Raw genomic sequence first — 59,912 nt, forward strand, 5'->3', positions numbered from 1 at the left:
CTGCACTGACTCCGCTCCGTGTTTTATATCAGACTCTCTCTCTCTCTGCACTGACTCCACTCCATGTTTTATATCAGACTCGGTCTCTCTCCGCACTGACTCTGCTCCATGTTTTATATCAGACTCTGTCTCTCTCCGCACTGACTCCGCTCCATGTTTTATATCAGACTCTGTCTCTCTCCGCACTGACTCCGCTCCATGTTTTATATCAGACTCTGTCTCTCTCCGCACTGACTCCGCTCCATGTTTTATATCAGACTCTCTCTCCGCACTGACTCCGCTCCATGTTTTATATCAGACTCTCTCTCTCTCCACACTGACTCCGCTCCGTGTTTTATATCAGACTCTCTCTCTCTCTGCACTGACTCCACTCCGTGTTTTATATCAGACTCTCTCTCTCTCTCTGCACTGACTCCACTCCGTGTTTTATATCAGACTCTCTCTCTCTCTCTGCACTGACTCCGCTCCATGTTTTATATCAGACTCGGTCTCTCTCCGCACTGACTCCGCTCCATGTTTTATATCAGACTCGGTCTCTCTCCGCACTGACTCCGCTCCATGTTTTATATCAGACTCTCTCTCTCTCCGCACTGACTCTGCTCCATGTTTTATATCAGACTCTGTCTCTCTCCGCACTGACTCCGCTCCATGTTTTATATCAGACTCTGTCTCTCTCCGCACTGACTCCGCTCCATGTTTTATATCAGACTCTGTCTCTCTCCGCACTGACTCCGCTCCATGTTTTATATCAGACTCTCTCTCTGCACTGACTCCGCTCTGTGTTTTATATCAGATTCTCTCTCCGCACGGACTCTGCTCCGTGTTTTATATCAGACTCTCTCTCTGCACTGACTCCGCTCCGTGTTTTATATCAGACTCTCTCTCTGCACTGACTCCGCTCCGTGTTTTATATCAGACTCTCTCTCTGCACTGACTCCGCTCCGTGTTTTATATCAGATTCTCCCTCTCTGCACTGACTCCGCTCCGTGTTTTATATCAGACTCTCTCTCTCTCTCTGCATTGACTCCACTCCGTGTTTTATATCAGAATCTCTCTCTCTCTCCGCACTGACTCCGCTCCATGTTTTATATCAGACTCTCTCTCTCTCTGCACTGACTCCACTCCGTGTTTTATATCAGACTATCTCCGCACGGACTCTGCTCCGTGTCTTATATCAGACTATCTCCGCACTGACTCCGCTCCATGTTTTATATCAGACACTCTCTCTCTGCACTGACTCCGCTCCGTGTTTTATATCAGAATCTCTCTCTCTCTCCGCACTGACTCCGCTCCATGTTTTATATCAGACTCTCTCTCTCTCCGCACTGACTCCGCTCCGTGTTTTATATCAGACTCTCTCTCTCTCTGCACTGACTCCGCTCCGTGTTTTATATCAGACTCTCTCTCTCTCTCTGCACTGACTCCACTCCGTGTTTTATATCAGACTCTCTCTCTTTCTTTCTCTGTACTGACTCCGCTCCGTGTTTTATATCAGACTCTCTATCTCCCTGCACTGACTCCGCTCCGTGTTTTATATCAGACACTCTCTCTCTGCACTGACTCCGCTCCGTGTTTTATATCAGAATCTCTCTCTCTCTCCGCACTGACTCCGCTCCATGTTTTATATCAGACTCGGTCTCTCTCCGCACTGACTCCGCTCCATGTTTTATATCAGACTCTCTCTCTCCGCACTGACTCCGCTCCATGTTTTATATCAGACTCTCTCTCTGCACTGACTCCGCTCTGTGTTTTATGTCAGATTCTCCCTCTCTGCACTGACTCCGCTCCGTGTTTTATATCAGACTCGGTCTCTCTCCGCACTGACTACGCTCCGTGTTTTATATCAGACTCGGTCTCTCTCCGCACTGACTACGCTCCGTGTTTTATATCAGACTCTCTCTCTCCGCACTGACTCCGCTCCGTGTTTTATATCAGACTCTCTCTCTCTCCGCACTGACTCCGCTCCATGTTTTATATCAGACTCTCTCTCTCTCCGCACTGACTCCGCTCCATGTTTTATATCAGATTCCCTCTCTCCGCACTGACTCGGGTCCATGTTTTATATCAGACTATCTCTCTCTCTCCGCACTGACTCCGCTCCATGTTTTATATCAGACTCTGTCTCTCTCCGCACTGACTTCGCTCCGTGTTTTATATCAGACTCTCTCTCTCTCTGCACTGACTCCACTCCGTGTTTTATATCAGACTCTCTCTCTCCGCACTGACTTCGCTCCGTGTTTTATCTCAGAATCTCTCTCTCTCTCCGCACTGACTCCGCTCCGTGTTTTATATCAGACTCTGTCTCTCTCCGCACTGACTCCGCTCTGTGTTTTATCTCAGAATCTCTCTCTCTCTCCGCACTGACTCCGCTCCGTGTTTTATATCAGACTCTGTCTCTCTCCGCACTGACTCCGCTCTGTGTTTTATCTCAGAATCTCTCTCTCTCTCCGCACTGACTCCGCTCCATGTTTTATATCAGACTCTCTCTCTCCACACTGACTCCGCTCTGTGTTTTATCTCAGACTCTCTCTCTCTCCGCACTGACTCCGCTCCATGTTTTATCTCAGACTCTCTCTCTCCACACTGACTCCGCTCCATGTTTTATCTCAGACTCTCTCTCTCCGCACTGACTCCGCTCCGTGTTTTATCTCAGACTCTCTCTCTCCACACTGACTCCGCTCCATGTTTTATCTCAGACTCTCTCTCTCCGCACTGACTCCGCTCTGTGTTTTATCTCAGACTCTCTCTCTCTCCGCACTGACTCCGCTCCATGTTTTATCTCAGACTCTCTCTCTCCACACTGACTCCGCTCCATGTTTTATATCAGACTCTCTCTCTCCGCACTGACTCCGCTCCATGTTTTATCTCAGACTCTCTCTCTCCACACTGACTCCGCTCCATGTTTTATATCAGACGCTCTCTCTCTCTCCGCACTGACTCCGCTCTGTATTTTATATCAGACTCTCTCTCTCACTGCACTGACTACGCTCCATGTTTTATATCAGACTCTCTCTCTCCGCACTGACTCCGCTCCATGTTTTATCTCAGACTCTCTCTCTCCGCACTGACTCCGCTCCATGTTTTATATCAGACTCTCTCTCTCTCCGCACTGACTCCGCTCCGTGTTTTATATCAGACTCTCTCTCTCCGCACTGACTCCGCTCCATGTTTTATCTCAGACTCTCTCTCTCCACACTGACTCCGCTCCATGTTTTATATCAGACTCTCTCTCTCCGCACTGACTCCGCTCTGTATTTTATATCAGACTCTCTCTCCGCACTGACTCCGCTCCGTGTTTTATATCAGACTCTCTCTCCACACTGACTCCGCTCCATGTTTTATATCAGACTCTCTCTCTCCGCACTGACTCCACTCCGTGTTTTATATCAGACTCTCTCTCTCTCTGCACTGAATCCGCTCTGTATTTTATATCAGACTCTCTCTCCGCACTGACTCCGCTCCGTGTTTTATATCAGACTCTCTCTCTCCGCACTGACTCCGCTCCGTGTTTTATATCAGACCCTCTCTCTCCGCACTGACTCCGCTCCGTGTTTTATATCAGACTCTCTCTCTCCGCACTGACTCCTCTCCGTGTTTTATATCAGACCCTCTCTCTCCGCACTGACTCCGCTCCGTGTTTTATATCAGACCCTCTCTCTCCGCACTGACTCCGCTCCGTGTTTTATATCAGACTCTCTCTCTCCGCACTGACTCCGCTCCGTGTTTTATATCAGACGCTCTCTCTCTCCGCACTGACTCCGCTCCGTGTTTTATATCAGACTCTCTCTCTCCGCACTGACTCCGCTCCGTGTTTTATATCAGACTCTCTCTCTCCGTACTGACTCTGCTCTGTGTTTTATATCAGACTCTCTCTCTCTCACTGCACTGACTCCGCTCCGTGTTTTATATCAGAATCTCTCTCTCTGCACTGACTCCGCTCCGTGTTTTATATCAGACTCTCTCTCTCTCCGCACTGACTCCGCTCCGTGTTTTATATCAGACTCTCTCTCTCCGCACTGACTCCGCTCCGTGTATTATATCAGACTCTCTCTCTCTCCGCACTGACTCCGCTCCGTGTTTTATATCAGACTCTCTCTCTCCGCACTGACTCCGCTCCGTGTTTTATATCAGACTCTCTCTCTCTCCGCACTGACTCCGCTCCGTGTTTTATATCAGACTCTCTCTCTCTCTGCACTGACTCCGCTCCGTGTTTTATCTCAGACTCTCTCTCTCCGCACTGACTCCGCTCCGTGTTTTATCTCAGACGCTCTCTCTCTCTGCACTGACTCCGCTCCGTGTTTTATATCAGACTCTCTCTCTCCGCACTGACTCCGCTCCGTGTTTTATCTCAGACGCTCTCTCTCTCTGCACTGACTCCGCTCCGTGTTTTATATCAGACACTCTCTCTCCGCACTGACTCCGCTCCGTGTTTTATATCAGACGCTCTCTCTCTCTCCGCACTGACTCCGCTCCGTGTTTTATATCAGACGCTCTCTCTCTCTCCGCACTGACTCCGCTCTGTGTTTTATCTCAGACGCTCTCTCTCTCTCCGCACTGACTCCGCTCCGTGTTTTATATCAGACGCTCTCTCTCTCTCCGCACTGACTCCGCTCTGTGTTTTATATCAGACTCTCTCTCTCCGCACTGACTCCGCTCCATGTTTTATATCAGACTCTCTCTCTCACTCTGCACTGACTCCGCTCCGTGTTTTATATCAGACTCTCTCTCTCTCCTCACTCAATCTGCTCTGTGTTTTATATCAGACTATCTCTCTCCGCACTGACTCCGCTCCGTGTTTTATATCAAACTCTCTCTCTGCACTGACTCCGCTCCATGTTTTATATCAGACTCTCTCTCTCCGCACTGACTCCGCTCCATGTTTTATATCAGACTCTCTCTCTCCGCACTGACTCCGCTCCATGTTTTATATCAGACTCTCTCTCCGCACTGACTCCGCTCCATGTTTTACATCAGACTCTCTCTCCGCACTGACTCCGCTCCGTGTTTTATATCAGACTCTCTCTCCGCACTGACTCCGCTCCGTGTTTTCTATCAGACTCTCTCTCTGCACTGACTCCGCTCCGTGTTTTATATCAGACTCTCTCTCTCTCTGCACTGACTCCGCTCCGTGTTTTATATCAGACTCTCTCTCTCCGCACTGACTCCACTCCGTGTTTTATATCAGACTCTCTCTCTCCGCACTGACTCCACTCCGTGTTTTATATCAGACTCTCTCTCTCCGCACTGACTCCGCTCCGTGTTTTATATCAGATTCTCTCTCCGCACTGACTCCGCTCCGTGTTTTATATCAGACTCTCTCTCTGCACTGACTCCGCTCCGTGTTTTATATCAGACTCTCTCTCTCTCTGCACTGACTCCGCTCCGTGTTTTATATCAGACTCTCTCTCTCCGCACTGACTCCACTCCGTGTTTTATATCAGACTCTCTCTCTCCGCACTGACTCCGCTCCGTGTTTTATATCAGACTCTCTCTCTCTCCGCACTGAATCCGCTCCGTGTTTTATATCAGACTCTCTCTCTCTCCGCACTGACTCCGCTCCATGTTTTATATCAGACTCTCTCTCTCCGCACTGACTCCGCTCCGTGTTTTATATCAGACTCTCTCTCTCCGCACTGACTCCGCTCCGTGTTTTATATCAGACTCTCTCTCTCCGCACTGAATCCGCTCTGTATTTTATATCAGACTCTCTCTCCGCACGGACTCTGCTCCGTGTTTTATATCAGACGCTCTCTCTCCGCACTGACTCCGCTCTGTGTTTTATATCAGACTCTCTCTCCGCACGGACTCTGCTCCGTGTTTTATATCAGACGCTCTCTCTCCGCACTGACTCCGCTCCGTGTTTTACATCAGACTCTCTATCTCCCTGCACTGACTCCGCTCCGTGTTTTATATCAGACTCTCTATCTCCCTGCACTGACTCCGCTCCGTGTTTTATATCAAACTCTCTCTCTGCATTGACTCCGCTCCGTGTTTTATATCAGACTCTCTCTCTCTGCACTGACTCCGCTCCATGTTTTATATCAGACGCTCTCTCTCCGCACTGACTCCGCTCCATGTTTTATATCAGACTCTCTCTCTCCACACTGACTCCGCTCCGTGTTTTATATCAGACTATCTCCGCACTGACTCCTCTCAGTGTTTTATATCAGACTCTCTATCTCCCTGCGCTGACTCCGCTCCGTGTTTTATATCAGACGCTCTCTCTCTCTGCACTGACTCCGCTCTGTGTTTTATATCAGACTTTCTCTCTCCGCACTGACTCCGCTCCGTGTTTTATATCAGACGCTCTCTCTCCGCACTGACTCGGCTCCGTGTTTTATATCAGACTCTCTCTCCGCACTGACTCCGCTCCATGTTTTATATCAGACTCTCTCTCCGCACTGACTCCGCTCCATGTTTTATATCAGACTCTCTCTCCGCACTGACTCCGCTCCGTGTTTTATATCAGACATTCTGTCTCCGCATTGACTCCACTCCGTGTTTTATATCAGACATTCTCTCTCCGCACTGACTCCGCTCCGTGTTTTATATCAGACTCTCTCTCCACACTGACTCCGCTCCGTGTTTTATATCAGACTATCTCCGCACTGACTCCTCTCAGTGTTTTATATCAGACTCTCTATCTCCCTGCACTGACTCCGCTCTGTGTTTTATATCAGACTCGGTCTCTCTCCGCACTGACTACGCTCCGTGTTTTATATCAGACGCTCTCTCTCTCTGCACTGACTCCGCTCCGTGTTTTATATCAGACTCTCTCTCTCTCTGCACTGACTCCGCTCCGTGTTTTATATCAGACTCTCTCTCTCTCTGCACTGACTCCGCTCTGTGTTTTATCTCAGACTCTCTCTCCCCGCACTGACTCCGCTCCGTGTTTTATATCAGACGCTCTCTCTCTCTCTGCACTGACTCCGCTCCGTGTTTTATATCAGACTCTCTCTCTCTCTGCACTGACTCCGCTCCGTGTTTTATATCAGACTCTCTCTCTCCGCACTGACTCCGCTCCGTGTTTTATATCAGACTCGGTCTCTCTCCGCACTGACTCTGCTCCGTGTTTTATATCAGACTCGGTCTCTCTCCGCACTGACTACGCTCCGTGTTTTATATCAGACGCTCTCTCTCTCTGCACTGACTCCGCTCCGTGTTTTATATCAGACTCTCTCTCTCTCTGCACTGACTCCGCTCCGTGTTTTATATCAGACTCTCTCTCTCTCTGCACTGACTCCGCTCTGTGTTTTATCTCAGACTCTCTCTCTCCCCGCACTGACTCCGCTCCGTGTTTTATATCAGACTATCTCTCTCTGCACTGACTCCGCTCCGTGTTTTATATCAGACTCTCTCTCTCTCTGCACTGACTCCGCTCCGTGTTTTATATCAGACTCTCTCTCTCCGCACTGACTCCGCTCCGTGTTTTATATCAGACACTCTCTCTCCACACTGACTCCGCTCCGTGTTTTATATCAGACGCTCTCTCTCTCTGCACTGACTCCTCTCCGTGTTTTATATCAGACTCTCTCTCTCCGCACTGACTCCGCTCCGTGTTTTATATCAGACTCTCTCTCTCCGCACTGACTCCGCTCCGTGTTTTATATCAGACTCTCTCTCTCCGCACTGAATCCGCTCTGTATTTTATATCAGACTCTCTCTCCGCACGGACTCTGCTCCGTGTTTTATAGCAGACTCTCTCTCTCCGCACTGACTCCGCTCCATGTTTTATATCAGACGCTCTCTCTCCGCACTGACTACGCTCCATGTTTTATATCAGACTCTCTCTCGTCGCACTGACTCCGCTCCGTGTTTTATATCAGACGCTCTCTCTCCGCACTGACTCCGCTCCATGTTTTACATCAGACTCTCTATCTCCCTGCACTGACTCCGCTCCGTGTTTTATATCAAACTCTCTCTCTGCACTGAATCCGCTCCGTGTTTTATATCAGACTCTCTCTCTCCGCACTGACTCCGCTCCATGTTTTATATCAGACTCTCTATCTCCCTGCACTGACTCCGCTCCGTGTTTTATATCAAACTCTCTCTCTGCACTGAATCCGCTCCGTGTTTTATATCAGACTCTCTCTCTCCGCACTGACTCCGCTCCATGTTTTGTATCAAACTCTCTCTCTGCACTGACTCCGCTCCGTGTTTTATATCAGACTCTCTCTCTCCGCACTGAATCCGCTCCGTGTTTTATATCAGACGCTCTCTCTCCGCACTGACTCCGCTCCGTGTTTTATCTCAGACTCTCTCTCTCCGCACTGACTCCGCTCCGTGTTTTATCTCAGACTCTCTCTCTCCGCACTGACTCCGCTCCGTGTTTTATATCAGACTCTCTCTCTCACTGCACTGACTACGCTCCGTGTTTTATATCAGACTCTCTCTCTCCGCACTGACTACGCTCCGTGTTTTATATCAGACTCTCTCTCCGCACTGACTCCGCTCCATGTTTTACATCAGACTCTCTCTCCGCACTGACTCCGCTCCGTGTTTTATATCAGACGCTCACTCTCCGCACTGAATCCGCTCCGTGTTTTATATCAGACGCTCTCTCTCCGCACTGACTCCGCTCCGTGTTTTATATCAGACTCTCTCTCTCACTGCACTGACTCCGCTCCGTGTTTTATATCAGACGCTCTCTCTCCGCACTGACTACGCTCCGTGTTTTATATCAGACTCTCTCTCCGCACTGACTCCGCTCCATGTTTTACATCAGACTCTCTCTCCGCACTGACTCCGCTCCGTGTTTTATATCAGACGCTCTCTCTCCGCACTGAATCCGCTCCGTGTTTTATATCAGACGCTCTCTCTCCGCACTGACTACGCTCCGTGTTTTATATCAGACTCTCTCTCTCCGCACTGACTACGCTCCGTGTTTTATATCAGACTTTCTCTCTCCGCACTGACTCCGCTCCGTGTTTTATATCAGACATTCTCTCTCCGCACTGACTCCGCTCCGTGTTTTATATCAGACTCTCTCTCCGCACTGACTCGGCACCGTGTTTTATATCAGACATTCTCTCTCCGCACTGACTCCGCTCCGTGTTTTATATCAGACTCTCTCTCCGCACTGACTCGGCTCCGTGTTTTATATCAGACATTCTGTCTCCGCATTGACTCCACTCCGTGTTTTATATCAGACATTCTCTCTCCGCACTGACTCCGCTCCGTGTTTTATATCAGACTCTCTCTCCGCACTGACTCCGCTCCGTGTTTTATATCAGACTCTCTCTCTCTCACTGCACTGACTCCGCTCCGTGTTTTATATCAGACATTCTCTCTCCGCACTGACTACGCTCCGTGTTTTATATCAGACTTTCTCTCTCCGCACTGACTACGCTCCGTGTTTTATATCAGACTCTCTCTCTCCGCACTGACTACGCTCCGTGTTTTATATCAGACTTTCTCTCTCCGCACTGACTCCGCTCCGTGTTTTATATCAGACTCTGTCTCTCTCCGCACTGACTCCGCTCCGTGTTTTATATCAGACTCTCTCTCTCCACACTGACTCCGCTCCGTGTTTTATATCAGACGCTCTCTCTCTCTGCACTGACTCCGCTCCGTGTTTTATATCAGACTCTCTCTCTCTCCGCACTGACTCCGCACCGTGTTTTATATCAGACTCTCTCTCTCCACACTGACTCCGCTCCGTGTTTTATATCAGACTATCTCCGCACTGACTCCTCTCAGTGTTTTATATCAGACTCTCTATCTCCCTGCGCTGACTCCGCTCCGTGTTTTATATCAGACATTCTCTCTCCGCACTGACTCCGCTCCGTGTTTTATATCAGACTCTCTCTCCGCACTGACTCGGCTCCGTGTTTTATATCAGACATTCTGTCTCCGCATTGACTCCACTCCGTGTTTTATATCAGACATTCTCTCTCCGCACTGACTCCGCTCCGTGTTTTATATCAGACTCTCTCTCCGCACTGACTCCGCTCCGTGTTTTATATCAGACGCTCTCTCTCCACACTGACTCCGCTCCGTGTTTTATATCAGACTATCTCCGCACTGACTCCTCTCAGTGTTTTATATCAGACTCTCTATCTCCCTGCACTGACTCCGCTCCGTGTTTTATATCAGACATTCTCTCTCCGCACTGACTCCGCTCCGTGTTTTATATCAGACTCTCTCTCCGCACTGACTCCGCTCCGTGTTTTATATCAGACGCTCTCTCTCCACACTGACTCCGCTCCGTGTTTTATATCAGACTCTCTCTCTCCGCGCTGACTCCGCTCCGTGTTTTATATCAGACATTCTCTCTCCGCACTGACTCCGCTCCGTGTTTTATATCAGACTCTCTCTCCGCACTGACTCCGCTCCGTGTTTTATATCAGACTCTCTCTCCGCACTGACTCCTCTCAGTGTTTTATATCAGACTCTCTATCTCCCTGCACTGACTCCGCTCCGTGTTTTATATCAGACTCTCTCTCTCCGCACTGACTCCGCTCCGTGTTTTATATCAGACTCTCTCTCTCCGCACTGACTCCGCTCCGTGTTTTATATCAGACGCTCTCTCTCCGCGCTGACTCCGCTCCGTGTTTTATATCAGACTCTCTCTCTCCGCGCTGACTCCGCTCCGTGTTTTATATCAGACATTCTCTCTCCGCACTGACTCCGCTCCGTGTTTTATATCAGACTCTCTCTCCGCACTGACTCCGCTCCGTGTTTTATATCAGACTCTCTCTCCGCACTGACTCCTCTCAGTGTTTTATATCAGACTCTCTATCTCCCTGCACTGACTCCGCTCCGTGTTTTATATCAGACTCTCTATCTCCCTGCACTGACTCCGCTCCGTGTTTTATATCAGACTCTCTCTCTCCGCGCTGACTCCGCTCCGTGTTTTATATCAGACATTCTCTCTCCGCACTGACTCCGCTCCGTGTTTTATATCAGACTCTCTCTCCGCACTGACTCCGCTCCGTGTTTTATATCAGACTCTCTCTCCGCACTGACTCCTCTCAGTGTTTTATATCAGACTCTCTATCTCCCTGCACTGACTCCGCTCCGTGTTTTATATCAGACTCTCTCTCTCTCTGCACTGACTACGCTCCGTGTTTTATATCAGACTCTCTCTCTCTCTGCACTGACTCCGCTCCGTGTTTTATATCAGACTCTCTCTCTCTCTGCACTGACTCCGCTCCGTGTTTTATATCAGACGCTCTCTCTCTCCGCACTGACTCCGCTCCGTGTTTTATATCAGACGCTCTCTCTCTCCACACTGACTCCGCTCCGTGTTTTATATCAGACGCTCTCTCTCTCTCCGCACTGACTCCGCTCCGTGTTTTATATCAGACTATCTCCGCACTGACTCCGCTCTGTATTTTATATCAGACTCTCTCTCTCTCCGCACTGACTCCGCTCCGTGTTTTATATCAGACGCTCTCTCTCTCTCCGCACTGACTCCGCTCCGTGTTTTATATCAGACGCTCTCTCTCTCTCTGCACTGACTCCGCTCCGTGTTTTATATCAGACACTCTCTCTCCGCACTGACTCCGCTCCGTGTTTTATATCAGACGCTCTCTCTCTCCGCACTGACTCCGCTCCGTGTTTTATATCAGACACTCTCTCTCCGCACTGACTCCGCTCCGTGTTTTATATCAGACTCTCTCTCTCTCTCTGCACTGACTCCGCTCCGTGTTTTATATCAGACACTCTCTCTCCGCACTGACTCCGCTCCGTGTTTTATATCAGACTCTCTCTCTCTCTGCACTGACTCCGCTCCGTGTTTTATATCAGACTCTCTCTCTCTCTCTCTGCACTGACTCCACTCCGTGTTTTATATCAGACTCTCTCTCTCTCTCTGCACTGACTCCGCTCCGTGTTTTATATCAGACACTCTCTCTCCGCACTGACTCCGCTCCGTGTTTTATATCAGACTCTCTCTCTCTCTCTGCACTGACTCCGCTCCGTGTTTTATATCAGACTCTCTCTCTTTTCCTCTCCCTGTGTAATTCCGAACCGTTCCCTGCTTTTATAGTTAACGCTTGCTTGCAGCCCAGCGGTGGTGACCGGTCTGCTGGGTCCCGTTCAGAGTGGCGTTCGGTGCGGGTGGGGTCTAGCAGGTCCCTGACGCGTGCGGTTCGAGGGGTCCCCGAGACTCGAGTCCGAATCCCGGCGCCAGTGAATGAACATCGACTCGAGCCTGTGATGAAGGGGGTGGCGGGCAGGGTCTCGTCCTGAGCTGAGCGACTGTCACGGTCAAAATAATAAAAAAAGTATACCCTCCCAGCTCACGGACGTCCTTGATAGCATCAAGTCTGCTGCGCTTACCCGTTCCGGCCTACACCTGACTCCAGGCTGATTAGCTGGCCCGCTAACTGACCCTCCGAGTAGGGCGCAACAGAGCGCTGGCGATTCGGAGGGGGCTTGACAGGGTACAGACAGGCTCTGCTGGTGGGACATTCCCAAGGTCAGGCTCATCCCGAAGGGCTGTCGAGCGCTTGGTTTACACCTCACGTTGGGGATAGGGAGGGTTTGTAGGGGCTGGAGGAGATTACAGAGTTAGGGAGGGGTGTAGGGGCTGGAGGAGGTTACAGAGATAGGGAGGGGTGTAGGGGCTGGAGGAGGTTACAGAGATAGGGAGAGTTTGTGGGGGCTGGAAGAGGTAACAGAGATAGGGAGGGTTTGTGGGGGCTGGAGGAGGTTACAGTGATAGGGAGGGGTGTAGGGGCTGGAGGAGGTTACAGAGATAGGGAGGGGTGTAGGGGCTGGAGGAGGTTACTGAGATAAGGAGGGGTGTAGGGGCTGGAGGAGGTTACAGAGATAGGGAGGGGTGTAGGGGCTGGAGGAGGTTACAGAGATAGGGAGGGGTGTCAGGGCTGGAGGAGGTTACAGAGATAGGGAGGGGTGTCAGGGCTGGAGGAGGTTACAGAGATAGGGAGGAGATGAAGGCCATGGACTTTGCAATGTTAAAATCCCTGTGCTGTTTGATAACTGACTTATCTGGAAGCTGTGTTATCAGTATGATATCTTTATCGATGCCAGAAAAGGGCTGGGATGTTTACGGTCAATCTGTTAGTGAATGATGTAAGTGTCCTTTAGTAGGTACAGCGATTCTCTCTTGTTGGGGTGCACATTGCCTGGCACTTGTGTGGCATGAATGTTCCCCGAACCTGGATATTGTCCTGATCTTGCTGTATTTGGACACTATGACATTCAATGCCATTACCATCACTGAATCCCCCACTATCAACATCCTGGGGGTTACCATTGACCAGAAACTGAACTGGACCAGCCATATAAATACTGTGGCTACAACAGCAGGTCAGAGGCTGGGAATCCTGCGGAGAGTAACTCACCTCCTGACTCCCCAAAGCCTGTCCACCATCTACAAGGCACCAGTCAGGAGTGTGATGGGACACTCCCCACTTGCCTGGATGAGTGCAGCTCCCACAACACTCAAGAGGCTCGACACCATCCAGGACAAAGCAGCCCCGCTTGGTCGGCCCCCCATCCACAAACATTCACTCCCTCCACCACCGACGCACAGTAGCAGCAGTGTGTGTACCATCTACAAGATGCACTGCAGCAACTCACCAAGGTTCCTTCGACAGCGCCGCCCAAACCCACGACCTCTACCATCTAGAAGGACAAGGGCAGCAGACACATGGGGAACACCACCACCTGGAAGTTCCCCTCCGAGCCCCTCACCATCCCGACTTGGGAATATATTGGCCGTTCCTTCACTGTCGCTGGGTCCAAATCCTGGGAACTCCCTCCCTAACAGCACCGTGGGTGTACCTACACCACATGGGGACAAAATCCTGGGAACTCCCTCCCTAACAGCGCTGTGGGTGTACCTATACCACACGGACAAAATCCCGGAACTCCCTCCCTAACAGCACCGTGGGTGTACCTACACCACACGGGGACAAAATCCTGGAACTCCCTCCCTAACAGCGCCGTGGGTGTACCTACACCACACGGACAAAATCCTGGAACTCCCTCCATAACAGCGCCGTGGGTGTACCTACACCACACGGGACAAAATCCTGGAACTCCCTCCATAACAGCGCCGTGGGTGTACCTACACCACACGGGACAAAATCCTGGAACTCCCTCCCTAACAGCGCCGTGGGTGTACCTACACCACACGGGGACTGCAGCGGCTCAAGAAGGCGGCTCACCCGCCACCTTCTCAAGGGGGCAATTAGGGATGGGCAACAAAGAAATAAACCCCTGGTTGTGGCCACACCGTGGGATCTTGCTGTGCGCCGACTGGCTGCCAGTTTCCCTCACACGCGTCCCAAGGAAGGATCCCATTGGCTGGGACGCTCTGTGAGGCTGGGAAAGGACAATATCAAAAAGGCACAGTTTTTTTTTCTAAAAATTCTTAAATCTTTCATTTAATCTAAATAGTCATCGATAGTCTCTTATTTGTATAAATTGACACACTGCAGATTCAAATCAACTTCATAATCCGATAGTAACATCAGCAAAAGAGAGCTAGAGAAATACCCTCGGGGGAGCAATCCCCCAGTGAGACAGATGGGCGGGCGAGTGGGATGCGTTGGAGAGCTCGGCCTGAGAGAGCTAGCACAGGGGCGATGGGCACAATGGCCCTACTTCAGTGCTGTCTCTTTCCAGAATTGAACGCCAGCGTGTGGCGACAGCATGGGGGGGTCTGACTTCCCAGGAGCCACCCCCACCTCCATCCCCCACCACTCGGGGAGGGCAGTGTGGAGTCAACTTCGGCGGCGGGGGAGGTGGGGGGGGGGGGGGGGGGAGGAGGTCGAGAGATTTTCGGGGTCTAAGGGAATCGAGGGGATACGGGGAGAAGAGGTGGACGATCGGCCAGGACGGTATTGAACGGGGGGTTGAGGGGCTGAAGGGCCTTCGCTGTTGCTATCCACGACGCTCATTATCCATCTCTGTTTCCAAACGACGAACTGTCCACTGCTGGCCAAACTCAAGAGAGGGTGCAGACGTTCCGGCTCTGGAAGTTCCGGGAATCCTTGCCTCGCTTCTGGCCTCTCTCCCTCTCATCCTTTGAATGGAGTCCGCTTATCCCCCAAAATGACAGGCAACCGGAGACCCACCGACCGGCGCACACACCCACAACCCCGCCCCCCCACCCTCCTCCAAACTCCACGGCAATCAATCCACCAGGAGGATGAGGCAGAGGGCGAGGGAGACCAGGCTGCCCAGGATGTGCCCGAGCGTAGGCCCGATGCCCGCAGCGGCACCACTGCACCCACCCGGCAAGGACAGCGTCCTGACCTTGGGAGCGACCAGCTCCAGCTGCCCGACGTGCCGAGAGATCCAGCCGTGGAAAGCGGCCAGGTCGGTGTAGATGCCGGGGCGGTTCTTCCGTCCGCACCCATCGCCGAAGCTCACGATGCCCACCTGCACCCAGGCATCCTCGTCGAAGTGAACGAGCGGACCACCCGAATCCCCCTGCCCAGCAAAAAGAGGAGAGAGACTGGAGTCAGAGCCGGGGGGGGGGTTAGATACAGAGTAAATCTCCCTCTACACTGTCCCCATCAAACACTCCCAGGACAGGTACAGCACGGGGTTAGATACAGAGTAAATCTCCCTCTGTACTGTCCCCATCAAACACTCCCAGGACAGGTACAGCACGGGGTTAGATACAGAGTAAATCTCCCTCTACACTGTCCCCATCAAACACTCCCAGGACAGGTGCTGCACGGGGTTAGATACAGAGTAAATCTCCCTCTACACTGTCCCCATCAAACACTCCCAGGACAGGTGCTGCACGGGGTTAGATACAGAGTAAATCTCCCTCTACACTGTCCCCATCAAACACTCCCAGGACAGGTACAGCACGGGGTTAGATACAGAGTAAAACTCACTCTACACTGTCCCCATCAAACACTCCCAGGACAGGTACAGCACAGGGTTAGATACAGAGTAAATCTCCCTCTACACTGTGCCCATCAAACACTCCCAGGACAGGTACAGCACAGGGTTAGATACAGAGTAAATCTCCCTCTACACTGTGCCCATCAAACACTCCCAGGACAGGTACAGCACGGGGTAAGATACAGAGTAAAGCTCCCTCTACACTGTCCAGTGATGATATTTGTTCCTCAGTGCCCTGTTCTCTCCACTGCTCTGATGTCTGATGACCTCCAACCCCTTGCAAGCCTTGGAGGGACCGGGGACCGGTCTGATTTGATCTCACAGTCTCTCGGCCCTCGGACCTGTTCCTGCTCACCTGACAGGCATCTTTCTTGCCTTCCGCTACCCCTGCACACAGCATCTTGTCCGTGATTTTCGTCACGTCCGAGCTCTCTGTCACCCCCTTCTGGAGCATTCTGGAGCAGGTCTGCCGGCCAATGATGTTCACCTCCACCTCCTGGAGTGTGCCCGGTGACACGAGGCTAACTGGGGGAAAGAAAATGGGGGAGAGGCGGAAATAGTTGCAGCCATCATTGGACACAGGGAGGGAGAGAGATGGAGACAACGGCCGGGTGATAAAGCGAGAGAGGGAGAGAGGGAACAAGAGAGAGAGAGAGAGAGACAAAGCAAAGAGAGGGAGACAGAGAGAGTGAGACAGACAAAGGCAGGGACAGAGAGAGGGACAGTGAGAAATAAAGACAGAGACACAGAGAGAGAAAAAGACAGAGAGAGAGAGTGAAAGGCAGAGACAGAGAGAGAGAGAGAGAAAGGCAAAGAGAGAGAGAGAAAGGCAGAGAGAGAGAGTGAAAAAGACAGAGAGAGAGAAAGGCAGAGAGAGAGAAAAAAGACACAGAGAGAGAAAGGCAGAGAGAGAGAGAGAAAGACAGAGAGAGAGAGAGAAAGGCAGAGAGAGAGAAAAAGACAGAGAGAGAGAATGGCAGAGAAAGAGAAAAAGACAGAGAGAGAGAGAGAAAGGCAGAGAGAGAGAGAGAGAAAGGCAGAGAGAGAGAGAAAGACAGAGAGAGAGAGAGAAAGGCAGAGAGAGAGAAAAAAGACAGAGAGAGAGAAAGGCAGAGAAAGAGAAAAAGACAGAGAGAGAGAAAGGCAGAGAGAGAGAGTAAGGCAGAGAGGGACAGAGAAAAAAAGACAGAGAGAGAAAAAGACAGAGAGAGAAAAAGACAGAGAGAGAAAAAGACAGAGAGAAAGGTAGAGAGAGAGAAAGACAGAGAGATAGAGAGAGAGAGAGAAAAAAGATAGAGAGAGAAAGAAAGGCAGAGAGAGAGAGAGAAAAAGACAGAGACAAAGGCAGAGAGGGAGAGAGAGAGAGGGAGAAAGGCAGAGAGAGAGAGAGAAAGGCAGAGAGAGAGAGAAAGGCAGAGAGGGACAGAGAAAAAAAGACAGAGAGAGAAAAAGACAGAGAGAGAGAAAAAGACAGAGAGAGAAAGGTAGAGAGAGAGAGAAAGACAGAGAGATAGAGAAAGGCAGAGAGAGAGAGAGAAAAAAAGATAGAGAGAGAAAGAAAGGCAGAGAGAGAGAGAAAAAGACAGAGACAAAGGCAGAGAGGGAGAGAGAGAGAGAGAAAGAGAGAGAGAGAGAAAACAAGACAGAGAGAGACAAAGGCAGAGAGGGAGAGAGAGAGGGAGAAAGGCAGAGAGAGAGAGAGAGAAAGGCAGAGAGAGAGAGAGAAAGGCAGAGAGGGACAGAGAAAAAAAGACAGAGAGAGAAAAAGACAGAGAGAGAGAAAAAGACAGAGAGAGAAAGGTAGAGAGAGAGAGAGAAAGACAGAGAGATAGAGAAAGGCAGAGAGAGAGAGAAAAAAAGATAGAGAGAGAAAGAAAGGCAGAGAGAGAGAGAGAAAACGACAGAGACAAAGGCAGAGAGGGAGAGAGAGAGAAAGAGAGAGAGAGAGAAAAAAAGACAGAGAGAGACAAAGGCAGAGAGGGAGAGAGAGAGAGGGAGAAAGGCAGAGAGAGAGAGAGAGAAAGAGAGAAAAAACAGAGAGAGAGGGAAAGGCAGAGAGAGAGAGAGAGAAAAAGACAGGGAGACAAAGGCAGAGAGGGAGAGAGAGAGAGAGAAAGTGAGGTGGAGAGAGAAAGAGAGAGACAAAGTGAGAGAGAGAGAGAGAGAAAGTGAGGGGGAGAGAGCGAGAGAGAGAGAGAGAGATGTGGTGATCACAGAGGTTGCTGTCGATTGATGGGGCTACTTACCACCTTCCTGTGTGTCTCCCCACCCAGTGATCCAACAGTTGGTTCCACAGGGGACCTGGTATGTGGAGCTGGGTAGACAGACGGGCAGGATATAGTCTGTGTAATGGATTGAACCTAACAGCTGGAGCAAAGCGATATCGTACCCAGTCTTCTCATCAACATATTTCTCATGCTGGATAACTCTGAGGACCCTAAAGGAAATTTCATTCCGATTAACTCCATTCTGCTGATATCTCCCTAAGTAGAGGAAATATTTGGAGATCATTTCCCTGCAAAAGGAACAAATATATCAGTACAGCATGGGGTTCGATACAGAATAAAACTCCCTCCACACTGTCCCCATCAAACACTCCCAGGACAGGTACAGCAAGGGGGTTAGATACAGAATAAATCTCTGTCTACACTGTCCCCATCAAACACTCCCAGGACAGGTACAGCACGGGGTTAGATTCAGAGTAAATCTCAATCAACACTGTCCTGATCAAACACTCCCAGGCCAGCTACAGCACGGGGTTAGATACAGAGTAAGTCTCCCACTACACTGTCCCGATCAAACACTCCCAGAAAGGTAAAGCACAGGTTTAGATGCAGAGTAAATCTCACTCTACACTCTCCCTATCAAACACTCCCAGGACAGGTACAGCACGGGGTTAGATACAGAGTAAAGCTCCCTCTACAGTGTCCCCATCAAACATTCCCAGGACAGGTACAGCACGGGCTTAGATACAGAGCAAAGATCCCTCTACACCGTCCCCATCAAACACTCCCAGGACAGGTACAGCACGGGGTTAGATACAGAGCAAAGATCCCTCAACACTGTCCCCATCAAACACTCCGAGGACAGGAACAGCATGGGGTTAGATACAGAGTAAAGATCCCTCTACACTGTCCCCATCAATAGCTCCCAGGACAGGTACAGCACGAGGTTAGATACAGAGCAAAGATCCCCCTACACTGTCCCCATCAATCCCTCCCAGGACAGGTACAGCACGGGGTTAGATAAAGAGCAAAGATCCTCCTACACTGTCACCATCAAACACTCCCAGGACAGGTACAGCACGGGGTTAGATACAGAGTAAAGCTCCCTCTAAACTGTCCCCATCAAACACTCCCAGGACAGGTACAGCACGGGGTTAGATACAGAGTAAAGCTCCCTCTAAACTGTCCCCATCAACCACTCCCAGGACAGGTACAGCACGGGGTTAGATACAGAGTAAAGCTCTCTCTACACTGTCCCGATCAAACATTCCCAGGACAGGTACACCACAGGGTTAGATAGAGAGTAAAGATCCCTCTACACTGTCCCCATCAATAACTCCCAGGACAGGAACAGCACGGAGTTAGATACAGAGCAAAGATCCCCTTACACTGTCCCCATCAAACACTCCCAGGACAGGAACAGCACGGGGTTAGATACAGAGTAAAGATCCCTCTACACTGTCCCCATCAATCACTCCCAGGACAGGTACAGCACGGGGTTAGATACAGAGCAAAGGTCCCTCTACACTGTCCCCATCAAATACTCCCTGGACAGGTAAAGCACGGGGTTAGATACAGAGTAAATCTCCCTCAACACCGTCCCCATCAAACACTCCCAGGACAGTTACAGCACGGGTTTAGACACAGAGTAAATCTCCCTCTAAACAGTCCCCAATAAACACTCCCAGGACAGGTACAGCACGGGGTTAGATACAGAGCAAAGATCCCTCTACACTGTCCCCATCAAACACTCCCAGGACAGGTACAGCACGGGGTTAGATACAGAGCAAAGATCCCTTTTCACTGTCCGCATTAAACACTCCCAGGACAGGTACAGCACGGGGTTAGATACAGAGTAAAGCTCTCTCTACACTGCCCCATCAAACACTCCCAGGACAGGTACAGCACGGGGTTGGATACAGAGTAAAGCTCCCTCTACACCAACCCCATCAAACACGCCCAGGACAGGTACAGCACAGGGTTAGATACAGAGTAAAGCTCCCTCTACACCATCCCCATCAAACACTCCCAGGACAGGTACAGCACGGGGTTATATACAGAGTGAATCTCCCTCTACACTGTCCCCATCAAACACTCCCAGGACAGGAACAGCACGAGGTTAGATACAGAGTAAATCTCCCTCTACACTGTCCCCATCAAACACTCGCAGGACAGGTACAGCGCGGGGTTAGATACAGAGTAAATCTCCCTCTACACTGTCCCCATCAAACACTCCCAGGACAGGTACAGCACGAGGTTAGATGCAGAGTAAAGCTCGCTGTACACTGACCCCATCAAAAACTCCCAGGACAGGTACAGCACGGGGTTAGATACAGAGTAAATCTCCCTCTACACCGTCCCCATCAAACACTCCCAGGACAGCTACAGCACGGGGTTAGATACAGAGTAAATCTCCCTCTACACTGTCCTCATCAAACACTCTCAGAAAGGTAAAGCCCAGGTTTAGATGCAGAGTAAATCTCACACTACACTATCCCTATCAAACACTCCCAGGACAGGTACAGCACGGGGTTAGATACAGATTAAAGCTCCCTCTACACTGTCTCCATCAAACACTCCAAGGAGAGGTACAGCATGGGGTTAGATACCGAGTAAATCTCCCTCTACACTGTCCCCATCAAACATTCCCAGGACAGGTACAGAACGGGCTTAGATACAGAGCAAAGATCCCTCAACCCTGTCCCCATCAAACACTCCCAGGACAGGTACAGCACGGGGTTAGATACAGAGTAAATCTCCCTCTACACTATCCCCATCAAACACTCCCAGGACAGGTACAGCACGGGGTTAGATACAGAGTAAATCTCCCTCTACACTGTCTCCATCAAACACTCCCAGGAGAGGTACAGCACGGGGTTAGATACAGAGTAAATCTCCCTCTACACTATCCCCATCAAACACTCCCAGGACAGGTACAGCACGGGGTTAGATACAGAGTAAATCTCCCTCTACACTATCCCCATCAAACACTCCCAGGAGAGGTACAGAAAGTGGTTAGATACAGAGTAAATCTCCCTCTACACCGTCCCCATCAAAAACTCCCAGGACAGGTACAGCACGGGGTTAGATAAAGAAAAATGCTCCCTCTACACCGTACCCATCAAACACTTCCAGGAAAGGTAAAGCATGAGATTAGATACAGAGTAAAGCTCACTCTACAACAGCCCCATCAAACACTCCCAGGACAGGTACAGCATGGGGTTAGATAGAGAGGAAAGCTCCCTCTAAACTTCCCCATCAAACACTCCCAGGACAGGAACAGCACGAGGTTAGATACAGAGTAAATCTCCCTCTACACTGTCCCCATCAAACACTCCCAGGACAGGTACAGCACGGGGTTAGATACAGAGTAAAGCTCGCTGTACACTGTCCCCATCAAAAACTCCCAGGACAGGTACAGCACGGGGTTAGATAGAGAGGAAAGCTCCCTCTACACTGTCCGCATCAAACACTCCCAGGACAGGTACAGCATGGGGTTAGATACAGAGTAAATCTCCCTCTACACCGTCCCCATCAAACACTCCCAGGGCAGGTACAGCACAGGGTTAGAAACAGAGTAAATCTCCCTCTACACTGTCCACATCAAACACTCTCAGAAAGGTAAAGCCCAGGTTTAGATGCAGAGTAAATCTCACACTACACTGTCCCCATCAAACACTCCCAGGACAGGTACAGCACGGGGTTACATACAGAGTAAAGCTTCCACTAAACTGTCCTGATCAAACATGCCCAGGACAGGTACAGCACGGTGTTAGATACAGAGTAAATCTCCCTCTACACTGTCCCCATCAAACACTCCCAGGACAGGTAAAGCATGAGATTAGATACAGAGTAAAGCTCACTCTACAACAACCCCATCAAACACTCCCAGGACAGGTACAGCATGGGGTTAGATAGAGAGGAAAGCTCCCTCTAAACTTCCCCATCAAACACTCCCAGGACAGGAACAGCACGAGGTTAGATACAGAGTAAATCTCCCTCTACACTCCGTCCCCATCAAACACTCGCAGGACAGGTACAGCACGGGGTTAGATACAGAGTAAATCTCCCTCTACACTGTCCCCATCAAACACTCCCAGGACAGATACAGCACGGGGTTAGATACAGAGTAAATCTCCCTCTACACTGTCCCCATCAAACATTCACAGGATAGATACAGCACGGGGTTAGATACAGAGTAAATCTCCCTCTGCACTGTCCCCATCAAACACTCTCAGAAAGGTAAAGCCCAGGTTTAGATGCAGAGTAAATCTCACACTACACTATCCCTATCAAACACTCCCAGGACAGGTACAGCACGGGGTTAGATACCGAGTAAATCTCCCTCTACACTGTCCCCATCAAACATTCCCAGGACAGGTACAGAACGGGCTTAGATACAGAGCAAAGATCCCTCTACACTGTCCCCATCAAACACTCCCAGGACAGGTACAGCACGGGGTTAGATACAGAGTAAAGCTCCCTCCACACTGTCCCCATCAAACACTCCCTGGACAGGTACAGCACGGGGTTAGATACAGAGTAAAGCTCCCTCTACACTGTCCCCATCAAACACTCACAGGACAGGTACAGCACGGGGTTAGATACAGAGTAAATCTCCCTCTACACTGTCCCCATCAAACATGCCCAGGACAGGTACACCACGGGGATAGATACAGATTAAAGATCCCTCTACACTGTCCCCATCAATAACTCCCAGGACAGGAACAGCACGGAGTTAGATACAGAGCAAAGATCCCCTTACACTGTCCCCATCAATCACTCCCAGGACAGGTACAGCACGAGGTTAGATACAGAGCAAAGGTCCCTCTACACTGTCCCCATCAAATACTCCCTGGACAGGTACAGCACGGGGTTAGATACAGAGTAAAGCTCCCTCTAAACTGTCCCCAATAAACACTCCCAGGACAGGTAAAGCATGGGGTTAGATACAGAGCAAAGATTCCTCTTCACTGTCCCCATCAAACCCTCCCAGGACAGGAACAGCACGGGGTTAGATACAGAGCAAAGATCCCTCTACACTGTCCCCATCAATAACTCCCAGGACAGGTACAGCACGGGGTTAGATACAGAGCAAAGATCCCTTTTAACTGTACGCATTAAACACTCCCAGGACAGGTACAGCACGGGGTTAGATACAGAGCAAAGATCCCTTTTAACTGTACGCATTAAACACTCCCAGGACAGGTACAGCACGGGGTTAGATACAGAGTAAATCTCCCTCTACACTGTCCCCATCAAACACTCCCAGGACAGGTACAGCACGGGGTTAGATACAGAGTAAATCTCCCTCTACACCGTCCCCATCAAACACTCCCAGGACAGGTGCTGCACGGGGTTAGATACAGAGTAAATCTCCCTCTACACTGTCCCCATCAAACACTCCCAGGACAGGTACAGCATGGGGTTAGATACAGAGTAAATCTCCCTCTACACTGTCCCCATCAAACACTCCCAGGACAGGTACAGCACGGGGTTAGATACAGAGCAAAGATTCCTCTACACTGTCACCATCAAACACTCCCAGGACAAGTACAGCACAGCGTTAGATACTCTGTAAAGCTCGCTCTACACTGTCCCTATCAAACATGCCCAGGACAGGTACAGCACGGGGTTAGATACAGAGTAAAGCTCCCTCTACAATGTCCCATCAAACACTCCCAGGACAGGTACAGCACAGGGTTAGATAGAGAGGAAAGCTCCCTCTAAACTTCCCCATCAAACACTCCCAGGACAGGTGCAGCACGGGGTTAGATACAGAGTAAATCTCCCTCTAAACTGTCCCCAATAAACACTCCCAGGACAGGTAAAGCATGGGGTTAGACACAGAGCAAAGATTCCTCTACACTGTCCCCATCAAACCCTCCCAGGACAGGAACAGCACGGGGTTAGATACAGAGCAAAGATCCCTTTTCACTGTCCGCATTAAACACTCCCAGGACAGGTACAGCACGGGGTTAGATACAGAGTAAAGCTCTCTCTACACTGCCCCATCAAACACTCCCAGGACAGGTACAGCACGGGGTTAGATACAGAGTAAAGCTCTCTCTACACTGTCCCCATCAAACACTCCCAGGACAGGTACAGCACGGGGTTAGATACAGAGTAAATCTCCCTCTGCACTGTCCCCATCAAACACTCCCAGGACAGGTACAGCACGGGGTTAGATACAGAGTAAAGCTCTTTCTACACTGCCCCATCAAACACTCCCAGGACAGGTACAGCACGGGGTTAGATACAGAGTAAATCTCCCTCTGCACCGTCCCCATCAAACACTCCCAGGACAGGTACAGCACGGTGTTAGATACAGAGTAAATCTCCCTCTACACTGTCCCCGTCAAACACTCCCAGGACAGGTACAGCACGGGGTTAGATACAGAGCAAAGATCCCTCTACACTGTCACCATCAAACACTCCCAGGACAAGTACAGCATGGCGTTAGATACTCTGTAAAGCTCGCTCTACACTGTCCCTATCAAACACTCACAGGACAGGTACAGCACGAGGTTAGATGCAGAGTAAAGCTCCCTCTACACTGTCCCCATCAAACACTCCCAGGACAGGTACAGCACGGTGTTAGATTCAGAGTACAGCTCCCTCTACACTGTCCCCATCAAACACTCACAGGACAGGTACAGCACGAGGTTAGATACAGAGTAAATCTCCCTCTAAACTGTCCCCAATAAACACTCCCAGGACAGGTAAAGCATGGGGTTAGATACAGAGCAAAGATTCCTCTTCACTGTCCCCATCAAACCCTCCCAGGACAGGAACAGCACGGGGTTAGATACAGAGCAAAGATCCCTCTACACTGTCCCCATCAATAACTCCCAGGACAGGTACAGCACGGGGTTAGATACAGAGCAAAGATCCCTTTTAACTGTACGCATTAAACACTCCCAGGACAGGTACAGCACGGGGTTAGATACAGAGTAAATCTCCCTCTACACTGTCCCCATCAAACACTCCCAGGACAGGAACAGCACGGTGTTAGATTCAGAGGAAATCTGACTCTACACTGTCCCCATCAAACACACCCAGGACAGGTACAGCACGGGGTTAGATACAGAGTAAAGCACTCTCTACACTGCCCCCATCAAACACTCCCAGGACAGGTACAGCACGGGGTTAGATACAGAGTAATGCTCACTCTACACCAACCCCATCAAACAATCCCTGGACAGGTACAGCATGGGGTTAGATACAGAGTAAATCTCCCTCTACACTGTCCCCATCAAACACTCCCAGGACAGGTACAGCACAGGGTTAGATACAGAGTAAATCTCCCTATAAACTTCCCCATCAAACACTCCCAGGACAGGTACAGCACGGGGTTAGATACAGAGTAAAGCTCCCTCTACACTGTCCCGTCAAACACTCCCAGGACAGGTACAGCATGGGGTTAGATACAGAGCAAAGATCCCTCTACACTGTCCCCATCAAACACTCCCAGGACAGGTACAGCACGGGGTTAGATACAGAGTAAATCTCTCTCTAACCTGTCCCCATCAAACACTCCCAGGACAGGTACAGCACGGGGTTAGATACAGAGTAAATCTCCCTCTACACTGTCTCCATCAAACACTCCCAGGACAGGTACAGCACGGGGTCAGATACAGAGTTTAGCTCCCTCCACACTGTCCCCATCAAACACTCCCAGGACAGGTACAGCATGGGGTTAGATACAGAGTAAATCTCCCTCTACACTGTCCCCATCAAACACTCCCAGGACAGGTACAGCACAGGATTAGATACAGAGTAAAGCTCACTCTACACCAACCCCATCAAACCCTCCCAGGACAAGTACAGCACGGGGTTAGATACAGAGTAAATCTCCCTCCACACTGTCCCCATCAAACACTCCCAGGACAGGTACAGCATGGGTTTAGATACAGAGTAAAGCTCTCTCTACACTGTTCCCATCAAACACTCCCAGGACAGGTACAGCACGGGGTTAGATACAGAGTATAGCTCCCTCTCCACTGTCCTCATCAAACACTCCCAGGACAGGTGCTGCACGGGGTTAGATACAGAGTAAATCTCCCTCTACACTGTCCCCATCAAACACTCCCAGGACAGGTACAGCATGGGGTTAGATACAGAGTAAATCTCCCTCTACACTGTCCCCATCAAACACTCCCAGGACAGGTACAGCACGGGGTTAGATACAGAGTAAAGATTCCTCTACACTGTCACCATCAAACACTCCCAGGACAAGTACAGCACAGCGTTAGATACTCTGTAAAGCTCGCTCTACACTGTCCCTATCAAACATGCCCAGGACAGGTACAGCACGGGGTTAGATACAGAGTAAAGCTCTTTCTACACTGCCCCATCAAACACTCCCAGGACAGGTACAGCACGGGGTTAGATACAGAGTAAATCTCCCTCTGCACCGTCCCCATCAAACACTCCCAGGACAGGTACAGCACGGTGTTAGATACAGAGTAAATCTCCCTCTACACTGTCCCCGTCAAACACTCCCAGGACAGGTACAGCACGGGGTTAGATACAGAGCAAAGATCCCTCTACACTGTCACCATCAAACACTCCCAGGACAAGTACAGCATGGCGTTAGATACTCTGTAAAGCTCGCTCTACACTGTCCCCATCAAACACTCCCAGGACAGGTACAGCACAGGATTAGATACAGAGTAAAGCTCACTCTACACCAACCCCATCAAACCCTCCCAGGACAAGTACAGCACGGGGTTAGATACAGAGTAAATCTCCCTCCACACTGTCCCCATCAAACACTCCCAGGACAGGTACAGCATGGGTTTAGATACAGAGTAAAGCTCTCTCTACACTGTTCCCATCAAACACTCCCAGGACAGGTACAGCACGGGGTTAGATACAGAGTATAGCTCCCTCTCCACTGTCCTCATCAAACACTCCCAGGACAGGTGCTGCACGGGGTTAGATACAGAGTAAATCTCCCTCTACACTGTCCCCATCAAACACTCCCAGGACAGGTACAGCATGGGGTTAGATACAGAGTAAATCTCCCTCTACACTGTCCCCATCAAACACTCCCAGGACAGGTACAGCACGGGGTTAGATACAGAGTAAAGATTCCTCTACACTGTCACCATCAAACACTCCCAGGACAAGTACAGCACAGCGTTAGATACTCTGTAAAGCTCGCTCTACACTGTCCCTATCAAACATGCCCAGGACAGGTACAGCACGGGGTTAGATACAGAGTAAAGCTCTTTCTACACTGCCCCATCAAACACTCCCAGGACAGGTACAGCACGGGGTTAGATACAGAGTAAATCTCCCTCTGCACCGTCCCCATCAAACACTCCCAGGACAGGTACAGCACGGTGTTAGATACAGAGTAAATCTCCCTCTACACTGTCCCCGTCAAACACTCCCAGGACAGGTACAGCACGGGGTTAGATACAGAGCAAAGATCCCTCTACACTGTCACCATCAAACACTCCCAGGACAAGTACAGCATGGCGTTAGATACTCTGTAAAGCTCGCTCTACACTGTCCCTATCAAACACTCACAGGACAGGTACAGCACGAGGTTAGATGCAGAGTAAAGCTCCCTCTACACTGTCCCCATCAAACACTCCCAGGACAGGTACAGCACGGTGTTAGATTCAGAGTACAGCTCCCTCTACACTGTCCCCATCAAACACTCACAGGACAGGTACAGCACGAGGTTAGATACAGAGTAAATCTCCCTCTAAACTGTCCCCAATAAACACTCCCAGGACAGGTAAAGCATGGGGTTAGATACAGAGCAAAGATTCCTCTTCACTGTCCCCATCAAACCCTCCCAGGACAGGAACAGCACGGGGTTAGATACAGAGCAAAGATCCCTCTACACTGTCCCCATCAATAACTCCCAGGACAGGTACAGCACGGGGTTAGATACAGAGCAAAGATCCCTTTTAACTGTACGCATTAAACACTCCCAGGACAGGTACAGCACGGGGTTAGATACAGAGTAAATCTCCCTCTACACTGTCCCCATCAAACACACCCAGGACAGGTACAGCACGGGGTTAGATACAGAGTAAAGCACTCTCTACACTGCCCCCATCAAACACTCCCAGGACAGGTACAGCACGGGGTTAGATACAGAGTAATGCTCACTCTACACCAACCCCATCAAACAATCCCTGGACAGGTACAGCATGGGGTTAGATACAGAGTAAATCTCCCTCTACACTGTCCCCATCAAACACTCCCAGGACAGGTACAGCACAGGGTTAGATACAGAGTAAATCTCCCTATAAACTTCCCCATCAAACACTCCCAGGACAGGTACAGCACGGGGTTAGATACAGAGTAAAGCTCCCTCTACACTGTCCCGTCAAACACTCCCAGGACAGGTACAGCATGGGGTTAGATACAGAGCAAAGATCCCTCTACACTGTCCCCATCAAACACTCCCAGGACAGGTACAGCACGGGGTTAGATACAGAGTAAATCTCTCTCTAACCTGTCCCCATCAAACACTCCCAGGACAGGTACAGCACGGGGTTAGATACAGAGTAAATCTCCCTCTACACTGTCTCCATCAAACACTCCCAGGACAGGTACAGCACGGGGTCAGATACAGAGTTTAGCTCCCTCCACACTGTCCCCATCAAACACTCCCAGGACAGGTACAGCATGGGGTTAGATACAGAGTAAATCTCCCTCTACACTGTCCCCATCAAACACTCCCAGGACAGGTACAGCACAGGATTAGATACAGAGTAAAGCTCACTCTACACCAACCCCATCAAACCCTCCCAGGACAAGTACAGCACGGGGTTAGATACAGAGTAAATCTCCCTCCACACTGTCCCCATCAAACACTCCCAGGACAGGTACAGCATGGGTTTAGATACAGAGTAAAGCTCTCTCTACACTGTTCCCATCAAACACTCCCAGGACAGGTACAGCACGGGGTTAGATACAGAGTATAGCTCCCTCTCCACTGTCCTCATCAAACACTCCCAGGACAGGTGCTGCACGGGGTTAGATACAGAGTAAATCTCCCTCTACACTGTCCCCATCAAACACTCCCAGGACAGGTACAGCATGGGGTTAGATACAGAGTAAATCTCCCTCTACACTGTCCCCATCAAACACTCCCAGGACAGGTACAGCACGGGGTTAGATACAGAGCAAAGATCCCTCTACACTGTCACCATCAAACACTCCCAGGACAAGTACAGCACAGCGTTAGATACTCTGTAAAGCTCGCTCTACACTGTCCCTATCAAACATGCCCAGGACAGGTACAGCACGGGGTTAGATACAGAGTAAAGCTCCCTCTACAATGTCCCATCAAACACTCCCAGGACAGGTACAGCACAGGGTTAGATAGAGAGGAAAGCTCCCTCTAAACTTCCCCATCAAACACTCCCAGGACAGGTGCAGCACGGGGTTAGATACAGAGTAAATCTCCCTCTACACCGTCCCCATCAAACACTCCCAGGACAGTTACAGCACGGGTTTAGACACAGAGTAAAGCTCCCTCTAAACTGTCCCCAATAAACACTCCCAGGACAGGTAAAGCATGGGGTTAGACACAGAGCAAAGATTCCTCTACACTGTCCCCATCAAACCCTCCCAGGACAGGAACAGCACGGGGTTAGATACAGAGCAAAGATCCCTTTTCACTGTCCGCATTAAACACTCCCAGGACAGGTACAGCACGGGGTTAGATACAGAGTAAAGCTCTCTCTACACTGCCCCATCAAACACTCCCAGGACAGGTACAGCACGGGGTTAGATACAGAGTAAAGCTCTCTCTACACTGTCCCCATCAAACACTCCCAGGACAGGTACAGCACGGGGTTAGATACAGAGTAAATCTCCCTCTGCACTGTCCCCATCAAACACTCCCAGGACAGGTACAGCACGGGGTTAGATACAGAGTAAAGCTCTTTCTACACTGCCCCATCAAACACTCCCAGGACAGGTACAGCACGGGGTTAGATACAGAGTAAATCTCCCTCTGCACCGTCCCCATCAAACACTCCCAGGACAGGTACAGCACGGTGTTAGATACAGAGTAAATCTCCCTCTACACTGTCCCCGTCAAACACTCCCAGGACAGGTACAGCACGGGGTTAGATACAGAGCAAAGATCCCTCTACACTGTCACCATCAAACACTCCCAGGACAAGTACAGCATGGCGTTAGATACTCTGTAAAGCTCGCTCTACACTGTCCCTATCAAACACTCACAGGACAGGTACAGCACGAGGTTAGATGCAGAGTAAAGCTCCCTCTACACTGTCCCCATCAAACACTCCCAGGACAGGTACAGCACGGTGTTAGATTCAGAGTACAGCTCCCTCTACACTGTCCCCATCAAACACTCACAGGACAGGTACAGCACGAGGTTAGATACAGAGTAAATCTCCCTCTAAACTGTCCCCAATAAACACTCCCAGGACAGGTAAAGCATGGGGTTAGATACAGAGCAAAGATTCCTCTTCACTGTCCCCATCAAACCCTCCCAGGACAGGAACAGCACGGGGTTAGATACAGAGCAAAGATCCCTCTACACTGTCCCCATCAATAACTCCCAGGACAGGTACAGCACGGGGTTAGATACAGAGCAAAGATCCCTTTTAACTGTACGCATTAAACACTCCCAGGACAGGTACAGCACGGGGTTAGATACAGAGTAAATCTCCCTCTACACTGTCCCCATCAAACACTCCCAGAACAGGAACAGCACGGTGTTAGATTCAGAGGAAATCTGACTCTACACTGTCCCCATCAAACACACCCAGGACAGGTACAGCACGGGGTTAGATACAGAGTAAAGCTCTCTCTACACTGCCCCCATCAAACACTCCCAGGACAGGTACAGCACGGGGTTAGATACAGAGTAATGCTCACTCTACACCAACCCCATCAAACAATCCCTGGACAGGTACAGCATGGGGTTAGATACAGAGTAAATCTCCCTCTACACTGTCCCCATCAAACACTCCCAGGACAGGTACAGCACAGGGTTAGATACAGAGTAAATCTCCCTATAAACTTCCCCATCAAACACTCCCAGGACAGGTACAGCACGGGGTTAGATACAGAGTAAAGCTCCCTCTACACTGTCCCGTCAAACACTCCCAGGACAGGTACAGCATGGGGTTAGATACAGAGCAAAGATCCCTCTACACTGTCCCCATCAAACACTCCCAGGACAGGTACAGCACGGGGTTAGATACAGAGTAAATCTCTCTCTAACCTGTCCCCATCAAACACTCCCAGGACAGGTACAGCACGGGGTTAGATACAGAGTAAATCTCCCTCTACACTGTCTCCATCAAACACTCCCAGGACAGGTACAGCACGGGGTCAGATACAGAGTTTAGCTCCCTCCACACTGTCCCCATCAAACACTCCCAGGACAGGTACAGCATGGGGTTAGATACAGAGTATTTCTCCCTCTACACTGTCCCCATCAAACACTCCCAGGACAGGTACAGCACAGGATTAGATACAGAGTAAAGCTCACTCTACACCAACCCCATCAAACCCTCCCAGGACAAGTACAGCACGGGGTTAGATACAGAGTAAATCTCCCTCCACACTGTCCCCATCAAACACTCCCAGGACAGGTACAGCATGGGTTTAGATACAGAGTAAAGCTCTCTCTACACTGTTCCCATCAAACACTCCCAGGACAGGTACAGCACGGGGTTAGATACAGAGTAAATCTCCCTCTGCACTGTCCACATCAAACATTCCCAGGACAGGTACAGCACGGGGTTAGATAAAGAGTAAATCTCCCTCTGCACTGTCCACATCAAACATTCCCAGGACAGGAACAGGACGGGGTTAGATACAGAGCAAAGATCCCTCTTCACTGACCCCATCAAACACTCCCAGGACAGGTACAGCACGGGGTTAGATACAGAGTAAATCTCCCTCTACACTGTCCCCATCAAACACTCCCAGGACAGGTACAGCACGGGGTTAGATACAGAGTACAGCTCCCTCTACACTGTCCCCATCAAACACTCCCAGGACAGGTACAGCACGGGGTTAGATACAGAGTAAATCTCCCTCTACACTGTCCCCATCAAACACTCCCAGGACAGATACAGCATGGGGTTAGATACAGAGTAAATCTCCCTCTACACTGTCCCCATCAAACACTCCCAGGACAGGTACAGCACGGGGTTAGATACAGAGTAAAGCTCCCTCTACACTGTCCCCACGTGTCTGCTGCCCCGGTCCTTCTAGATGGTAGAGGTCGTTGGTTTGGGCGGCGCTGTCGAAGGAGCCTTGGTGAGTTGCTGCAGTGCATCTTGTAGATGGTACACACACTGCTGCTACTGTGCGTCGGTGGTGGAGGGAGTGAATGTTTGTGGATGGGGTGCCGATCAAGTGGGGCTGCTTTGTCCTGGATGGTGTCGAGCTTCTTGAGTGTTGTGGGAACCGCACACATCCAGGCAAGTGGGGAGTATTCCATCACACTCCTGACTGGTGGTTTGTAGATGGTGGACAGGCTTTGGGGAGTCAGGAGGTGAGTTACTCTCCGCAGGATTCCCAGCCTCTGACCTGCTCTTGTAGCCACAGTATTTATATGGCTGGTCCAGTTCAGTTTCTGGTCAATGGTAACCCCCAGGATCTTGATAGTGGGGGATTCAGTGATGGTGATGCCTTTGAATTGTCAAGGGGCGATGGTTGTCCAAATGCAGCAAGACCTTGACAATATCCAGGCTCAGGGCTGACAAGTGGTGAGTAACATTCACACCACACAAGTGTCAAGCATGAGCATCCCCAACAAGAGAGAATCTAACCATCGTCCCAGGATCCCAGGAGGAACAGTTATATACTGTTCCCACAGCTCTGTCCCTGCGTCAGTACCATAAAGAACAGACTTAACAGAGTCGGTGATACAATTCACTCACTTTGAGACACAATGGGCGGCAGTCAAGACCCAGCTTTTGGAGATGATGCTCCCACCGCAAATGTGTCTGCCGTCCATGTGTATGCTGACCTGCCAGGGCCAACTCCCAGCTTCGGAATTCCTTCCACCCACAATCCGATTCGAGATTACCGGACGGCCACAACCTGCAAGATTAACGCAGCGATCAGAACCCTGAAATCACAGGAGACCAGTGTCTGTGTCGATTCCCCCTCTGGGACTGGGTGTCACAGTGCGTTATCTACACTGTCCTTTCCGCCTCTGGGACCGGGTGTCACAGTGCGTTAGATACACTGTCCTTTCCCCCTCTGGGACCGTGTGTCATGGTGCGTTAGATACACTGTCCTTTCCCCGTCTGGGACCAGGTGTCACAGTGCGTTAGATACACTGTCCTTTCCCCCTCTGGGACCGGGTGTCACAGAGCGTTAGATACGCTGTCCTTTCCCCCTCTGGGACCGGGTGTCACAGAGCGTTAGTGCTGACCCTATGACAGTGCGATGCTCCCTCAGTGTTTCCCATGCCCCGTTTATTCTTGTGCGACATGATATTGAAAGGTGAACATTGTGATCCATGACTAATAACATTGGATTCAGTGAAAGCAGCAATAAAAATTGATCACTTTATGATGCGCTGTCAAAGTCCTCTGCTCACTTATGAACAGAATGGAATAAACAAAATAAGGAAGTGATTGATGAAGAATTTACTCACTGTATTGTCCTTGGACCCACTGCCAACCTGCAATAAAGCAAACAATTCAGCCAATAAATATCGCATTCTGATGATGATGGAAAAGATGTAAAACTTTACCATCGCAATTCATAACCTGTACTGACCGTAACCATATCACTTACAGGAGTATTACAGCCAGTAATGTGGCCTGTGATTAGATAACATATATAGGGTTATACCCAGTAACGCACGGTGCATTATTATACAACTTACGCCGCGTCACACCCAGTAACGCACGGTGCATTATTATACAACATACGCCGCGTCACGCCCAGTAACGCACGGTGCATTATTATACAACATACGCCGCGTCACGCCCAGTAACGCACGGCGCGTTATTATACAACATACGCCGCGTCACGCCCAGTAACGCACGGTGCTTATTATACAACATACGCCGCGTCACGCCCAGTAACGCACGGCGCGTTATTATATAATATCCACAGCGCGACACCCAGTAACGCACGGCGTGTTATTATATAATATCCACAGCGCGACGCCCAGTAACGCACGGCGTGTTATCATATAATATCCACAGCGCGACGCCCAGTAACGCACGGCGCGTTATCATATAATATCCACAGCGCGACGCCCAGTAACGCACGGCGCGTTATCATATAATATCCACAGCGCGACGCCCAGTAACGCACGGCGCGTTATCATATAATATCCACAGCGCGACGCCCAGTAACGCACGGCGCGTTATCATATAATATCCACAGCGCGACGCCCAGTAACGCACGGCGCGTTATCATATAATATCCACAGCGCGACGCCCAGTAACGCACGGCGCGTTATCATATAATATCCACAGCGCGACGCCCAGTAACGCACGGCGCGTTATCATATAATATCCACAGCGCGACGCCCAGTAACGCACGGCGCGTTATCATATAATATCCACAGCGCGACGCCCAGTAACGCACGGCGCGTTATCATATAATATCCACAGCGCGACGCCCAGTAACGCACGGCGCGTTATCATATAATATCCACAGCGCGACGCCCAGTAACGCACGGCGCGTTATCATATAATATCCACAGCGCGACGCCCAGTAACGCACGGCGCGTTATCATATAATATCCACAGCGCGACGCCCAGTAACGCACGGCGCGTTATCATATAATATCCACAGCGCGACGCCCAGTAACGCACGGCGCGTTATTATATAATATCCACAGCGCGACGCCCAGTAACGCACGGCGTGTTATTATATAATATCCAAAGCGCGACGCCCAGTAACGCACGGCGTGTTATGACATATCATCCACAGCGTCATACCCAGTAACGCGCGGCGTGTTATGGCATAATATACACAGCGTCATACCCAGTAACGCACGGCGTGTTATTATATAATATCCACAGCGCGACACCTAGTAACGCACGGCGTGTTATTATATAATATCCACAGCGCGACACCTAGTAACGCACGGCGTGTTATTATATAATATCCACAGCGCGACACACAGTAACGCGCGGCGTGTTATTATATAATATCCACAGCGCGACACCCAGTAACGCAAGGCGTGTTAGCATATAATATCCACAGCGCGACACCCAGTAACGCGCGGCGTGTTATCATATAATATACACAGCGTTATACCCCGTAACGCGCGACGTGTTATTGTATAACATCCACAGCGTTATACCCAGTAACGCGCGGCGTGTTATCATATAACATCCACAGCGTTATACCCCGTAACGCGCGGCGTGTTATTGTATAACATCCACAGCGTTATACCCAGTAACGCGCGGCGTGTTATCATATAACATCCACAGCATTATACCCAGTAACGCGCGGCGTGTTATGACATATCATCCACAGCGTCATACCCAGTAACGCGCGGTGTGTTATCATATAACATCCACAGCGTTATACCCAGTAACGCGCGGCGTGTTATGACATATCATCCACAGCGTCATACCCAGTAACGCGCGGCGTGTTATCATATAACATCCACAGCTTTATACCCAGTAACGCGCGGCGTGTTATGACATATCATCCACAGCGTCATACCCAGTAACGCGCGGCGTGTTATGACATAACATCCACAGCGTCATACCCAGTAACGCGCGGCGTGTTATGACATATCATCCACAGCGTCATACCCAGTAACGCGCGGCGTGTTATGACATAACATACACAGCGTCATACCCAGTAACGCGCGGTGTGTTATGACATATCATCCACAGCGTCATACCCAGTAACGCGCGGCGTGTTATGACATAACATACACAGCGTCATACCCAGTAACGCGCGGCGTGTTATGACATATCATCCACAGCGTCATACCCAGTAACGCGCGGCGTGTTATGACATAATATACACAGCGTCATACCCAGTAACGCGCGGCGTGTTATGACATATCACCCACAGCGTCATACCCAGTAACGCGCGGCGTGTTATGACATATCACCCACAGCGTCATACCCAGTAACGCGCGGCGTGTTATGACATATCACCCACAGCGTCATACCCAGTAACGCGCGGCGTGTTATGACATATCACCCACAGCGTCATACCCAGTAACGCGCGGCGTGTTATGACATATCACCCACAGCGTCATACCCAGTAACGCGCGGCGTGTTATGACATATCACCCACAGCGTCATACCCAGTAACGCGCGGCGTGTTATGACATATCACCCACAGCGTCATACCCAGTAACGCGCGGCGTGTTATGACATATCACCCACAGCGTCATACCCAGTAACGCGCGGCGTGTTATGACATATCACCCACAGCGTCATACCCAGTAACGCGCGGCGTGTTATGACATAATAGACACAGCGTCATACCCAGTAACGCGCAGCGTGTTATTATATAATACACACAGCGTCATACCCAGTAACGCGCGGAGTGTTATGACATAATATACACAGCGTCATATCCAGTAACGCGCGGCGTGTTATTATATAATACACACAGCGTCATACCCAGTAACGCGCGGCGTGTTATGACATAATATACACAGCGTCATACCCAGTAACGCGCGGCGTGTTATTATATAATACACACAGCGTCATACCCCGTAATGCGCGGCGTGTTATGACATAATATACACAGCGTCATACCCAGTAACGCGCGGCGTGTTATTATATAATACACACAGCGTCATACCCCGTAACGCGCGGCGTGTTATGACATAATATACACAGCGTCATACCCAGTAACGCGCGGCGTGTTATGACATAATATAAACAGCGTCATACCCCGTAACGCGCGGCGTGTTATTATATAATACTCACAGCGTCATACCCCGTAACGCGCGGCGTGTTATTATATAATACACACAGCGTGATACCCCGTAACGCGCGGCGTGTTATTATATAATACTCACAGCGTCATACCCCGTAACGCGCGGCGTGTTATTATATAATACACACAGCGTGATACCCCGTAACGCGCGGCGTGTTATTATATAATACACACAGCGTCATACCCCGTAACGCGCGGCGTGTTATTATATAATACACACAGCGTGATACCCCGTAACGCACGGCGTGTTATTATATAATACTCACAGCGTCATACCCCGTAACGCGCGGCGTGTTATTATATAATACACACAGCGTCATACCCAGTAACGCGCGGCGTGTTATGACATATCACCCACAGCGTCATACCCAGTAACGCGCGGCGTGTTATGACATATCACCCACAGCGTCATACCCAGTAACGCGCGGCGTGTTATGACATATCACCCACAGCGTCATACCCAGTAACGCGCGGCGTGTTATGACATATCACCCACAGCGTCATACCCAGTAACGCGCGGCGTGTTATGACATAATATACACAGCGTCATACCCAGTAACGCGCAGCGTGTTATTATATAATACACACAGCGTCATACCCAGTAACGCGCGGCGTGTTATGACATAATATACACAGCGTCATATCCAGTAACGCGCGGCGTGTTATTATATAATACACACAGCGTCATACCCAGTAACGCGCGGCGTGTTATGACATAATATACACAGCGTCATACCCAGTAACGCGCGGCGTGTTATTATATAATACACACAGCGTCATACCCCGTAACGCGCGACGTGTTATGACATAATATACACAGCGTCATACCCAGTAACGCGCGGCGTGTTATGACATAATATAAACAGCGTCATACCCCGTAACGCGCGGCGTGTTATTATATAATACTCACAGCGTCATACCCCGTAACGCGCGGCGTGTTATTATATAATACACACAGCGTGATACCCCGTAACGCGCGGCGTGTTATTATATAATACTCACAGCGTCATACCCCGTAACGCGCGGCGTGTTATTATATAATACACACAGCGTGATACCCCGTAACGCGCGGCGTGTTATTATATAATACACACAGCGTCATACCCCGTAACGCGCGGCGTGTTATTATATAATACACACAGCGTGATACCCCGTAACGCGCGGCGTGTTATTATATAATACACACAGCGTCATACCCCGTAACGCGCGGCGTGTTATTATATAATACACACAGCGTGATACCCCGTAACGTACGGCGTGTTATTATATAATACTCACAGCGTCATACCCCGTAACGCGCGGCGTGTTATTATATAATACACACAGCGTGATACCCAGTAACGCACGGCGTGTTATTACATAATATACACAGCCTCATATCCAGTAACGCGCGGTGTGTTATTACACATTATCCACAACGTGATACCCAGTAACGCGCGGTGTGTAATTACATAATATACACAGCCTCATACCCAGTAACGCGCGGTGTGTTATTACATATTATCCACAGTGTTATACCCAGTAACGCACGGTGTGTTATTACATAATATACACAGCGTCATACCCAGTAACGCGCGGTGTGTTATTACATATTATCCACAGCGTTATACCCAGTAACGCACGGTGTTATTACATAATACACACAGCGTCATACCCAGTAACGTGCGGTGTGTTAGTATACAATATACACAGCGTTATACCCAGTAACGCGCGGTGTGTTATTATATAATACACACAGCGTCATACCCAGTAACGCGCGGTGTGTTATTATATAATACACACAGCGTTATACCCAGTAACGCGCGGTGTGTTAGTATATAATACACACAGCGTCATACCCAGTAACGCGCGGTGTGTTAGTATATAATACACACAGCGTTATACCTAGTAACGCGCGGTGTGTTATTATATAATACACACAGCGTCATACCCAGTAACGCGCGGTGTGTTAGTATATAATACACACAGCGTTATACCCAGTAACGCGCGGTGTGTTATTATATAATACACACAGCGTCATACCCAGTAACGCGCGGTGTGTTAGTATATAATACACACAGCGTTATACACAGTAACGCGCGGCATGTAATTATATAATACACACAGCGTCATACCCAGTAACGCGCGGTGTGTTATGACATAATATACACAGCGTCATACCCCGTAACGCGCGGCGTGTTATTATATAATACACACAGCGTCATACCCAGTAACGCGCGGTGTGTTATGACATAATATACACAGCGTCATACCCCGTAACCCGCGGCGTGTTATTCTATAATACACACAGCATCATACCCAGTAACGCGCGGTGTGTTATGACATAATATACACAGCGTCATACCCTGTAACGCGCGGCGTGTTATTATATAATACACACAGCGTCATACCCAGTAACGCGCGGTGTGTTATGACATAATATACACAGCGTCATACCCCGTAACGCGCGGCGTGTTATTATATAATACACACAGCGTCATACCCAGTAACGCGCGGTGTGTTATGACATAATATACACAGCGTCATACCCCGTAACGCGCGGCGTGTTATTATATAATACACACAGCGTCATACCCAGTAACGCGCGGTGTGTTATGACATAATATACACAGCGTCATACCCTGTAACGCGCGGCGTGTTATTATATAATACACACAGCGTCATACCCAGTAACGCGCGGTGTGTTAGTATATAATATACACAGCGTGATACCCCGTAACGCGCGGCGTGTTATTATATAATACACACAGCGTCATACCCAGTAACGCGCGGTGTGTTAGTATATAATATACACAGCGTGATACCCCGTAACGCACGGCGTGTTATTATATAATACACACAGCGTGACACCCAGTAACGCGCGGCGTGTTATTATATAATATACACAGCGTTATACCCAGTAACGCACGGTGTGTTAGTATATAATACACACAGCGTGATACCCAGTAACGCGCGGTGTTTTATTATATAATACAGACAGCGTGATACCCCGTAACGCGCGGCGTGTTATTATATAATACTCACAGCGTCATACCCCGTAACGCGCGGTGTGTTATTATATAATACACACAGCGTGATACCCCGTAACGCGCGGCGTGTTATTATATAATATACACAGCGTCATACCCCGTAACGCGCGGTGTGTTATTATATAATACACACAGCGTGACACCCAGTAACGCGCGGCGTGCTATTATATAATACACACAGCGTCATACCCCGTAACGCGCGGTGTGTTATTATATAATACACATAGCGTGATACCCAGTAACGCACGGCGTGTTATTATATAATACACACAGCCTCATACCCAGTAACGCGCGGTGTGTTATTATATAATACACACAGCGTGATATCCCGTAACGCACGGCGTGTTATTATATAATACTCACAGCGTCATACCCAGTAACGCGCGGTGTGTTATTATATAATACACACAGCGTGATACCCCGTAACGCACGGTGTGGTATTATATAATATACACAGCCTCATACCCCGTAACGCGCGGTGTGTTATATAATATACACAGCGTGATACCCAGTAACGCACGGTGTGTTATTACATAATATACACAGCCTCATACCCAGTAACGCGCGGTGTGTTATTACATATTATCCACAGCGTTATACCCAGTAACGCACGGTGTGTTATTACATAATATACACAGCATCATACCCAGTAACGCGCGGTGTGTTATTACATATTATCCACAGCGTTATACCCAGTAACGCACGGTGTGTTATTACATAATATACACAGCGTCATACCCAGTAACGCGCGGTGTGTTATTACATATTATCCACAGCGTTATACCCAGTAACGCATGGTGTGTTATTACCATAATATACACAGCCTCATACCCAGTAACGCGCGGTGTGTTATTACATATTATCCACAGTGTTATACCCAGTAACGCACGGTGTGTTATTACATAATATACACAGCGTCATACCCAGTAACGCGCGGTGTGTTATTACATATTATCCACAGCGTTATACCCAGTAACGCACGGTGTTATTACATAATACACACAGCGTCATACCCAGTAACGCGCGGTGTGTTAGTATACAATATACACAGCGTTATACACAGTAACGTGCGGTGTGTTATTATATAATACACACAGCGTCATACCCAGTAACGCACGATGTGTTATTATATAATACACACAGCGTTATACCCAGTAAGGCGCGGTGTGTTAGCATATAATACACACAGCGTCATACCCAGTAACGCATGGTGTGTTATTACCATAATATACACAGCCTCATACCCAGTAACGCGCGGTGTGTTATTACATATTATCCACAGTGTTATACCCAGTAACGCACGGTGTGTTATTACATAATATACACAGCGTCATACCCAGTAACGCGCGGTGTGTTATTACATATTATCCACAGCGTTATACCCAGTAACGCACGGTGTTATTACATAATACACACAGCGTCATACCCAGTAACGCGCGGTGTGTTAGTATACAATATACACAGCGTTATACACAGTAACGTGCGGTGTGTTATTATATAATACACACAGCGTCATACCCAGTAACGCACTATGTGTTATTATATAATACACACAGCGTTATACCCAGTAACGCGCGGTGTGTTAGTATATAATACACATAGCGTCATACCCAGTAACGCGCGGTGTGTTAGTACATAATACACACAGCGTTATACCTAGTAACGCGCGGTGTGTTATTATATAATACGCACAGCGTCATACCCAGTAACGCGCGGTGTGTTAGTATATAATACACACAGCGTTATACCCAGTAACGCGCGGTGTGTTATTATATAATACACACAGCGTCATACCCAGTAACGCGCGGTGTGTTAGTATATAATACACACAGCGTTATACCCAGTAACGCGCGGCGTGTAATTATATAATACACACAGCGTCATACCCAGTAACGCGCGGTGTGTTATGACATAATACACACAGCGTCATACCCCGTAACGCGTGGCGTGTTATTATATAATACACACAGCGTCATACCCAGTAACGCGCGGTGTGTTATGACATAATATACACAGCGTCAAACCCCGTAACGCGCGGTGTGTTATTATATAATACACACAGCGTCATACCCAGTAACGCGCGGTGTGTTATGACATAATATACACAGCGTCATACCCCGTAACGCGCGGCGTGTTATTATATAATACACACAGCGTCATACCCAGTAACGCGCGGTGTGTTATGACATAATATACACAGCGTCATACCCCGTAACGCGCGGCGTGTTATTATATAATACACACAGCGTCATACCCAGTAACGCGCGGTGTGTTATGACATAATATACACAGCGTCATACCCCGTAACGCGCGGCGTGTTATTATATAATACACACAGCGTCATACCCAGTAACGCGCGGTGTGTTATAACATAATATACACAGCGTCATACCCCGTAACGCGCGGCGTGTTATTATATAATACACACAGCGTCATACCCAGTAACGCGCGGTGTGTTAGTATATAATATACACAGCGTGATACCCCGTAACGCGCGGCGTGTTATTATATAATACACACAGCGTCATACCCAGTAACGCGCGGTGTGTTAGTATATAATATACACAGCGTGATACCCCGTAACGCGCGGCGTGTTATTATATAATACACACAGCGTGATACCCAGTAACGCGCGGTCTTTTATTATATAATACACACAGCGTGATACCCCGTAACGCGCGGCGTGTTATTATATAATACTCACAGCGTCATACCCCGTAACGCGTGGTGTGTTATTATATAATACACACAGCGTGATACCCCGTAACGCGCGGCGTGTTATTATATAATATACACAGCGTCATACCCCGTAACGCGCGGTGTGTTATTATATAATACACACAGCGTGATACCCAGTAACGCGCGGCGTGTTATTATATAATACACACAGCGTCATACCCCATAACGCGCGGTGTGTTATTATATAATACACATAGCGTGATACCCAGTAACGCACGGCGTGTTATTATATAATACACACAGCGTCATACCCAGTAAAGCGCGGTGTGTTATTATATAATACACACAGCATGATACCCCGTAACGCACGGCGTGTTATTATATAATACTCACAGTGTCATACCCAGTAACGCGCGGTGTGTTATTATATAATACACACAGCGTGATACCCCGTAACGCACGGTGTGGTATTATATAATATACACAGCCTCATACCCCGTAACGCGCGGTGTGTTATATAATATACACAGCGTGATACCCAGTAACGCACGGTGTGTTATTACATAATATACACAGCCTCATACCCAGTAACGCGCGGTGTGTTATTACATATTATCCACAGCGTTATACCCAGTAACGCACGGTGTGTTATTACATAATATACACAGCATCATACCCAGTAACGCGCGGTGTGTTATTACATATTATACACAGCGTTATACCCAGTAACGCACGGTGTGTTATTACATAATATACACAGCGTCATACCCAGTAACGTGCGGTGTGTTATTACATATTATCCACAGCGTTATACCCAGTAACGCATGGTGTGTTATTACCATAATATACACAGCGTCATACCCAGTAACGCGCGGTGTGTTATTACATATTATCCACAGCGTTATACCCAGTAACGCACGGTGTGTTATTACATAATATACACAGCGTCATACCCAGTAACGCGCGGTGTGTTATTACATATTATCCACAGCGTTATACCCAGTAATGCACGGTGTTATTACATAATACACACAGCGTCATACCCAGTAACGCGCGGTGTGTTAGTATACAATATACACAGCGTTATACCCAGTAACGCGCGGTGTGTTATTATATAATACACACAGCGTCATACCCAGTAACGCGCGGTGTGTTATTATATAATACACACAGCGTCATACCCAGTAACGCGCGGTGTGTTAGTATATAATACACACAGCGTTATACCCAGTAACGCGCGGTGTGTTAGTATATAATACACACAGCGTTATACCCAGTAACGCGCGGTGTGTTATTATATAATACACACAGCGTTATACCCAGTAACGCGCGGTGTGTTAGTATATAATACACATAGCGTTATACCCAGCAACGCGCGGTGTGTTATTATATAATACACACAGCGTTATACCCAATAACGCGCGGTGTGTTAGTATATAATACACACAGCGTTATACCCAGTAACGCGCGGTGTGTAATTATATAATACACACAGCGTTATACCCAGTAACGCGCGGTGTGTTAGTATATAATACACACAGCGTTATACCCAATAACGCGCGGTGTGTAATTACATAATATACACAGCGTCATACCCAGTAACGCGCGGTGTGTTATTACATATTATCCACAGCGTTATACCCAGTAACGCGCGGTGTGTTATTACATAATATACACAGCGTTATACCCAGTAACGCGCAGTGTGTTATTACATAATATACACAGTGTCATACCCCGTAACGCACGGTGTGGTATTATATAATATACACAGCCTCATACCCCGTAACGCGCGGTGTGTTATTATATAATATACACAGCCTCATACCCAGTAAGGCGCGGTGTGTTATTACATATTATCCACAGCGTTATACCCAGTAACGCACGGTGTGTTATTACATAATATACACAGCGTCATACCCAGTAACGCGCGGTGTGTTATTACATATTATCCACAGCGTTATACCCAGTAACGCGCGGTGTGTTATTACATAATATACACAGCGTTATACCCAGTAACGCGCAGTGTGTTATTACATAATATACACAGTGTCATACCCCGTAACGCACGGTGTGGTATTATATAATATACACAGCCTCATACCCCGTAACGCGCGGTGTGTTATTATATAATATACACAGCCTCATACCCAGTAAGGCGCGGTATGTTATTACATATTATCCACAGCGTTATACCCAGTAACGCACGGTGTGTTATTACATAATATACACAGCATCATACCCAGTAACGCGCGGTGTATTATTACATATTATCCACAGCATTATACCCAGTAACGCACGGTGTGTTATTACATAATATACACAGCGTCATACCCAGTAACGCGCGGTGTGTTATTACATATTATCCACAGCGTTATACCCAGTAACGCACGGTGTGTTATTACTTAATATACACAGCGTCATACCCAGTAACGCGCGGTGTGTTATTACATATTATCCACAGCGTTATACCCAGTAATGCACGGTGTGTTATTACATAATATACACAGCGTCATACCCAGTAACGCGCGGTGCGTTATTACATATTATCCACAGCGTTATATCCAGTAACGCACGGTGTTATTACATAATACACACAGCGTCATACCCAGTAACGCGCGGTGTGTTAGTATACAATATACACAGCGTTATACCCAGTAACGCGCGGTGTGTTATTATATAATACACACAGCGTCATACCCAGTAACGCGCGGTGTGTTATTATATAATACACACAGCGTTATACCCAGTAACGCGCGGTGTGTTAGTACATAATACACACAGCGTTATACCCTGTAACGCGCGGTGTGTTAGTATATAATACACACAGCGTTATACCCAGTAACGCGCGGTGTGTTATTATATAATACACACAGCGTTATACCCAGTAACGCGCGGTGTGTTAGTATATAATACACACATCGTTATACCCAGTAACGCGCGGTGTGTTATTATATAATACACACAGCGTTATACCCAGTAACGCGCGGTGTGTTAGTATATAATGCACACAGCGTTATACCCAGTAACGCGCGGTGTGTAATTATATAATACACACAGCGTTATACCCAGTAACGCGCGGTGTGTTAGTATATAATACACACAGCGTTATACCCAGTAACGCGCGGTGTGTAATTACATAATATACACAGCGTCATACCCAGTAACGCGCGGTGTGTTATTACATATTATACACAGCGTTATACCCAGTAACGCGCGGTGTGTTATTACATAATATACACAGCGTCATACCCAGTAACGAGCGGTGTGTTATTACATAATATACACAGCGTCATACCCAGTAACGCGCAGTGTGTTATTACATAATATACACAGCGTCATACCCAGTAACGCGCGGTGTGTTATTACATATTATACACAGCGTCATACCCAGTAACGCGCGGTGTGTTATTACATAATATACACAGAGTCATACCCAGTAACGCGCGGTGTGTTATTACATATTATACACAGCGTCATACCCAGTAACGCGCGGTGTGTTATTACATATTATACACAGCGTTATACCCAGTAACGCACGGTGTGTTATTACATAATATACACAGCGTCATACCCAGTAATGCGCGGTGTGTTATTACATATTATACACAGCGTTATACCCAGTAACGCACGGTGTGTTATTACATAATATACACAGCGTCATACCCAGTAACGCGCGGTGTGTTAGTATACAATATACACAGCGTTATACCCAGTAACGCACGGTGTGTTATTACATAATATACACAGCGTCATACCCAGTAACGCGCGGTGTGTTAGTATACAATATACGCAGCGTTATACCCAGTAACGCACGGTGTGTTAGTATATAATACACACAGCGTTATACCCAGTAACGCACGGTCTGTTATTACATAATATACACAGCGTCATACCCAGTAACACGCGGTGTGTTATTACATATTATCCACAGCGTTATACCCAGTAACGCACGGTGTGTTATTACATAATATACACAGCGTCATACCCAGTAACGCGCGGTGTGTTATTACATATTATCCACAGCGTTATAACCAGTAACGCACGGTGTGTTATTACATAATATACACAGCGTCATACCCAGTAACGCGCCGTGTGTTATTACATATTATCCACAGCGTTATACCCATTAACGCACGGTGTGTTATTACATAATATACACAGCGCCATACCAAGTAACGCGCGGTGTGTTAGTATACAATATACACAGAGTTATACCCAGTAACGCACGGTATGTTATTATATAATACACACAGCGTCATACCCAGTAACGCGCGGTGTGTTATTATATAATACACACAGCGTTATACCCAGTAACGCGCGGTGTGTTAGTATATAATACACACAGCGTCATACCCAGTAACGCGCGGTGTGTTATTATATAATACACACAGCGTTATACCCAGTAACGCGCGGTGTGTTAGTATATAATACACACAGCGTCATACCCAGTAACGCGCGGTGTGTTATTATATAATACACACAGCTTTATACCCAGTAACGCGCGGTGTGTTAGTATATAATACACACAGCGTTATACCCAGTAACGCGCGGTGTGTTATTATATAATACACAAAGCGTTATACCCAGTAACGCGCGGTGTGTTAGTATATAATACATACAGCGTTATACCCAGTAACGCGCGGTGTGTTATTATATAATACACACAGCGTTATACCCAGTAACGCGCGGTGTGTTAGTATATAATACACACAGCGTTATACCCAGTAACGCGCGGTGTGTTATTATATAATACACACAGCGTTATGCCCAGTAACGCGCGGTGTGTTAGTATATAATACACACAACGTTATACCCAGTAACGCGCGGTGTGTTAGTATATAATACACACAGCGTTATGCCCAGTAACGCGCGGTGTGTTAATATATAAAACACACAGCGTTATACCCAGTAACGCGCGGTATGTTAGTATATAATACACACAGCGTTATACCCAGTAACGCGCGGTGTGTAATTACATAATATACACAGCGTCATACCCAGTAACGCGCGGTGTGTTATTACATATTATCCACAGCGTTATAGCCAGTAACGCGCAGTGTGTTATTATATAATACACACAGCGTTATACCCAGTAACGCGCGGTGTGTTAGTATATAATACACACAGCGTTATACCCAGTAACGCGCGGTGTGTTAGTATATAATACACACAGCGTTATACCCAGTAACGCGCGGTGTGTTATTATATAATACACACAGCGTTATACCCAGTAACGCACGGTGTGTTAGTATATAATACACACAGCGTTATACCCAGTAACGCGCCGTGTGTTATTATACAATACACACAGCGTTATACCCAGTAACGCGCGGTGTGTTAGTATATAATACACACAGCGTTATACCCAGTAACGCGCGGTGTGTAATTACATAATATACACAGCGTCATACCCAGTAACGCGCGGTGTGTTATTACATATTATACACAGCGTTATACCCAGTAACGCGCGGTGTGTTGTTACATAATATACACAGCGTTATACCCAGTAACGCACGGTGTGTTAGTATATAATACACACAGCGTTATACCCAGTAACGCACGGTCTGTTATTACATAATACACACAGCGTTATACCCAGTAACGCGCGGTGTGTTATTACATATTATCCACAGCGTTATACCCAGTAACGCACGGTGTGTTGTTACATAATATACACAGCGTCATACCCAGTAACGCACGGTGTGTTATTATATAATACACACAGCGTTATACCCAGTAACGCGCGGTGTGTTAGTATATAATACACACAGCGTCATACCCAGTAACGCGCGGTGTGTTATTATATAATACACACAGCGTCATACCCAGTAACGCGCGGTGTGTTAGTATATAATACACACAGCGTTATACCCAGTAACACGCGGTGTGTTATTATATAATACACACAGCGTTATACCCAGTAACGCGCGGTGTGTTAGTATATAATACACACAGCGTTATACCCAGTAACGCGCGGTGTGTTAGTATATAATACACACAGCGTTATACCCAGTAACGCGCGGTGTGTAATTACATAATACACACAGCGTTATACCCAGTAACGCGCGCTGTGTTAGTATACAATATACGCAGCGTTATACCCAGTAACGCACGGTGTGTTAGTATATAATACACACAGCGTTATACCCAGTAACGCACGGTCTGTTATTACATAATATACACAGCGTCATACCCAGTAACACGCGGTGTGTTATTACATATTATCCACAGCGTTATACCCAGTAACGCACGGTGTGTTATTACATAATATACACAGCGTCATACCCAGTAACGCGCGGTGTGTTATTAGATATTATCCACAGCGTTATACCCAGTAACGCACGGTGTGTTATTACATAATATACACAGCGTCATACCCAGTAACGCGCGGTGTGTTATTACATATTATCCACAGCGTTATACCCAGTAACGCACGGTGTGTTATTACATAATATACACAGCGTCATACCCAGTAACGCGCGGTGTGTTATTACATATTATCCACAGCGTTATAATCTGTAACGCACGGTGTGTTATTACATAATATACACAGCGTCATACCCAGTAACGCGCGGTGTGTTATTACATATTATCCACAGCGTTATAACCAGTAACGCACGGTGTGTTATTACATAATATACACAGCGTCATACCCAGTAACGCGCCGTGTGTTATTACATATTATCCACAGCGTTATACCCAGTAACGCGCGGTGTGTTAGTATATAATACACACAGCGCTTTGCCCAGTAACGCGCGGTGTGTAATTATATAATACACACAGCGTTATACCCAGTAACGCGCGGTGTGTTAGTATATAATACACACAGCGTTATACCCAATAACGCGCGGTGTGTAATTATATAATACACAGAGCGTTATACCCTGTAACGCGCGGTGTGTTAGTATATAATACACACAGCGTCATACCCAGTAACGCGCGGTGTGTTATGACATAATACACACAGCGTCATACCCCGTAACGCGCGGCGTGTTATTATATAATACACACAGCGTCATACCCAGTAACGCGCGGTGTGTTATGACATAATATACACAGCGTCATACCCCGTAACGCGCGGCGTGTTATTATATAATACACACAGCGTCATACCCAGTAACGCGCGGTGTGTTATGACATAATATACACAGCGTCATACCCCGTAACGCGCGGCGTGTTATTATATAATACACACAGCGTCATACCCAGTAACGCGCGTTGTGTTATGACATAATATACACAGCGTCATACCCCATAACGCGCGGCGTGTTATTATATAATACACACAGCGTCATACCCAGTAACGCGCGGTGTGTTATGACATAATATACACAGCGTCATACCCCGTAACGCGCGGCGTGTTATTATATAATACACACAGCGTCATACCCAGTAACGCGCGGTGTGTTATGACATAATATACACAGCGTCATACCCCGTAACGCGCGGCGTGTTATTATATAATACACACAGCGTCATACCCAGTAACGCGCGGTGTGTTAGTATATAATATACACAGCGTGATACCCCGTAACGCGCGGCGTGTTATTATATAATACACACAGCGTCATACCCAGTAACGCGCGGTGTGTTAGTATATAATATACACAGCGTGATACCCCGTAACGCGCGGCGTGTTATTATATAATACACACAGCGTGATACCCAGTAACGCGCGGTGTTTTATTATATAATACACACAGCGTGATACCCCGTAACGCGCGGCGTGTTATTATATAATACTCACAGCGTCATACCCCGTAACGCGCGGTGTGTTATTATATAATACACACAGCGTTATACCCAGTAACGCGCGGTGTGTTAGTATATAATACACACAGCGTTATACCCAGTAACGCGCGGTGTGTTATTATATAATACACAAAGCGTTATACCCAGTAACGCGCGGTGTGTTATTATATAATACATACAGCGTTATACCCAGTAACGCGCGGTGTGTTATTATATAATACACACAGCGTTATACCCAGTAACGCGCGGTGTGTTATTATATAATACACACAGCGTTATGCCCAGTAACGCGCGGTGTGTTAGTATATAATACACACAGCGTTATACCCAGTAACGCGCGGTGTGTTAGTATATCATACACACAGCGTTATGCCCAGTAACGCGCGGTGTGTTAATATATAATACACACAGCGTTATACCCAGTAACGCGCGGTGTGTTAGTCTATAATACACACAGCGTTATGCCCAGTAACGCGCGGTGTGTAATTATATAATACACACAGCGTTATACCCAGTAACGCGCGGTGTGTTAGTATATAATACACACAGCGTTATACCCAGTAACGCGCGGTGTGTAATTATATAATACACAGAGCGTTATACCCTGTAACGCGCGGTGTGTTAGTATATAATACACACAGCGTCATACCCAGTAACGCGCGGTGTGTTATGACATAATACACACAGCGTCATACCCCGTAACGCGCGGCGTGTTATTATATAATACACACAGCGTCATACCCAGTAACGCGCGGTGTGTTATGACATAATATACACAGCGTCATACCCCGTAACGCGCGGTGTGTTATTATATAATACACACAGCGTCATACCCAGTAACGCGCGGTGTGTTATGACATAATATACACAGCGTCATACCCCGTAACGCGCGGCGTGTTATTATATAATACACACAGCGTCATACCCAGTAACGCGCGGTGTGTTATGACATAATATACACAGCGTCATACCCCGTAACGCGCGGCGTGTTATTATATAATACACACAGCGTCATACCCAGTAACGCGCGGTGTGTTATGACATAATATACACAGCGTCATACCCCGTAACGCGCGGCGTGTTATTATATAATACACACAGCGTCATACCCAGTAACGCGCGGTGTGTTATGACATAATATACACAGCGTCATACCCCGTAACGCGCGGCGTGTTATTATATAATACACACAGCGTCATACCCAGTAACGCGCGGTGTGTTAGTATATAATATACACAGCGTGATACCCCGTAACGCGCGGCGTGTTATTATATAATACACACAGCGTCATACCCAGTAACGCGCGGTGTGTTAGTATATAATATACACAGCGTGATACCCCGTAACGCGCGGCGTGTTATTATATAATACACACAGCGTGATACCCAGTAACGCGCGGTGTTTTATTATATAATACACACAGCGTGATACCCCGTAACGCGCGGCGTGTTATTATATAATACTCACAGCGTCATACCCCGTAACGCGCGGTGTGTTATTATATAATACACACAGCGTGATACCCCGTAACGCGCGGCGTGTTATTATATAATATACACAGCGTCATACCCCGTAACGTGCGGTGTGTTATTATATAATACACACAGCGTGATACCCAGTAACGCGCGGCGTGTTATTATATAATACACACAGCGTCATACCCCATAACGCGCGGTGTGTTATTATATAATACACATAGCGTGATACCCCGTAACGCGCGGTGTGTTATTATATAATACACACAGCGTTATACCCAGTAACGCGCGGTGTGTTAGTATATAATACACACAGCGTTATACCCAGTAACGCGCGGTGTGTTATTATATAATACACAAAGCGTTATACCCAGTAACGCGCGGTGTGTTATTATATAATACATACAGCGTTATACCCAGTAACGCGCGGTGTGTTATTATATAATACACACAGCGTTATACCCAGTAACGCGCGGTGTGTTATTATATAATACACACAGCGTTATGCCCAGTAACGCGCGGTGTGTTAGTATATAATACACACAGCGTTATACCCAGTAACGCGCGGTGTGTTAGTATATCATACACACAGCGTTATGCCCAGTAACGCGCGGTGTGTTAATATATAATACACACAGCGTTATACCCAGTAACGCGCGGTGTGTTAGTATATAATACACACAGCGTTATGCCCAGTAACGCGCGGTGTGTAATTATATAATACACACAGCGTTATACCCAGTAACGCGCGGTGTGTTAGTATATAATACACACAGCGTTATACCCAGTAACGCGCGGTGTGTAATTATATAATACACAGAGCGTTATACCCTGTAACGCGCGGTGTGTTAGTATATAATACACACAGCGTCATACCCAGTAACGCGCGGTGTGTTATGACATAATACACACAGCGTCATACCCCGTAACGCGCGGCGTGTTATTATATAATACACACAGCGTCATACCCAGTAACGCGCGGTGTGTTATGACATAATATACACAGCGTCATACCCCGTAACGCGCGGTGTGTTATTATATAATACACACAGCGTCATACCCAGTAACGCGCGGTGTGTTATGACATAATATACACAGCGTCATACCCCGTAACGCGCGGCGTGTTATTATATAATACACACAGCGTCATACCCAGTAACGCGCGGTGTGTTATGACATAATATACACAGCGTCATACCCCATAACGCGCGGCGTGTTATTATATAATACACACAGCGTCATACCCAGTAACGCGCGGTGTGTTATGACATAATATACACAGCGTCATACCCCGTAACGCGCGGCGTGTTATTATATAATACACACAGCGTCATACCCAGTAACGCGCGGTGTGTTATGACATAATATACACAGCGTCATACCCCGTAACGCGCGGCGTGTTATTATATAATACACACAGCGTCATACCCAGTAACGCGCGGTGTGTTAGTATATAATATACACAGCGTGATACCCCGTAACGCGCGGCGTGTTATTATATAATACACACAGCGTCATACCCAGTAACGCGCGGTGTGTTAGTATATAATATACACAGCGTGATACCCCGTAACGCGCGGCGTGTTATTATATAATACACACAGCGTGATACCCAGTAACGCGCGGTGTTTTATTATATAATACACACAGCGTGATACCCCGTAACGCGCGGCGTGTTATTATATAATACTCACAGCGTCATACCCCGTAACGCGCGGTGTGTTATTATATAATACACACAGCGTGATACCCCGTAACGCGCGGCGTGTTATTATATAATATACACAGCGTCATACCCCGTAACGTGCGGTGTGTTATTATATAATACACACAGCGTGATACCCAGTAACGCGCGGCGTGTTATTATATAATACACACAGCGTCATACCCCATAACGCGCGGTGTGTTATTATATAATACACATAGCGTGATACCCAGTAACGCACGGCGTGTTATTATATAATACACACAGCGTCATACCCAGTAACGCGCGGTGTGTTATTATATAATACACACAGCGTGATACCCCGTAACGCACGGCGTGTTATTATATAATACTCACAGTGTCATACCCAGTAACGCGCGGTGTGTTATTATATAATACACACAGCGTGATACCCCGTAACGCACGGTGTGGTATTATATAATATACACAGCCTCATACCCCGTAACGCGCGGTGTGTTATATAATATACACAGCGTGATACCCAGTAACGCACGGTGTGTTATTACATAATATACACAGCCTCATACCCAGTAACGCACGGTGTGTTATTACATATTATCCACAGCGTTATACCCAGTAACGCACGGTGTGTTATTACATAATATACACAGCATCATACCCAGTAACGCGCGGTGTGTTATTACATATTATACACAGCGTTATACCCAGTAACGCACGGTGTGTTATTACATAATATACACAGCGTCATACCCAGTAACGTGCGGTGTGTTATTACATATTATCCACAGCGTTATACCCAGTAACGCATGGTGTGTTATTACCATAATATACACAGCGTCATACCCAGTAACGCGCGGTGTGTTATTACATATTATCCACAGCGTTATACCCAGTAATGCACGGTGTTATTACATAATACACACAGCGTCATACCCAGTAACGCGCGGTGTGTTAGTATACAATATACACAGCGTTATACCCAGTAACGCGCGGTGTGTTATTATATAATACACACAGCGTTATACCCAGTAACGCGCGGTCTGTTAGTATATAATACACACAGCGTTATACCCAGTAACGCGCGGTGTGTTATTATATAATACACACAGCGTTATACCCAGTAACGCGCGGTGTGTTAGTATATAATACACACAGCGTTATACCCAGCAACGCGCGGTGTGTTATTATATAATACACACAGCGTTATACCCAATAACGCGCGGTGTGTTAGTATATAATACACACAGCGTTATACCCAGTAACGCGCGGTGTGTAATTATATAATACACACAGCGTTATACCCAGTAACGCGCGGTGTGTTAGTATATAATACACACAGCGTTATACCCAATAACGCGCGGTGTGTAATTACATAATATACACAGCGTCATACCCAGTAACGCGCGGTGTGTTATTACATATTATCCACAGCGTTATACCCAGTAACGCGCGGTGTGTTATTACATAATATACACAGCGTTATACCCAGTAACGCGCAGTGTGTTATTACATAATATACACAGTGTCATACCCCGTAACGCACGGTGTGGTATTATATAATATACACAGCCTCATACCCCGTAACGCGCGGTGTGTTATTATATAATATACACAGCCTCATACCCAGTAAGGCGCGGTGTGTTATTACATATTATCCACAGCGTTATACCCAGTAACGCACGGTGTGTTATTACATAATATACACAGCGTCATACCCAGTAACGCGCGGTGTGTTATTACATATTATCCACAGCGTTATACCCAGTAACGCGCGGTGTGTTATTACATAATATACACAGCGTTATACCCAGTAACGCGCAGTGTGTTATTACATAATATACACAGTGTCATACCCCGTAACGCACGGTGTGGTATTATATAATATACACAGCCTCATATCCCGTAACGCGCGGTGTGTTATTATATAATATTCACAGCCTCATACCCAGTAAGGCGCGGTGTGTTATTACATATTATCCACAGCGTTATACCCAGTAACGCACGGTGTGATATTACATAATATACACAGCATCATACCCAGTAACGCGCGGTGTATTATTACATAGTATCCACAGCGTTATACCCAGTAACGCACGGTGTGTTATTACATAATATACACAGCGTCATACCCAGTAACGCGCGGTGTGTTATTACATATTATCCACAGCGTTATACCCAGTAACGCACGGTGTGTTATTACATAATATACACAGCGTCATACCCAGTAACGCGCGGTGTGTTATTACATATTATCCACAGCGTTATACCCAGTAACGCACGTTGTGTTATTACATAATATACACAGCATCATACCCAGTAACGCGCGGTGCGTTATTACATATTATCCACAGCGTTATACCCAGTAACGCACGGTGTTATTACATAATACACACAGCGTCATACCCAGTAACGCGTGGTGTGTTAGTATACAATATACACAGCGTTATACCCAGTAACGCGCGGTGTGTTATTATATAATACACACAGCGTCATACCCAGTAACGCGCGGTGTGTTATTATATAATACACACAGCGTTATACCCAGTAACGCGCGGTGTGTTAGTACATAATACACACAGCGTTATACCCTGTAACGCGCGGTGTGTTAGTATATAAGACACACAGCGTTATACCCAGTAACGCGCGGTGTGTTATTATATAATACACACAGCGTTATACCCAGTAACGCGCGGTGTGTTAGTATATAATACACACAGCGTTATACCCAGTAACGCGCGGTGTGTTATTATATAATACACACAGCGTTATACCCAGTAACGCGCGGTGTGTTAGTATATAATGCACACAGCGTTATACCCAGTAACGCGCGGTGTGTAATTATATAATACACACAGCGTTATACCCAGTAACGCGCGGTGTGTTAGTATATAATACACACAGCGCCATACCCAGTAACGCGCCGTGTGTTATTACATATTATCCACAGCGTTATACCCAGTAACGCACGGTGTGTTATTACATAATATACACAGCGCCATACCCAGTAACGCGCGGTGTGTTAGTATACAATATACACAGAGTTATACCCAGTAACGCACGGTATGTTATTATATAATACACACAGCGTCATACCCAGTAACGCGCGGTGTGTTATTATATAATACACACAGCGTTATACCCAGTAACGCGCGGTGTGTTAGTATATAATACACACAGCGTCATACCCAGTAACGCGCGGTGTGTTATTATATAATACACACAGCGTTATACCCAGTAACGCGCGGTGTGTTAGTATATAATACACACAGCGTTATACCCAGTAACGCGCGGTGTGTTATTATATAATACACAAAGCGTTATACCCAGTAACGCGCGGTGTGTTAGTATATAATACATACAGCGTTATACCCAGTAACGCGCGGTGTGTTATTATTTAATACACACAGCGTTATACCCAGTAACGCGCGGTGTGTTAGTATATAATACACACAGCGTTATACCCAGTAACGCACGGTGTGTTAGTATATAATACACACAGCGTTATACCCAGTAACGCACGGTCTGTTATTACATAATATACACAGCATCATACCCAGTAACACGCGGTGTGTTATTACATATTATCCACAGCGTTATACCCAGTAACGCACGGTGTGTTATTACATAATATACACAGCGTCATACCCAGTAACGCGCGGTGTGTTATTACATATTATCCACAGCGTTATACCCAGTAACGCACGGTGTGTTATTACATAATATACACAGCGTCATACCCAGTAACGCGCGGTGTGTTATTACATATTATCCACAGCGTTATAATCTGTAACGCGCGGTGTGTTATTACATAATATACACAGCGTTATACCCAGTAACGCGCGGTGTGGTAGTATATAATACACACAGCGTTATACCCAGTAACGCGCGGTGTGTTATTATATAATACACACAGCGTTATACCCAGTAACGCACGGTGTGTTAGTATATAATACACACAGCGTTATACCCAGTAACGCGCCGTGTGTTATTATACAATACACACAGCGTTATACCCAGTAACGCGCGGTGTGTTAGTATATAATACACACAGCGTTATACCCAGTAACGCGCGGTGTGTAATTACATAATATACACAGCGTCATACCCAGTAACGCGCGGTGTGTTATTACATATTATACACAGCGTTATACCCAGTAACGCACGGTGTGTTATTATATAATACACACAGCGTTATGCCCAGTAACGCGCGGTGTGTTAGTATATAATACACACAGCGTTATACCCAGTAACGCGCGGTGTGTTATTATATAATACACACAGCGTTATACCCAGTAACGCGCGGTGTGTTAGTATATAATACACACAGCGTTATACCCAGTAACGCGCGGTGTGTTATTATATAATACACACAGCGTTATACCCAGTAACGCGTGGTGTGTTATTATATAATACACACAGCGTTATACCCAGTAACGCACGGTGTGTTAGTATATAATACACACAGCGTTATACCAAGTAACGCGCCGTGTGTTATTATACAATACACACAGCGTTATACCCAGTAACGCGCGGTGTGTTAGTATATAATACACACAGCGTTATACCCAGTAACGCGCGGTGTGTAATTACATAATATACACAGCGTCATACCCAGTAACGCGCGGTGTGTTATTACATATTATACACAGCGTTATACCCAGTAACGCACGGTGTGTTATTACATATTATCCACAGCGTTATACCCAGTAACGCGCGGTGTGTTATTATATAATACACACAGCGTTATACCCAGTAACGCGCGGTGTGTTAGTATATAATACACACAGCGTTATACCCAGTAACGCGCAGTGTGTTATTATATAATACACACAGCGTTATACCCAGTAACGCGCGGTGTGTTAGTATATAATACACACAGCGTTATACCCAGTAACGCGCGGTGTGTAATTACATAATACACACAGCGTTATACCCAGTAACGCGCGGTGTGTTAGTATATAATACACACAGCGTTATACCCAGTAACGCGCGGTGTGTAATTACATAATACACACAGCGTCATACCCAGTAGCGCGCGGTGTGTTATTACATATTACCCACAGCGTTATACCCAGTAACGCGCGGTGTGTAATTACATAATACACACAGCGTCATACCCAGTAACGCGCGGTGTGTTATTACATAATATACACAGCGTCATACCCAGTAACGCGCGGTGTGTTATTACATAATATACACAGCGTCATACCCAGTAACGCGCGGTGTGTTATTACATATTATACACAGCGTCATACCCAGTAACGCGCGGTGTGTTATTACATAATATACACAGAGTCATACCCAGTAACGCGCGGTGTGTTATTACATATTATACACAGCGTTATACCCAGTAACGCACGGTTTGTTATTACATAATATACACAGCGTCATACCCAGTAACGCGCGGTGTGTTATTACATATTATACACAGCGTTATACTCAGTAACGCACGGTGTGTTATTACATAATATACACAGCATCATACCCAGTAACGCGCCGTGTGTTATTACATATTATACACAGCGTTATACCCAGTAACGCACGGTGTGTTATTACATAATATACACAGCGTCATACCCAGTAACGCGGGGTGTGTTATTACATATTATACACAGCGTTATACCCAGTAACGCACGGTGAGTTATTACATAATATACACAGCGTCATACCCAGTAACGCGCGGTGTGTTAGTATACAATATACACAGCGTTATACCCAGTAACGCACGGTGTGTTATTACATAATATACACAGCGTCATACCCAGTAACGCGCGCTGTGTTAGTATACAATATACGCAGCGTTATACCCAGTAACGCACGGTGTGTTAGTATATAATACACACAGCGTTATACCCAGTAACGCGTGGTGTGTAATTACATAATATACACAGCGTCATACCCAGTAACGCGCGGTGTGTTATTACATATTATACACAGCGTTATACCCAGTAACGCACGGTGTGTTATTATATAATACACACAGCGTTATGCCCAGTAACGCGCGGTGTGTTAGTATATAATACACACAGCGTTATACCCAGTAACGCGCGGTGTGTTATTATATAATACACACAGCGTTATACCCAGTAACGCGCGGTGTGTTAGTATATAATACACACAGCGTTATACCCAGTAACGCGCGGTGTGTTATTATATAATACACACAGCGTTATACCCAGTAACGCGTGGTGTGTTATTATATAATACACACAGCGTTATACCCAGTAACGCACGGTGTGTTAGTATATAATACACACAGCGTTATACCAAGTAACGCGCCGTGTGTTATTATACAATACACACAGCGTTATAC

The 59,912-nt window shown here is 47.7% G+C and overlaps 1 protein-coding gene across 1 annotated transcript; it reads right to left on the minus strand.

The window, feature by feature from the left end:
- Positions 1 to 15,100: 15,100 nt before the first annotated feature.
- On the minus strand, positions 15,101 to 33,723 carry LOC121274814 (serine protease 27-like; the record flags this gene model as incomplete). The annotated part of the gene is made up of 5 exons (XM_041182176.1): positions 15,101 to 15,411; positions 16,193 to 16,362; positions 18,084 to 18,352; positions 32,972 to 33,134; positions 33,697 to 33,723. Coding segments are annotated over 5 exons (929 nt in total), but the record flags the coding sequence as incomplete, so codon positions are not given.
- Positions 33,724 to 59,912: the final 26,189 nt, after the last annotated feature.

Source organism: Carcharodon carcharias (assembly GCF_017639515.1).
Source record: "Carcharodon carcharias isolate sCarCar2 chromosome 38 unlocalized genomic scaffold, sCarCar2.pri SUPER_38_unloc_27, whole genome shotgun sequence".
Lineage (NCBI taxonomy): Eukaryota > Metazoa > Chordata > Chondrichthyes > Lamniformes > Lamnidae > Carcharodon > Carcharodon carcharias.